The sequence below is a fragment of the Amphiura filiformis genome, chromosome 7 (assembly GCF_039555335.1).
Source record: "Amphiura filiformis chromosome 7, Afil_fr2py, whole genome shotgun sequence".
Taxonomy (NCBI): Eukaryota; Metazoa; Echinodermata; class Ophiuroidea; order Amphilepidida; family Amphiuridae; genus Amphiura; species Amphiura filiformis.
The window spans coordinates 401,436-462,383 of record NC_092634.1 but is presented as its reverse complement, the minus strand read 5'-3'; the positions used below and the strand labels follow the sequence as shown (position 1 = coordinate 462,383).

The 60,948-nt window shown below is 37.0% G+C and overlaps 2 protein-coding genes across 2 annotated transcripts in view; both read right to left on the bottom strand.

Annotated features, from left to right (window-relative positions):
* Window positions 1–12,344: 12,344 nt before the first annotated feature.
* Window positions 12,345–25,850, bottom strand: LOC140156534 (uncharacterized). Its single transcript, XM_072179475.1, has 7 exons — window positions 25,830–25,850; window positions 22,021–22,159; window positions 21,378–21,500; window positions 20,333–20,404; window positions 15,320–15,367; window positions 13,790–13,975; window positions 12,345–12,699 (listed from the first exon to the last, which is right to left on the bottom strand). Exons 1-7 carry the CDS (start codon window positions 25,848–25,850, stop codon window positions 12,596–12,598), a joined length of 693 nt encoding a protein of 230 aa, XP_072035576.1. The 3' UTR covers window positions 12,345–12,595.
* Window positions 25,851–47,516: 21,666 nt separating this feature from the next.
* LOC140156533 (uncharacterized) overlaps window positions 47,517–60,948 on the bottom strand; it is a 22,627-nt gene continuing 9,195 nt past the window's right edge. The window contains exons 10-21 of the mRNA XM_072179474.1: window positions 60,473–60,793; window positions 59,580–59,840; window positions 59,047–59,067; window positions 58,675–58,915; window positions 57,584–57,603; window positions 57,307–57,387; window positions 55,499–55,600; window positions 54,582–54,701; window positions 52,262–52,333; window positions 50,884–50,931; window positions 49,861–50,049; window positions 47,517–48,816 (exon numbers count right to left, since the gene is read on the bottom strand). Coding sequence (XP_072035575.1) covers window positions 48,707–48,816; window positions 49,861–50,049; window positions 50,884–50,931; window positions 52,262–52,333; window positions 54,582–54,701; window positions 55,499–55,600; window positions 57,307–57,387; window positions 57,584–57,603; window positions 58,675–58,915; window positions 59,047–59,067; window positions 59,580–59,840; window positions 60,473–60,793 — 1,586 coding nt within the window. The 3' untranslated portion in view covers window positions 47,517–48,706. The remainder of the gene's footprint in view (window positions 48,817–49,860; window positions 50,050–50,883; window positions 50,932–52,261; window positions 52,334–54,581; window positions 54,702–55,498; window positions 55,601–57,306; window positions 57,388–57,583; window positions 57,604–58,674; window positions 58,916–59,046; window positions 59,068–59,579; window positions 59,841–60,472; window positions 60,794–60,948) is intronic.

The window sequence follows — 60,948 nt, the reverse complement described above, 5'->3', positions numbered from 1 at the left end:
AAGCTGAGAAGTTGGATGATGTCTTCAGCATTCAATTTGGTTCTGTTCTGTTCTGCGGGAAAAGCAGTGGACCAAGACACTTGTGATCAAGCCATCAGACCAGATGGCGAAAGCTAAAGAAGTGAGTTTCTTTTTATTGGATTTGCCTAGCAAAATGTTTAATTATTTAATCTACAATCCTACAAAATGCATCTATTCTTTGTTGCTTGTTTCACCTATTCCATCTGTTTAAATGGCAGTATTGATTACCTACCCCTTGCAAATTAAGAAATATGATTTATGATAAATAGCGTCATCTATAGTTTGCATTTTCTTAATAATGAAGCCAATTCTATATACATCGAACAACCGTGATGAACAGCATCATCTCCCAAAGACCCTCTGAATTCCGGGAGAGAATATCCACCAGAAAACGGTCCAGCGATAGCTGTGGTTGTTTTCTTTCGCTCGCTAGTTATTGCTACAATGAATTCAAAAAATGATTCTATAATTCATACACCTATTCTTTTAATAGAGGAGTTATATTTGGGCAATTTATAGTGCATTCAAAAACTGGGAGGGTTTGTGGCGTAGGTCAAACAATATCTTGAACTCACCGTGTACTTGGAGCTCCACTTCCCTTGAGGCCGGAGGAAATGGGATTTTCCCCATCCCAGGAACTACTATCACTGCACTGCATTGGACATTCTTCATGTGATGTTCACGTTTAGGAACGAGAGCGGCGTATGAATATGAGTCAAACAATCTGGGATCGTCTGGATTTCTACTTAATGCTGATGTATGGTGGGTAAACAAGGTCCATGTTACATTACAACTTGGCAGGGTAGCCGTAACTAAACAAGTTAAAGTGTGACTTATATTTTGCTTGACTTCGACGCTTTCACCTGGAGCATATCCCTCTGGTTTGTTGATGTCATAAAGTTTTAGACGTGCGTTGTTCGGTGGAACTAGAATAGATTACAAAATATTTTAGCTTTGATGATATTGACCACCAGTCATGCTGCTACTATTCTAAAAGCAGGATAGTCCAATTATCATATGTTGTTGTCAATTTGGTTGAATGATCTTGAGCGCCAACGTGTACTTATTGATTTCCATTTAGGTCAGTGCATCAATTCGGGATGGGTGGGGGTGGTCAAAAATTGGTAATGTTCCGGCGTTCTGAAATCCCACTGCCATAGTAGTCTAGCCTTAGAGCATAATTAAATGTGTACCGTTATACCATGGACTTTAGTTTAGAACTAAGCTAAAAATTAAATCAAGGTCATCTTAGGGACCGATCGTTATTTACGGCAGGGGGGGAATGGGTGTTTTGGCAAAAAATATCGACAAAAAATTTCGCGTTCCCCCCTCGCGTCCGCTCAAAATTTTCGCGTTCCCCCTTGTTTTGTTTTCCCAATTTTCTCCATTTAAAATTTAACAATCCCCCCTCCTGGTTCAACTAAAAATTTCAGGTTCCCCCCTCAAGACCACCAAAATATTTCGTGTTCCCCCCCCCCCCCCACAGTGTCTTCTGTCTTCTTGTTGCTTATTTTTGTTATTAAGTTGGTATTATGTGCTGCAACAATAATTGGAGCAATTACAACCTTAACAAACGAGCATTGTCAATATTTGACACCTGTATAAAACCTTGCACCTTATTTTGTTCAATACTCTCAATATTATGGTATCCTCTCATTTTGTTATTCTGTGATACAGGGTGTCCCCGAAAGAACTGTATCGTCGGGAACTGAATATGTTTTGGTATTTCATGGCATATAGCCGATGTGGTTGAGGAATATATCCGCTATCACATACGTTTTGAATTTTGACAATTGACCGCTCCGTTTTTGAAATAAAAGAATTTTACGAAACTACCTCATTTTCAATCCGTTCCATCTATTAATGACAATATATGCCTCTTAGGATTCGCAGTAATTTAGCACCCCGAATACAGATAATCGATTGATATTTGAATCCGTGGAAAGGATTGAAAATGAGGGAGTTTTGTAAAATTCTTATATATCAATTATCAAAATTTAAAAAGTATATGATAGCTGATTTGTTCCTCAACCATGCTTGACGAGCATCATTTTACCAGTGGAGATTTCACTTGTAGAAAATGTGTGATAACAAGAGGGTCACAATAGAGCTGTATGGCGAGTCAAGGGACAGGACATCAGTATCACATACCCACTGCCGCCCGACCACAGTGAGGGGCGGGGTGACGGCTATGAATATTTGCCTTTATACTTTACCAGTTCCGAGAAATTGTGTTCCCGAGTTTTGAATTATGCAAATGAGGTACCTAATTAGCATATTTTGCAACGAACATCCAATGGAATTGTTTTTGTGACGTTTCACCACTACGCTAGTGGTTTCATCAGATTGACAACTCATCACATCTGACTGTTTCTTTTTATGGACAACAGGAAGCACCATAGAGGGCGTGATAATTATGTCAAAGATGTTGTTGAGTGCGTAGGCCCCTTGTACTTAATAAGAGTGTCATGTCCTTTCCTGTGCGGATCCAGATGGCTTCTTTAAGCCACCTAGTATCGGCTTCACGATAACGACTTTAGAGTCCTCCCAGTTGATGGAGGGATTGGTAGAGACCACGTGATCAGTGGTGGCAGATTTGGGAGTGTCTGCATGCATAAATAGTCTGGATTCAAAATTCTCCACCTCTTTCTGGTGTTCTTTTAATCGGATACCAAAGGGACAGCCCATTTCACCAATGCAGGAACTGGGGCATTCGCCGCAAGGGATCTCATAAATGGCTTTCGCTTTTTGTTGAGGGAGAAGTTTATCCTTTGTGTGAACGAGCATACTGCGGATGGTACGGTGTGGCTTCATGTCAGAAGAACACCCGTGTCTTAAACACCGGGAGATTCATTAGGATACACCTCTATCATGTAGGGGACCACAACCATGCCTTTGGATTTCACTGTCATCTTTTCGCTTTGAGGAAAGTTTTGTCTCAGGAGTGGATCTGTCTTGTTTGACTTTCGTGTTTTGCTAGGTTGTCTACTTTTCCTTTGCGTACTATATCCAACACGTCATCTACGTATCTTTTCCAGAAACACGGGCGGTGGGCTACCGGGCCGTGGAAATGGCTTTCTGTTCCAGCCACTCTATGAATATATTACACGTGAGGGGGCTCAACAACATCTTTGGCCAACTCACCACACCCTCTACGGCACATCCTGTTTTCCATCAAATGAAACAGTCAGATATGATGAGTTGCCAGTCTGACGAAACCACTACCGTAGTGGTGAAACGTCACTAAAACATGAGTAAATCACCTTCGTTTTTAGTTGGAATTGTTCATAACGAACGTTAAAATCAACATTCCTAATGAACTTGTTCAACAAATTGGAAGACAGTCAATTGCACGCCACCCCTCCACTATTAGTCACATCACTATAAGCATTACCAGTTCCGTATTAGAAAATAATTCTGTTAGGTTAGTGTGCTTTTGAACTATAGCATGAATAGTGCACATTCTGCTCTGAAAATGCTGTGTAGTAGTTTAAACAGCAGGGATTATGGGCCACTTTAGGCAAGTTAGCCCCTTCATTTTGATGGGTTTTGGCATATAAAATATCAACTTTTGCCTAGAAATAATCATCGGAAACAGAAAAGATATAGTGCATTTGAAAGTGGAAGGTGCATTTGAAAGTGGAAGTGGAAGGTCAACATATTTCTTGTTTCTACTAACTTGGAAATGAGGTAAAGAAAGTTTACCTCGCACACCAAAAATCACTTCCGTTTCCTGGTTACTGCTTCCATCGTCGACGCTACATCTGAGCTTGTTGTCATCATTGTCCAAAGTAGGGTACATAATTGTCACCTATAAATGAGTGCAAAGTGTTTAAAATGTTGTTCCAAGCGGCACTTGACAATATGAGACAATATTTTATCATTCTCGAATTGTTGCCCCTGCAGTAGTGGAAACGAAAGTTTGACATAAGACATTTTTACCCGTAACTCAAGAACATTGGTGATAGATCAAATTAGATTCTTCTGAATTTTTGTTCAATATATTTAAAGGGATATTTCGTTATTCTAGTGTCGTCATTTTAGGACTTTATGGTTCAATAGATATCCACGAAAAAAAGTATATTTCCATATACATAATTGCATATATTACATTGCCACTGCGTTGTAATTTCTATCTGTCGACAAAGCATACAAATTGAACGATGTCTTTTACCGAATGTACATAATCATTATCTAGTCCTTTAGGCTTCTGATGGTACAACAATCTCAACTTGTTTACATTAAGTTTGGGGCGAGCCTGTGGACCGGATTCGACAAACTTTGAAATATGAACCATGTGTAAACGGCCATATTTATTTATTCAAATAATAATTTTCCACAACTTGTTGACATTAATTTTCACTTCATTGTTACCCGTTTTACAATTTTTTTCCCTCGAAATTGACCTAGTGCCTATCCCTTTGGCGCCAGATTTGTATTAAACAACATGGCTGTAGAAAATTGAGCTGACATCCATTCTACGCTTCACATACCTGTCCAAGTGTATTGTTAGCACCAGCATTGAGTTCAGTCTTGGGAAATCCATGATCATGTGCTAAAGGTTTTCCATTGTTCCCAATGAATATCCTCCAACTCATATCATCCAATAGAGTAGTATTTGTAGCTAAACATTGGAAGGTATGGTTAATATGCTGTATGATAGGCGCCTCTTGGCCATCGGCATACTTAGCGTTGAAATCGTCTGAAATGAATACTTCATCGAAGGCTGCTCAATCGGAGAAAACAAAATTTCGTTATGTCTTAAAATTTACTTTGAAACATAGCAAACAACCTGAAAATTAAAACAATATAATAGCAACTTTTATCATTTGATTTTACTTTTCAATATTGCTCAATAAAGTGACGAAAAAATATATTATAACCCTTATTATTATTTCAAGGGCTACCCTGAACCGTCTATGACCATACTTATTTCGGCTACAAATGGACGATTAATTCTGCTCTCCATAATAAATGTAAGTGACTTTGGGGTATACATTGTATATGCATGGTCGACACCTTGGTCGGGGGTGGGGGCGGACATTTTATAAATGAATTTAGAAGAGCAGCACCGACGCCACACGCATGACTTGTATTACATTCCAGATGTTAAATCTACTTCACATGCAAAATTTGGAGAAAAATTAATCTGCCGTTTTTGTTTTAGGCTGTTTTTCTAAAGTGGTCTTTACATATAGCTCTATGGGGAGAGTGCCCGTTGAGGGCATAATAACCTCAATTTTAGTAACAAAAATGCAATTTAAAAAAATGACCGATGATTAGTGCAATCTGCTTGTAGTGTAGGGCAATCTATTCAAAAATTGTATTCATCAATAATATGCTATGGTAGTTAATCCGATTATTACGGCACTTCTACGGCAAATATTGTGGAACACAATAGATAAGTATGCCTCCTATTCACATAATTATATAATACAGATACAAACATCCAAACTCACAGACACATATGCACCCCTACCCACACACATACCCCCACAAATTGCATCCCACCCAGGCCATTTCTCTTGTAGCAATGACAAAAATCGGATGTGGAAACATAATAATAATATTTTATGTATCTCATGATTATTAAAGTTTAACATATCCATGTATCTTACCTGTAACTCCCAATAGCAGGACATGTTTCACAGCAAAACTACAAATCACTAGATACAAATACTTGGATATCATCATTATTTCTTTAACGCGATATTTATATTGTCCTAGATGTCATTAATTGATACTTTCACCATGTTCAACTTGCAGCTTATAAATACTTGGAATGCTTCACAAACTCGCATTAGGTAATGTGATTTAACATGTAAAACTTAACTGAGCCAGTAGAATGAGAACAAACAAGTCGCACCCACACATAATATTTACTTAACTCTATTATCTGAACAGGGCATAAAACAAAGGTGAGATTTCACAATAAACTGATCTATTTCAGGTTTTAGTTTCTAACAGGGGAATATAACATTGATTAAAACAATCTTCTGTGTGTACTTTTCATGTTTGTTATAATGCGGTCGATTATCATTATCCATTCCAATACGCACCCCTGTGTGTGTTTGTCGCCAACCGAGGACATTGTGTTTTGCTATCTAACCGAGGACGTGTGTATCGTGTTTTCATCGCCTAACCGTGGACTAAAATGGCGGATTCTTTAGGTGTATAATACGAAACAGAATTTTATCCATCAACTGCTGACGGTAGTTTTTACACATGTGGTCCTCGGTTTAAGGCCGAGGTCCGCGGTTTTAAGCGTTATAATGCATTTAGCATGCATTTGAGGTCTTTTGCAGCAGTTTGAGACTGCAGACTGTCCTCGGTTAGAAGTAAGTCCGCAGTTTAGGGTGAACAATCTTGTGTGTGTCCTCGGCAAACACGTACACTCGTATACTAGTACAATATGAAGCCTATGTGTATAATCTGTTGTATTGACTAAATAAATATCAATGTGATTTTACATGTAAACTTCCTCATACACCTGTCAAAATCGAAACCTTACGTCAAACTTTGAACGATGCTATCATGATAATGGTACGAAATTGAAACGACATTAAATAGTGGGCCGTATTATCTCAGCAATCTCATTGCGCATTGATTTCTATTTGTCAGTCTCGTCATGCTCATTGCAACCTATATAACCAACTCTCTCTGGCACTACATCCTGACAACATTTCGCCATCCATCCCTTTCTCTTGCAATGTTTGTAGCATATGCCATTCTTCCACCAACATATTGTCAGCCGAGTCCGTCTATGATGTTATTGGACCTCCTCTACAATCAGAATGATCTGATTTTCAATGTTGTCCTCTTTAGCTTTTCTCATTATGTGGTCGAAGTAGTGATCATAATTATAGAGTCCACAACTTATAAGTCCCCCTCTCAATACTTTTTAAAATAAGTCGAAAAATATTATACAAAATGTAAAAACGTAAAAAGATATGCATAGCCTGATTTGTTTCACTTTGTGGACCAATTTATAGCGTGACACATCATTGTGTTCAATCGCAAGTGTAAATTGTATAAGAAAAGAGACTGTTTTAAAATTGCACCTGAGTCCATAGCAGTCAGGTTTTCTATAACCAAGAAAACATATAATTAGACACCAAAATCGGACGTTGTTAACTATGGTCAGAATTCAAAAAGGTCGTTGACCTATGGACATTTTTCGTCATAGCGCCCTCCTGAAAGGTCTGACACATAACAAACTATACATTTTTGGAATCCTCATGACCATATGAGTAATTTGATATTATTACTTGACATAATTGGAGCATTCTGAAAATTTGACCCCCATGTGACCTTGATTGACCTCTCCCCGGAATGCCCGGAAGTTTCAGGAGGTGAGCCCAAGCTAAATTTATTCAGAATAAATCAAAGATCCCAAAATGACTCTCAAACTTTTGTTCTATGATTTGGTCACGGATTCTAAAGGCTGGTCCTGTACTATTATGCAGCTGCCTGTGGGTTCCAGACTGTTAACAGTACGCATCACTAGGCTTTTTAACGCAGCCTCGGTACATCATGGGTTAGTTTTATTGCGGGGTTTTATCTTTGGTTTTGTCAACTTTTGCCAGTTCTACGCCTTATTCTTCACCTTTATGGCTCTAAGATACATTGGTGTTCAGTCCCCACTGTATTGCATAGAAACAATGGCGGTCATTGTTGCCCTGCAGGGACGTAAAGAAAGAGGGCACTACATTAAGAACGGGGGACATTAAGGATACGCTAGGTATTGTTGGTCGAAGCAGCCAAAAACTCAATTTTCATTGTCTAAATCAATATATTATTGAAAAGTAACACTTTGATGTTTTACAAAAGTTCATTCTACAAATCATATACTTTGAAAACTTGCTTGATTTATTGTTGTTAATGTACGTTTTACCAAAGTGTTGTTGTTTCAGCCCTCTTTACATCATCACAGGATCTACAAAAGTAGTTTATCTGTGATATTTGTATTCTTCTACACACTCGCTGTGAAAAGATCAATGCAATTTTTGTCAAAGCTCACTACCATTCGCAAGATGCTGTGAACTACCAAATCGCAACGGTTTAAAATAGTTGCCAACCTTAAAGCTTTATGTTTAGAGTCCCTATAGCATAGTTAGTTGCAAAGTTATTAAACCTGTGTTATGTTGTTCCTTATTTTTGCATAGGCTTATCTCATTTATGGCTGATTTTGATGTAATTAATTGGTCACAAATAAAACGTCAACATTCAAATTTAAAAAATATAATACAACAGGCAAAATTAATTAATGATACATTATGTTTATTAAAAAGCATTTTCATAATACATATACCGGGTAATATAATTATTGATAATAAAGACACAGTGTAAAAACAGGAAAATCCTGCTCTAACTGACCATCAGGGAACCAAATGATGGATCCAAAAGGATACACGTATGTCACACTAACAAAGGATAAAAAGGGTCAAAACAGGAAAAAAAACCACAACATCCATTGGGGTTAAAAACAAAGTTAAGGGTGGTCTTAAGGGATCTAAAATGAGCGTTTATTGCGTTTCGACAGTATTTTTGTGGGACATGAGAGCACCTCAGACCTATCGAATTGCATTCTGAATACGAAGCATGTCTTTCTGATATCAAATAATTTTCATTTTTGAAAATCACAATATAATACAAATTTTATGACAAATTATAAAAATTTGATATTTTTCAAATTTTTGATATATAACAGTCCTCGAAGTAAATTATATAAATCTAATGATATATTCTTAAAGTGTATGTAGCAGGGAGGAAAAGCCGACAGTCAATTGAAAATTTTGACCTTTCATATTGAAGATATGGATTTTTTTCCCAAAAAGACCTAATTTTTTTTGGTGTTTTGGGGAAAAAAATCCATATCTTCAATACGAAAGGTCAAAATTTTCAATTGATCGTCGGCTTTTCATCCCACCTACATACACTTTAAGTATAAATCATCAGATTTATAAAGTTTACTTCAAGTACTGTTAATATCAAAAATATCAATTTTTAATGATTTGCCATAAAATGTGTATTAAATTGCGAATTTCAAAAAATCAAAATTATTTGATATCAGAATGACATTCTTCGTATTCAGAATGCAATTCGATATGTCTGATGTGCTCTAATGTCCCAAAATAAATACTGTCCAAACGTTCATACCCCAGCCCTTAACCCTGGAATTATGGAAACTTTCAGGCTTCATAACTTCTAAATATTATTATTAGTCTAAAGAATATAAAAGTATACATTTTTAGACTGGAAATGACTTGCTGAATTCATCTGTGAGGTCCAATTTGGGCCAAAATGCTCATTTTTGAGATTTTTTCGTGTAACGTAACAAAAAAAATTGTTCGGCCAAAAATTTTTTTATTAATTTTAAAAACTAGATAAAATATCTAGAGACCGTTTTTTCATTTTTTTGACCAACTTTGAGAAATTTGCACCAAAAATGGTCAAAAAATCATTCATAAAAAAGCCTGATTTTCGCCCAAATTTCAAATATTTTTGGTGAAGTTGGTCAAAATTCAAAAAAATGAAAAAACAGTCCCTAGATATTTTTATCTAGTTTTTAAAAATTAATAAAAAAATTTTTTTGGCCGAACAATTTTTTTGTTACGTTGCACGAAAAAATTTGGGCCAAAAAAACCGTTTTTTGTGATTCTCTCCAAAAATGAGCATTTTGGCCCAAATTGGACCTCACAGATGAATTGAGCAAGTCATTTCCATTCCAAAAATGTATACTTTTATATTATACTTTTAGACTAATAATTTAGCAGTTATGAGGCCCGAAAGTTTTCATAATTCCAGGGTTCAGACCAACCTTAAACCCCCAACATTTTGGTTTGTATTTGTATATTTTGTCAATACTTAAATAGCATTATGTTAAAATATTTGCACCCAGCAAACACATAAATGTTCTTAAAATGTATTTTCCAAAACGTTTTAATAACATTTAAATGTCGGGTTATATAAAGGTCATGAAAACGTTTTTAAAACGTTATTGCAAATATTTTGGGCAAACATTTTTCGCAAAACATTTTTTCAACCCCAAAATAACATTCTGTTTAGAATGTATTGTATTAAGTTTTCAAAAATGTTTTTGGAATGTTATTAAAACGTTTGTATACCCTTTATATAACCCGACATTTCTGTAAAACATTTTTTGTTTGCTGAGCAGTAGATTATCAAAAAATGTTTTTCCATGTTATGAAAACGTTTTATACCCTTAATATACCCTTTATATAACCCGACATTTAAACGTTTTCTGACAGCCTTTTATAACCGTTTGCGATGGGACTTTATCACATTTTCGTGCGTTATTCCTGGTAAAGGAATTCTGGGGACAGCTTGGAAAAAAACCTGGGTTACAGTTGTGGGGGAGGGTGTCTTCTATGCGATGAGCAAGCGGTGGTAATACCAGCAAAATTTATTTCTCGACACCCTCCTCCCATGAGAAAATGGTCTATAGCGACGGCCCTGAATTTGCTTAGTGACCAGAGTTGTCGACTGATCTGCCTTATTTTACAGTTTTATCTTTAATCTGCTATAAACCCATTTCTGTTATTCTGAACAGTCGTCATTGACATCAGGTTTTTTTATGACTGACAATAGTAATTGGCACCGATTTTCGCTAATCTTTAGCTGGGAACCAGTGGGGGGGCAGGTTGTTCAGTTCCCCCAAATGGAGTCTGATTTAGGTGTGTAAGGTGCGGTTTTAGCGTTTTCCCCCGAATTTCTCCCGAATGACCAACAAACATGCCCCCTGCCCCCCCAACCCATTTGCGCACGCCCCTGCTGCAAACGGGATTGACCTTCTGATCGCTATCGTTTTTACTAGCATATTAATACATGTATTCAGTATCATTGGAGGTTTTTATTTGCATAAAATTGCGAAAATAAAAACTGGCGAAAATAACCGTTTGCATTAGGTTTCTATTGTATCAATATCAAAACCGTGAAATTTAATTCTCGTGCAATTGACAAAATCTTCAAAATCACGAAAACATCTTCTCGCGAAAATATTGACTTTTACAGTATCTAAATTGTTTTTGGTGTTCTTTGCTCTATGTACAGCTAGCTTTTTAAATTATTTATATAAGCGCTTTATAAATTATTATTAATTATATAGGCTATGCCCTAAACGTGGATCCTGGGCTTCTCTACCGGAAGTCAATTTGTACCAAAATTCCTTCCCACATAAAAAGGAGATGGATTACCTTGTGGGAATGAATTTTGGTATAAACTAACTTCTAGTAGGAAACAGGATCAAGTCCCGGGATCTAGTGTTGCAAGGATCCACATATTAAATTTAAATAAATTAAAGTTTAATTTAAATTTATATTCTCTGAAAATTGGTGTAGTCGTGAAACAGAACACCACATTATAATATGGTAGAGAATTGAATAGTTTTCAAGCTGCGGCCAAAGAAATTGATTCTCGTTTCAAAGCAGGGGATTCTCGTCTCAAAGCAGAGGATTCTCGTTTCAAAGCAGGGAACTTGGAATTATGGGAAGGGTGAGTGGAATTACGTCACGATTTAACAATAGGCGCCATTGGCGGCCATTTTGATTCCTGCATGATATTATTCAGGTGTGGTAGTACTTAGGTACAAAAATACCCCGGGAAAAATACATTAGTTAATATTTTTACAGTTTTACAAGGTAGCAAAATCGATGGAATATGGCGCGATTGTTGAGGTATTTTAATACCAAATGTTTGATAGAATTAGACCGTCTGACCAGCTAGTATTCTTCTCTGCCGTCAGTGTGATCCCACTCACATTGCACTTAGTGAGAGAAAATCAATTGGCGTGCCGCGTAGGTGGATGCGACTAAAGTTACACTCTTAAAAAATATGTGGTCTAATATGCACCGACTAAAATAAATTGACCTCGTTTCATTGCAAACAACCACTTTTGTAGTCAAATATGACCCCGCACGGGGCCAAAAATGGGTCATTTTATGACCCTGCAAGCGACTGTCATCGAATCGACTAAAAAAGGGTTATATATTTTTAAGTGTGTATAGTTGACGAACACAAACGCGTTAATACTATCTATGGTTAATATAAGTCCAGCATTGTTGCAACCAATCGACCCAACATTGCCCTGATGAACTCTCACCCTCCTGCTCAAAGCCGAATTTTTAATCGAGAATAGTTAAACTTGCTTCGAGAAGAAGTGTAGTGCGTATGTGGATAATCCTCGCCATCCTAAAAAAAGATGAGACAAGTTCGAAATGAAACTGAGATGAGACAAGTCGAATCATATACAAAATCCTCTGATTAACAGAGAGCAGATGTTCTTTAGTGCAAAAAATGGCTGACACTCTCGAAGTTTCATTATTTTTTAGGTAAGTGTCAGTGATGGTTCAAATTGATCTTTACATGTTTGAAATCAAGACGGTTGATCGTCCGACCCGCGAAAACCTGCGGTTCTAATTCGCAATTGTTCCTAATTATGCTGATTCTGATCATCATAAGATCACCGTCTTCTTAAACCTGTAGATGGATGTATTGTCTCAGTCCCAATTCCAAGAAAAAAATGGGATGGGATTTTTATTAAGCGTTACCATGGTTACTGATGTTGGTCATGTCTTTTACGTTTCTCCAAAGCCTTTGCTAATTGGGATCTTAGAGATTCTCCACCTGATTGTTGGGACAACTGAGATATTGGTTTTTCTATAAAGAAAGAGAAACAAACATTTAACAAACAAACAATCTTTATAACGACACCAAAACAATATGTTGTGTTGTTAATATGTTATGGCGTTGGTGGATTACGTTGCGTGTTCGGTTATTATAACATTTCCTGAGGAGGACGCCCTCAATGTTTGTTTGTTTTTTTAATTCTAATTTTTACACGATTTTAAGGCCTCGTATCCATAGGCTGTTCCCTTGTGGCGTGTGCCCTTGTTCCGTGTTTACTTTTTCCCATATGACCTGCCACACAGACAACGAACCGTAGCGGCCACTAAGCAAAACAAAGGTTCGTTGTCTGTGTGGCAGGTCACATGGGAAAAAGTAAACACGGAACAAGGGCACACGCCACAAGGGAACAGCCTATGGATACGAGGCCTAATGTACTTTTAAATGAACTAACATGTACTCTGAGATTAGTCGAGCTTGTGTATTGCTGAAAAGTGTTATTGCTCGTGTGAATGATTGGCATATAGGTGGACGTTCATTCTTAATGGTACACGTCTTATTTGTACGTCAAAGCGTGAATCTACGGAATGTTCATAATTACATGAAGTTGATCGACCTTAATAACGGTCGACGCATTGGCGATGTTTAGACGCTGGAATGAAATAGCTATTTTCTTTGTCCGACTGAAAATTCAAACAGGATATATCTGAAAAGTGTACACATCAGGATCACGTTTTTGCAATGAAATGTCGAATTTCAGATATAGAGCTTGGTATCACAGTAAACCTAATAATGTGTAGAGCATTGTTTTATCTGTACATTGTGCGAACCATCGACGTTTTGGCTATTTTGCCGCGAAGGAAAATGGTGCAAATTTAACCCTAAAAATTCACTCAATTTTCATCTCAGAAATAACAGTTCGGGGATCTTTCTTAGACTACTTCATGTAGATACTTGTCGGAAGCAAATGAGCTGAAAACGTGCGAATTTGGCGTATATGTTTAGAAAAAAAGCCACAACAAGCTGGAATAAGCGGTGGACTATTTTAACCGTAACGTGGAGTGATTTGGGGGTGCACCCTCTCAATGAAGGTTTTTTTTTCCTTAATTGATGTTTGTGTTACCTTTAAATTGACGATCCGTGCCAGGTTGTAGCCTTGGAGCTGTCAGTGTCAGAGTAGTACTCAATCTTGACCATGTTGACCGTCCATGCTTGACAGCAACGACAGGTTTGGCCGTAGATGGCTTACCGGCAGTACGTTTGGGCGGAGGCTTCAACGCAATTTTGGAAGGTGTGTTTGGAATAACATCTGGATAAAAGAAAGCAATTACAAACTGTAAGTAGTTGTTACTAGTAGTTGGTTGTTTGGAGAAGGGTACACTCATAGAAATGACTTGTTCGCCTTGTTGGCGCAATTCAAAAGGAGTAAGTTTGGATAACTCAAAAATAGTGTAAAAGTAACTTCAAAAATGCTGAAAAAGCTCAAAAAGTTCCGTCAACTAATCAACTTTGTTGGCATTACTTAAAAAGTTGATGTAAGTCGTTGCGTCAACTTTTTAAGTAATGCCAACTTCTGATAAAATAAACAAAGTTCAAAGAACCAATTAGTTGAGTTATTGTAACTCAACATGTAAGTTGATGTAACTCGTTCATATTAAGTTACTGGTACTTGTTTTGAGTTATTCCAATTTGGTACTTTGTTACTTAATTCACGTAATGGATCATTTTCTGCACAATTAGCAGTATTCAAACATTTATTTTTGTAATCAGTGCAAAATTTTGTATACTATAGCACACCTCTAGAAAATTATGCTAACCTATTTTCATTTGCTGAGTTGTAACAACTCAATAAAGTAAGTGCAAATGAGTGCGACCAACATAATGGTATCGAGTCAGCGTTATTCAAAATTGTACGCGTTGGCATTACTTGGAAAGTTGACGCAACGACTTACATCAACTTACTGAGTAATGCCAACGAACAATTTCTATGAGTGTGGTGGTGCGGTTTGATGATGAAGGTGCATGAAGATGATGACAATGTATGACTCGTCATGTAGTTTTCAATACATTTTCTTGTTGTAACATGTCATACATTGCAAATGTTAACATTCATATCCTAATGAGATGGAAGCACTTTTGTGTACTAATAAACGTAAACATTATGCAAAATGTTGTAGAACATAATAAATCCAGATGAGAAACCATACTATACTTTAATCAGCTCGTAATCGGCGGGCCTCATAACATCGCGGATTAATATCAATATATTTTATTTCGAGAATTGTCTTGTGACATATCTCCAAAAGCATCACAAATCATTTATTTAAGTCCTTTACTTTGTCTACATTCTTAAGGTGGTACTACACCCCTTGATAAATTTGTGAATATTTTTGTATTTTGCTCAAAAAATAATAACACACTGGCAACAAAAGTTATGTATATTATAGGGGCAAGAAATTCAGTTACTACACTGTTCGGTTCAAAATTAAAAGTGAAAACTCATATTTTTATAGAAATGTTACAGTATTGCTTGAAGTCTAAAATGATTACACAAAAAGATCTTTGCAAATTGCACCAATTACCATTATATGGCAATTTGTGAGAAACCGAACAATTGATATTTAAATAAAACATTAATTTTATATCTCTGTACCTGGTGTAGATATCATTGAAGGGGTCGTCTCTCTTCCATCATTCGAGTCTAGAATAATTTAAAATATAAAATCACATTTTATTACTAATATTAATTACTCTGGCTACATGTGCTATAATTTCGTTTCATATACTCGTAATAACGCTCTCAAATCGGTAGATTATGTTTAAAAGCTATATACCGGACCATGACTCTGATACTGAATTAGCAGATCGCTTTGCAACATATTTCACTGGCAATCAATACAGGAAATAAGGGACAATCTCAATTATGCCAACGGTGAAACCTCTGCGACTATGTCGGAACATTTACGATGATCAATGTGGATGATCTTCATGTGATAATTTTCAAAGCACCCAGCCCGACCTGGATTCTCTGCCCTCTCATGGATGGTGAAATCTCTGTTATACACCTTTCACCCATCCAAGGTTGAAATTGTAATAAAATGCTATACATTGGATCATAATATTATGAAGAACTATTGGCCTGTGAGCAACTTACCCTTTTTGTCTAAAGTAATTGCGCGCTAAGCAGCTTACAAACTACATGACCGAGAATTGTCTGCATGAATCGTTTCAGTCTGCTTACAAGCAGCTTAATCTTAATTAAAATCCACAATAACATCTTGTGGGCAATGGAGAGACAAGGAGTCACCATTCGTGTCCTCTTGCCTTAAGTATTCCTGCAGCGCTGGGAAGATATGTTGGATGTGCATGACATCCCCTTGGCCTGGTTAAGTTCATATTTGTCTGGATGAACCCAACGCAGTCTCATTAATGGCATATCCTCTTCTAGCCAACCTTTTAGTATTTTCGGTGTGTCACAGAGCGCATTTCAACTGGCCTTCGGTGATTATACTGGTGTCAACGTTCCCATTCAGAGCAACCCTGTTAGAAATCTCGGGATCATGTTTAATCATCATCATCATCATCATCATCATCATATCATCATCATCAACATCATCATCATCATCATCATCATCATCATCATCATCATCATCGGTCGGGCTGCCTGAGCTGTATTTATGTGATCTCAACTGGGGAAAGAGTAATATAGCCCTGCTGATTAAGTTTGTGATGTACTGATGGTAAGGTACTCTCTGTCTTAATTTGCGTGTTGCGCCATTTCCATTACGCACCTTTTAACATCGCGTTTCTCATTTTTGATTTCCGCACTCGCAGACATTCTCTATTTTCTCACTTTGATAAAGTACTTTTGTACGAAACGTCAGTGTTTAATTTATGTCAATTAAAACATCGTAGAACAACACCAATTTGTTCAATTACTTGTCTTGCCTGCCTCATGTTGCTAGTCATATAGAGCATAGATATTCATTAGCTCACCTGATGGTTTGTGCCCGGGCCATTTCATCTGTCGTTTTTGAACGAGGTGATAGTGGCTGCTGATTGCCCAGCAAACACAAAACATTTTCGTCATCATTAAAGGTTAGAAGAAGTTGCCAGATAACGTTTAAATGTCGGGTTATATAAAGGGTATATAAAGGGTATAAAACGTTTTCATAACCTTCAACAACGTTTTTTGATAACGTACTGCAAATATTCTTACATAATGTTATTCAAGTGTTGACAAAATATTTGGCAAAAAATGTTTGCAAAAATATATTTTACAACAACATTTTAAAAACATTTTAAAAATATGTTTGTAGTGTGTTTTCATAAAAAACGTTTTATAACGTTTTCATGACCTTAATATAACCCGACATTTAATGTTATTAAAACGTTTTTACCAAAACCAAAAATCCAAAAAAACGTTTTGTGTTTGCTGGGTGGTCATCTGGTACATAGTCACATTGGATACTCAATGTAACACAAGCTGTGTCAAAGCTTGATCCTGGGTTGACAATGGACTCCAATGTTGCAAATGTTATCAAGACTGCCAATTGCCATGATCTCATCAACTTTAATAGGGCTCGCAAAATGCTTACGACAGAAGCAGCTAAGTTAAAGACCCATTCAGTGATCCCAGTGCAAGTGTAAAAAAATTAATACTATTTATAAATTGCTTAAAGGATAAGTCATTCAAATTGTCATCTGGTATTTTTGAAATGACCAAATTGGGCAAAAAAACGAAGAAAACAGCAGTACTAACGAAGTATAAATACACGGCTTTCGGCTGAACCACTCGCAGGCTATGTTAGCACATCATGTGGGAGAGCGTGGCGCAATGGTTAGGGTACTTGCCTTTAGTGCATGAGGTCCCGGGTTCGATTCCCGGCGGTGGTGATTTGCTGGGATATTGACTTGGAAAAAAAAAGTCTGAAATTATTTAGCAAAATCTGTAGATTAAATTCAGACTTCCGCTCTCTCCATGGTTCATTTAGAATTGGGTAAATGAATCATGAAAGTACTCCGTCCTTCGGAGGGGACGTTAAGCCGTCGGTCCCGTGTGCAGAGAGGCATACCTGTACATGTATCTCGCAGCCAGTTTCGAAAAGAGTAGGGTGTTAACCCCTGACTGTTCCCAACCCGTCCCGGCGTTCAAATGGACCCCAATGGAAATAAGCTTCAATAGAGGCTTTCTTGGGTTATCCAGGGTTGTCACAACCCGAACAAATCAAATTAAAAAAAAGACAATGACAAAGGTACCAAAATATGAATTTTGATGATTTTTACGATCGTCAGGATGAGCAAATCACTGAATGGGCATTTAACTGTGCACTCCAAAATGTTCAACGCGCGGCACGTCAGCAAGGATCATTGCCAAGTGTAGAAAATTTTGATTCAATCACTCCTGAATTCGTTGCGCTCCTCTGGTTCCCCATACAGCAACGCATCATTTTCAAAGTCCTCCTTTTGGTCTACAAAGCTTGCTACAAACTGTATACATCTCTGATATGCTTCAGCCACAACCGGTTCGCCGACAACTGCGATCATCTACATCATCTACTCAGTTTTATTTTTAACTTAAAGCTCTGAGTTCCGTTCGCGGACAGATCTTTCTCATGCTTTGGACCAAAAGAACAGAACAAACTTCCCATCCATATTAGGAATGCTCAGACTGTTAGCATTTTCAAGAACAGGATAAAATGCCATCTATTCCAACAAGTCTATCAGATTTGATTTCTTGCGTCTGCCTATCATTGACTTTTTGTAGATTGGTGCTATATACATTTTTATTGTTCATTGTTGTTGTTGTAAATCGTATATAGCTGCATCTTCATATTAAGGTGAAGTTGAGGACTTGCTGAGGACTGAATTCTTGCTGCTTCGCGTGCGTTAAGGTGACGCGATCATTTGTTGGTCGAAGCATTGTCTAAATCAATATATTATTAAAAAATAACACTGCAATGTTTTGCAAAGGTTCATGCTACAAATCATATACTTGCTTGATTTATTGTTGTTAATAAGTTATGAACGTTTTACCAAAGTGTTGTTGTTTCAGCCCTCTTTACAACATAAACTCAAGAACCACAGGACCTACAAAAGTATATCTGTGATATTTGAATTCTTCTACACACTCGCTATGAAATGATCAATGCAATTTTTGCCAATGCGCACTACCATTCGCAAGACGCTGTGAACTACCAAATCGCAACAGTGTAAAATAGATGCTAACCTTAAGGGGTTACTACACCCCTGGCCAATTTTGTGCCTATTTGTGCATTTTTCTCAAAAATTATAGCGCATTGGTGACAAGACTTAAGATATGTATATTATCATGATTATAGGGGCAAGGACTACAACTACTGCACTGAAAATTCAGCAACTCAAGGCAAGTAGTTATTGATTTATTGTTCAAATATTGGTATTCCCTCATTTTTGACTGTAACTACACAACTGTTGTCTGTGCTGAACTTGAACTTCCAGTGCAGTAGTTGTAGTCCTTGTCACCAATGCTCTATAATTTTGGAGAAAAATGCAAAAATAGGCACAAAATTGGGCAGGGGTAGTAGTACCCCCTTAAATAAAAAAATGTGTTCAGAGTGTGTGCCAATCAGTCGCTGGTGAAAAGTCCAGCTTTGTATTGTACAAAGCATCCAGCATTTCAGTCGTGACTAGCGATATCGCTAAAAATTGCCTTGAAAACAACGGGTAGCGAATTGATGTTGTGGTGTGCGGGCGTCTATTGATCGATATATTGATTATTGCTTTCTCGATCAAATGATGCTTCGGGGTTTTAAGCAGTATGCAGACCCCGAGTATTAGACGTACAATAGTGTATGTAACATATCTACGTTATTTAATCTATTGCCATTCTATTTCCAGTAATGTTTAAGTTCTAACGAATGTTTGATGACATAAAATTGATAATATGTTATGTATAATATCTATAATTAGAGAGGGCGGCCTATCTGCTGTGTCATAGCATGACATCAGTCAATATGAGACATTAAATATTAAATGCGAGGATCCAGAGGATACATGCCTGAGAAAATATAAAATAATTAAAGAAAATGGAGCTCAGACAAACTGGCACCAACGATTACATGTAATCGTTAGTGCACGCTGGTTCAAATCCGAACGGTTCTGATTTTTTCTCTCCTTTATTATAATGCCAGTTTGTCTGAGCTCCATTTCTTTAATTATGTATAATATCTGGTAGAAATATATTATCGATTTTACGTCATCAAACATTCGTTAGAACTTAAACATTACTGGAAATAGAATGGCAATAGATTAAATGTCGTAGATATGTTACATACAATATTGTACGTCTAATAAAAAGTCTGCATACTGCTTTAGACGCGCCAAACATCATCAAAGTCTTATTACGACTGCTTAAGGTGGTACTACACCCCTTGATAAATTTATTACTATTTTTGCATTTTTCTCAAAAAATAATAATACACTGGTAACAAAAGTTTGTATATTATAGGGGCAAGGAATCCAGCTTTTACATTGTGTTGTTATTTTTTGAGAAAAATGCAAAATTAGTCACAAAATTTATCAGGGGGTGTAGTACCACCTTAATATAATACGGCATTAATAATATTAAAGCAGACAGCGATGTTCAAGGGGAGCGGGAATACATTACATTACATAGGCTACATACATTTTTTTTCAAGATCTGGTGCAACATCGTCATAAATGCGTGGTGTCCTCTTTGGCGGTCGGCTAATAGCTCCTGCAAACAAACAAACCAATCTCACTGTCTAGCAAATGAAAAAATGTTGCAAATGCAGCAAGATGTAATTCCGTTATTCCAGTCCACAATAATAAGATTACATTTTTGTTATTTTAATAATTTTGTTCAAAATAACGCGCTCAAGCCTGCAGATTATGTGTAAATCGTAAATAGCTATATAATTTTCATATTAAGACCCGCGCCCGTTTCAATAACATAACTGATAAAATCTTGTTCGAGGAGTGAAGTCTTGTGTCCGTAGCACATGCAGAGCAGGGAAGGCATACATAATATAGAATTCATACCCTGCAACGTTCCAGGAGCTGGTGAACTTTTCCGCAACTTGTGAATTTTGTTCGGTTTGAACAATTCCAACTGAAAAGTTTATTTACTCACAATTTAAAGACGTTTCACCACTACGCTAGTGGTTTCATCAGACTTTAATTCAACATTCCGAATGAACTTGTTGAAAGGTTTTCCGCAACTTACTTTTATTTATTTATTTATTTATTTATTTATTTATTTATTTATTTATTTATTTATTTATTTATTTATTTATTTATTTATTTATTTATTTATTTATTTATTTATTTACATTTAAAATAGACTTGGTGATTTATTAAAACATTATTTACAATATTGTTTCATGCAAGCCCGCCGAAGCCGATCTACACTCGTCAGAATAACGAGTGTAGATCGGTGTGACGAGTGTAGGTCGGCTTCGGCTGGCTTGCATGAAACAATATTGTAAATAATGCTTTAATAAATCACCAAGTCTATTTTAAATGTATTCCAGCTCCCTTCTTGGTTGAGCACTTTACTGAGGATGGTTTACCTTACTTGGATTTATTTATTTATTTATTTATTTATTTATTTATTTATTTATTTATTTATTTATTTATTTATTGTATTTATTTATTTATTTATTTATTTATTTATTTATTTATTTATTTATTTATTTATTTATTCCTACCTGCTGTTGAGGGTTGCCGATTACCATACACAACAGCATCAACATCAGCATGAACCCTGTCCCTGCTATAATTAGGTAAGGCATAACCTTCCCTACTGAAGTGGATCCGATTGAGAGCAGAAGCTGGTGAAAATAGTTAAGTGAGTTCACTTTAAGGGGGTACTACACCCATGTGGTAAATTTGTGACTATTTTTGCATTTTTCTCAAAAAATAATTACACACTGGTAAAAAAAGTTATGTATATTATTGGGGCAAGGAATCCACTTACTACACTGAAATTTCAGTGACTCAAGACAAGCGGTTCAGTATATATGATAGGAAACGAGGTACATCCTAGTGGTACCTTATTTCTGATCATAAATAACAAACCGCTTGTCTTGGGTCACTGAAATTCCAGTGTAGTAATTGGATTCCTTGCCCTATAATATACATAACTTTTGTTACCACTGTGTTATTAGTTTTGAGAAAAATGCAAAATTAGACACACATTTATCGAGGGGTGTAGTACCCCCTTAAGCACGTTAAACGTGAAGGTGAAATGATGATACATATTTCTGTAAGCAAACAACAATCACTTTATTCAACACAACTGTTGTCAACCACCTTGTTAGTTGCAATTTTGTTTTATGAATTATGTCTTACGGGAAGTTGTATCCTCCATGGGTTCAAGGTATCCAATATCGCTGCCTAGATTTTCGTAAGAGACCACAGAGTCAGTAGCGCTGTTGCGTCTATCATCATGATCATCTGAAATATAACCAACAGAGTTTAAGGGATGAGCCTATAGGAATAACGACCAAACAAAGAAATTCTTGTTTATGCCGTAATATTGTAGTCCCGGGGGAGGCACTCCCTATCTGAAATGGCAGGGATGTGCCTCGGCCATGTTAAAAGTAGGGGGCATTCAGGTAAAATGTACAATTACAAAAATATGGGGTCATTCAGTACACAACCTGAATAAAAATGGGGTCATTCGGTATGAAACTTTGAAAAAAGGATGGTCATTGGGGTAACAAAAAGTAAAATGGGAGTCATTGAGTACAGGATTGCCAAAAGAGTATCATTAAGTACACATAAATAAGTGCCAAACTGCGTAAAAACAACTTGGCCACTTTGGAAATGTGAAAAATCTCATTATTTCTGGAGGAGAACACAAATACCACCTACATTTGGGAATTAAAAGGGGTCATTGGGTATAGCAGGAAACAGAAAAAGGGGGTCATTGAGTACATGAATTTTTTTAAAGGGGGTCATTGGGTAATAGGTAGGACCATAACACAAAAAAGGGGGTCATTGGGGACAAGCCGGTTTAAAAAAGGGGGTCTATCCCGAGGCACATGATGCATATCTGTCATGGAAGTGGCCCCCCCGGGATTGTAGTCTTTCAACCCTTTCACAACTTCAGCTGTGTAACTTACAAAAATTCCCGCTAAAAGTGGTTCTTTTAATTTTAGAAAATACATTAATAATCGCATTGGACTTTTCGTACTGATCGCACTATAAGTGACCACCAGCCTATAATGTTCTAATCACACTATAGACTGGGATTACATGTGACGTCATTGCCAGACAATTGGTCTCTATTGTTCCTTGTCCGGAAATATGCCCACGCAGTCAGGGACCGTGCTTTTAAAACGCCCGCCAGATCACAATAAGGCCATTGAACTGCGTAGTAGCCATACGTACTCACTGAAGTATAACGGTAGCACGTTCCCTTACCGACTCATTATTAATGTGTGGAAAGGGGTCAGGGACGGCATTCTGATCATTCTAATCCTTTCTTTTGAGGTCAATAGATAAAAGTAAGGCCTTGAACACAGGTGTGGAGTTGTAGATAATATTTAATCATCAAAGCTGATGGCATAAGAAATTTCGAGGAGGCAGCGCTTATTATTTCTTGTAAACACAATCTAATTTGGTACTCACTACATGTAGAAGTCCGGGCGGGTCTGCAAATTAGTGCATGAAGCTAGTAAAGATATAGCTTCATGTTCAGTTTAATCAATTAAAATACTATGGCTGGATATCAAAAAAAAATCGCGAGGCATTATTTCTTGTTATGGACGACAAGTATTAATTTTTATATTATTAGGACAAAATCCAGTCCCTTCTCAATTGAATAGGCTCCGAGATTAGACTTTCCTTTCCAAAAATAAATTATATGGCCTAGAGGACATGATATAGGCCTAATCTAAACTCATATTCGGTATCCAGAAACCTTCAGAGTCCGAGCGGCGCTTGTACTCGCATCGCATTAAACTAGACAAAGTTCGCTAAACTGAGGCATGCTTCAATTGCCAACCTTTATCGAGGGGCGAGTTTGAGGTTTCATAGTCATCTATTACCTATACCATTTTTCACCCCGATGTGGCAGTGATGTCAACGCGTTGTGAACAGCTGTTTCGCTCGCGCATCTATGCGGTGTCTTTAAGCGCGTGCGTATGTACACCAGCGCCATCGAACTCCAGCGAGTGATGCTGCGCCTAATAAAATTCGTACTGAGACCCTTTTCCCTCTTTCCCACCATGCACTATTCCAGGGGGGTATGAGTGTCGCAAAATACATCATCTCCCTGCGGGAGTACAGAGTTATGTTCATTGCATTCTGGAAAACGGACATTTCGGCTGGTGCCTTCATCACAAAAAAAGGAACCCCGATCATCACGATAATGGCGCGCGATCACGAACACCCGGCAAGCGGCAGAGCGTTTCAACCAATGACAAGCCTTGATTGTGCCCGTTTGTCTGCAATGCGCGTGCGCACGCCGCTCATTGCAACCGGCAGGGTAGTATGAAACCAGCTTTATACTGACGTGACCCCGGATGTGACGTCACTGTCACATCAGGGTGAAATGGTATTGAACAACGCAAACCAGCCAAATTTGTCATAAGTTTGAATAGCCATTAGAACAACCGTGAATATAGTGTCAGAAAGTCTTACACATCTTAGTATAACCTTGTCGTTAGTGTGATACTGAATGCAGCGCCATATTTGGAATTCGTACACGGTGTGGTTAAATAGTTGGTCAAATGTAGGCTAAGTAGGCCTAAATCATGAAAATCGCTTAATCTGAATAATACCAACCAGTAACGGACACTGAGACAGCACTACGTTTGAAGTTTGAGGTAAGTAAAGCTTTTCCTTGTTATAAAAATCAAGGAAAAGGCAGTCATTTTTATCACAACGCGATATTTAAAAAAAGTACATTTTGAGAGGGCCTACGCTGGTTCTTTTGATTCTAGTGTAAAATCTGTTCATCACATGCAGTCCGATTTGGTATCTATGGTTTCATCGAAGTCTTGAGAACTCTTTTTGATGGTATGTTGGTTAACAAAAACGATACTGTTAAAAATAGCGGTATTTATGCAAGCGACGTATCTATTGTGTAAAATGCATTGAAAATTGTCGGCTAAAGAGGGCATAAATAAATAATCGCGAAGAGTAATAGCAACAATAACTATCTACATTCCAAGCGGAAACGCTTTTCAAAAACATACCACCTTTTTCGGGCAATCGCTGAAACCGAAATATGAAATTCCAGGCCATCTGTAAAAAAGTGCGTGAGCAGAAATGACCATGAACTTGGGTCACCGAAACAAGTGTTTATATTGGTGTCAGGCCTATCATAGTGATATAACAATTAGCCCCCAATAATGGCTTTCATTTGAACCGTTATTTGTTAAACTGCGATTTTTACTTTTTGAGAAATCAATGAATGTATCAAAAAACTTTTCGAAAGTCGATATAAAATGGCCTAATCCGTTAAGTTACAAAAACAGAGAGAGCGACACTGAAATGTGTAGCAAACAAAACGAGCTTTTGAATTATATTGACTGCAATAACATTTTGAGATGAATTCCTGCGGGCTCCTGTTGTATTATGGTACGGTGAGTTCGAAAGATCAAATGAAAATTTTTGCTCGCGTTGCGCGGTCACAGGAGAGGGGGTTGGCTACAGTTATTCTTCTCGCCAAATGAGGCGATGTATACAAATCAGAAATGGCAGGTTGGGTGCATTGATGTATTGGCACCTATCGGTTAAAATTATACCGAGACAATGTGCGCCATTTTCTATAAAAAAAATATTATGTGGGTGAGCGTGGGAGCGTGTTAAACTTTGTCTTCGCTTTGAATCATTGAGGTCCGGGGTACGAACCCCGGCAGCTTAAACGACTTTAAGTGCATTTGGTTTTCAGTACATACTTGCTCTCGCAGTGCAGGTATTCTCCGGTTAGACTATTCCAGTTGAAATCCATACCTCCCCTATAGAAGACATGACCGTAATCTCCAACATTGGGGTGTAGATTTCAAATGGAGTCGCTCATTCAGGTAATCGCATTTGAAATTCACACTCCCTGTGGGGAAGTTTAAGTCCTCCATAGTGGGTGTGTGGCTTTCAACTGAACTGGTATAGCCTAATGTTGTAGAACAAAAATAAAAAAGAGAACATACGTGTTCTTCTTCCGTTGCCATTACTTCTATTTGCATGTCTGGTCTGAATTGGTTTCGGACGTGGTGACGGTGGCGTTGTACCTGCATTACGGGGAATAATAACATATACAGAACCCTATGTTTGTGAAAATTTTGAAAAGTTCCTGGAAGGTAAAATGCTTTCTTTTAAAGCATTTTCTACGTGAATACATCGACAGATGCGTATACGTAAATAACATAACACAGAAAAAAGTCCAAAAGACGTCCTTTTACCGGTCCGCCATCAGCTCAGAAGCCAACAAAGTGCACCGTATTCAAGTCTTCACCAAAAATTAATTATTTATGATGTGTCCTCCCGTCCGGGTTATCGATATTAGCCTTGGATAAACATTTTTAAAATGATTTCGTTTGCCATTATCGACCATTATGTATGGTAAACTGCGCATGTTATGACAACTTGATTGGCATGGTTATGCGCAGAAACAGATTAGCTTTAAACGTGACCATGACATAGCCCGGAGTGACCGCAGGTAATGTCGACCGCGTCATGCTCGCGCATACAGCAGTAAAGCGTTATAACAAATTATTAATGCGTTACAAATTACCAATTGAATCACCCGCGCTTTGTACGGGCTCCTGGGATAGTCGACAAGGGCTCATCAAGGGTAAGCGAGCTTGGCCATGCCATCATGCCGACTGCGTGATCGTTATGAATTCCAAATACTCAATCAATATTTGCCAATTTAGAGCTTTTGGTGGTAAATGCGATTTCAAATTGGAGCTAACAAGATGCTGTACACGTCTATCACAAATTTTCATAACATGAACAGGGTTTAATTTATGACGGGTTACATAAGTGAGGACTTTCTTCTTGTGTTGTGTTGGTTTAAATTTAATAGCACTACGTGCTAAACAAATAGTCGAGTCACCAGGTGGCTTTGCCATGCACCCAGATGCTTTAGTTTTCTATCCTATTTCTTTACCTACGCACCACAACATGTCAAGATCAACGGGTTTCTATGGTCTAGGTATTGAAGCATCCTACATTGCTAAGTAGCAATATTTAAGGGATCTAAAATGAGCGTTTATTGCGTTTCGACAGTATTTTTTGTGGGACATGAGAGCACCTCAGACCTATCGAATTGCATTCTGAATACGAAGCATGTCTTTCTGATATCAAATAATTTTCATTTTTGAAAATCACAATATAATACAAATTTTATGACAAATTATAAAAATTTGATATTTTTCAAATTTTGATATATAACAGTCCTCGAAGTAAATTATATAAATCTAATGACATATTCTGAAAGTGTATGTAGCAGGAGGAAAAGCCGACGGTCAATTGAAAATTTTGACCTTTCATATTGAAGATATGGATTTTTTCCCAAAAAGACCTAATTTTTTTGGTGTTTTGGGGAAAAAATCCATATCTTCAATACGAAAGGTCAAAATTTTCAATTGATCGTCGGCTTTTCATCCCACCTACATACACTTTAAGTATAAATCATCAGATTTATAAAGTTTACTTCAAGTACTGTTAAATATCAAAAATATCAATTTTAATGATTTGCCATAAAATGTGTATTAAATTGCGAATTTCAAAAATCAAAATTATTTGATATCAGAATGACATTCTTCGTATTCAGAATGCAATTCGATATGTCTGATGTGCTCTAATGTCCCACAATAAATACTGTCCAAACGTTCATACCCCAGCCCTTAAGATCATTTAATAAAACGAAGATTTTGACACCATTTTCATCCAATTCGGAGCAAGTTTAAAATTTGACCTTTTAGAGGTCAACGATTGACCTTTGACCTTTGTGGTAATAACTCAAGAACGGTACATCCTAGATAGGTAAAACTATACGTTTTCTGAATCCTTATGACCAGAGGAATACATTAGTAATGTTTTCGACACAATTTGATTAAGCTTGAAATTTGACCCCATGTAAAGTTCAATGACCTTTCCCATCCCCCACCCATGGGACAATATTTTGTTTTGGGAACAACAAAACTTGTGTACTGGGGACTTTAAGGATTACGAAGAAATAGGATAGAAAAATAAAGCATCTGGGTGCATGGCAAAGCCACCAGGTGACTAGAGTAAAAGTGTGCCCTTGCAACTAACCCAAGAACAACAACCTAATAATAACAATGAGGATTATAAAGACAATTATTGTTGTCTGAACGGCAGGAAATATGAAATGCAATGTCATCACTATCATTATTAATAGATTTACCATTTTCCTGCTCAGTGTAATCGAAACTACAAAATTAATATTGCAAACTGCAACGGGCAGTTATTATATTAGGTGTGCCAATGTATTTATACTCAGTTTCGCATGCATTACTTACCGTGGCATCTTATTATTTTCCTGAAATGGACAGATAATAAAACAAAATAAGACAACAAACACAATAAAGTTTTCTTAGCAAACAAAATCCAAGATTGGTTTATAAATTATAGGCATAATAATTATGTGTCAGTTACTGTGACGCTGTAATGATACGTGATGATAAGTAATTATCATTCTATATTCCATAGAAGCATAAAATATTTCAATCTTCGGTATCAAAGAACAAAAGTCAGTGTAACCATCATGATTAAATAACCAAACAATAATATTGTAAACAAGAGCTATACATATTTTGTAATCGTACCGGCTCAAAATTATCACCAGAATAAAGACGACTACCAGTACAACTCCACATACGCTGACGATTATTATTAACGTTATAGGAAACTGTTGGCCTTCATCATGTTCACCAACTGAAAAAAAAGTCAAGACGAATTTACTGATGATGACGACAACGACGACGACGATGACGACGACGATGACGATGATGATGATGATGAATCAGGACTAACTATATAAATGAAAAACTAAGGACAATAAACTCGATTTTGCTTGAATCAGAATTATAAGTTTATGAAAGTAAAGCGTTGAATGGAAGGAATATAACTTGATGTCTTGTATTCTACATGGAGCTTAAAGCCATATTATAACATTTGCTGAGAAGAACGCCCTCAAAAAATTTAATTCAGGTTTTTACACGATTGTAATGTACTTTAGTAAACAAAGATTCTCTGCAAAAATCAAGACTTTAGGTGCTGTAAAATTCCGTGATTTTGAATAAACCGCCGGATCCGTCGTTTTATTATTACGATAGAAATATTAGTCGAACGCGTATGTGTTGTTCATAGGCACACCCCTACGTACACGGCGTGCGGGACACACGCATACGCCAGAGGATCGTACTGTACATGTATTACAACAGCCGGAGTAATATGCATTGGCGCTAGTAGTAATTTCCCATTTTCTTTGCTTTACCTCACTTGTTCGGCTCAAAATTAAAAGGGACATATCTAACAGTAAAAGCTAACATTTTATGGAAAATAAATACTAATCTATTTTTAAAGAAATGTTATAATATGGCTTTAATACATTCATTTCCTTTTCCTTACTCATTTGAAAAAAATTAAAATGATTAATCATTTGTTAATTCTGATAATATTTATATTTTTCAATAAAAAATGTACTTACAGTTAATAGCAGGGGTACACATTTCACTACACGTACGTGATTGACAGATGTGCTCTGTTGTAATATCGGCACAACACTTAAACTGCATCCCTACATCGTTGGCCGTCAACGGACGAGATGTAAAATACAGTTCGGTAGTTTCCCCAGAGTAGGTTGAAGCTATATATTTTGGAGAATGTCCAGATTCTTGTAGGTTATCATTAAAATACCTGTAAATTGAAACAACAACAACAAAAAGAGTAGTACCCAAAATCCCACAAATCAATCTGGAGTTAGACCTATAAGTGATAGAATTATCAAGCTGTGAATGGATGCAAAACCGCAACCTTTAAACATCATTTCAAGAAGTATGCTATTAATTAAGTATAGTTGAGCTTTTTTACATGGTGTACTTGATGAACTTGATATTTAAAATCGTTGGGCTAAATTTAATAAAAATGACGGTCATTTAACAAAAACTCATCAACAATGCGAAAAATCGGGGGATGATGCTGTCGATCGGGTTACGGAACTTTAGTATCGCAGTTCTCTTACCATGTTATGGTACTTCGTGGATTGCTCGTTGAGGATCTGCAAGATAATTTGATTGTCTTCACGCCATCGACTACCACAGACGGTGGACAATCAGAAATGGTTACTTCTGTTGGACAAACTGCAAATGTAGCAACAATTAAATAACGGAAATCTAGTGTTATAAATCAATTTTTGGCGCCATTTTGGAAATGTAACCACCTGTACATAATTATTGCACATCCCCTAACGGGTCACGTAAAACCTTTACAACAACAATCCTGAAACTATTTTTGAATAATTATGATATAACAGAATTATAATAAAAAATGGAAAGCATGGACCCCATGCATGTAACTCCTTTTTTGCAGTAAAATATCTGTAATACAACTGTGTAGTCTTTAACATTTGGCTTGAATGCGTCACAGCGAACGTGTTCGTTAAATGAGTGAAAACTTACATTTGACATTAATGGAGACCTCACTGGATAAGGGAGGAGACGCCAGTGTTTCATGGTGTGCTTCACACCGTATTCGTTGTTGATTGTGTTCTCTCCTCATTTTATAGTTAAGAGTACTCATCATATTGTACCTCATCGCTTTCATCTCATCAGTTCGTTCAGATGACTTCATGATATCATTATTGCTTAGCAACCATCGCAGAGTACCTTAACAAGTTCAGGAAAAGCATTACTTACACGTATTTACGAACTTCCAGAATGAGTAGCGTAAACATGGTAAATATGGAAATGAAGGCCCAATCATCATCAGCCCCCAATGTCCAATATCACTAATAATTGTCATGATTGTATTTTAGAAAAACTTACAATTTGTGATTCCAGAACATTGGTGCGCCCCAATGCTCTAGAAGTAGTGTAATTGTTGAAGATCTATACTTTCTACTGGGTCAGCTGTTACAAAGAATATACATTGTATACTCATTGTTCGTGTTCAATCAAAACATATGACAAATTAGAAAATTCTAAAGATATGTCACGTGAATTTTGGAATTTCCCATTCTGATAGAGAGGAACCTTTTTGCGCTCACTTTTCCCCTCTTGAACGACATTTACAACCATAATTGCAGTTGATTATCATTTGAAAACAATTCTGAAATTAAGAACTCAATGTGTGTTTACACTTGTTTACCGAAATGGTCCCTTCAAAATTAATAGATAAACAACATTGAAATGGATTCTTACTTAGGTCAATTAATAAACCATAAACATGATGAAAACATTGTATGGCTTTGCAAACACACAGGGCCGGATTTACCTTTTTGGAGGCCCTGGGCCAGGCCAAAATTTGGAGGCCCCAAACTCACCGTATGGAAGGCATGTGCACTCAAGTGCAAGTTTTGGTTTACAAATAAAAAGCGATCGACAGTAGCGGCGGAAGCATTACATTAGAAGGATGAGCATAATTTTTTTCCGATTTTAATAGGACATTTGCATGTGAAAAAAAGGCAATTCCAGACCATTTTAGCCCAAAATTAAGGTGCATTTTGCTACATAAAGAGCCAGTGCGCGCGAAGAATTTTGACATTTTATCATATCTTGGTCCAAAATATGGTGTTTTCGGGTTAAAAAGGAACATGCACAAGACAATTTGGGGGCCTCCAAAATTTGGGGCCCATCTGGCCCAATGGTAAATCCGACCCTGCTTAACACATTCACACAATGGAAGACCAAAGTATATTCAAGCAAGGTAGTCTATTTTTCTCAATGACAGAAGTCGAAAAGAATGCAATGACAATATCCTTTTAGTTTTGACAAGAAACTCTGAAATGACATTTCTATGAAATGAAATTCAGACACATAAGAAAACAGTTAGTCTTACCTGTAGGATAAGCGCCATTTGCCTGACATTCTAATTGACTCATTTGATTTTCTATGATGTCTGTTGGTCCAGTTATGACAGGTTTGTCTGGTGGACCTGAGAGTTGAAAGTAACAAACAAAAGCAAATTTTATGTGAAGACAATAAGTGCATACATCTTTTCAATTAGGTTACTTGAGGCGTTGGAAGTGCCCTATTATATGTTTTAAACAGATGAATTAAGTAGAGTAAAGCATACTTGTCAATATGGCTTTTGTTTGAAGCAAATCGGACACACGGTTTTCAAAATACTGGAGTATTTTGTGATATACTAGCATCCTCTTTTTATTATGGGAAAAGTTGCAATTTTATCCCATTTTGGGTGCTAAAGACGAACAGGGACAGGACAACTATTCCTTTAAGGCCAGGGTAGACTAGGTATTGTTGGTCGAAGCAACCATATCAATATAATTGACAAATAACACTTTGATGTTTTGCAAAAGTTCATTCTACAAATCATATACTTTGCAAACTTGCTTGATTTATTGTTGTTAATGAGTTATAATACGTATTACAAAAGTGTTGTAGTTTCAGCCCTCTTTACAACATAACTCAAGAACCATAGGACCTACAAAAGTATATCTGTGATATTTGAATTCTTCTACACGCTCGCTATGAACTGATCAATGCAATTTTTGTCAAAGCTCACTACCATACGCAAGATGCTGTGAACTACCAAATCGTAACAGTTTAAAATAGTTGCTAACCTTAATTTTCTACTTCTAAAGGGATTTTTAGGGGAAACATCCACAATGGACAAACTAGGGGGAACGTGTCCCCGTCCCCTCTCCGCTTCGACCGCATATATTTAATACTTACCATAGACTTCCAGCTCAACTTCTATTGAAGCCGGGGGTGATGGAATGCTCCCTATACCCGGTACATTTATTATTGCACTGCATTCGATCATCTTCCTATGATGTGCACGTGCAGGAACAAAGGTAGATATAGATGTTGTATCAAATAGTCTCGTGTCATCTGAATTTGGAACATAGTTGGTTCGAACATTGTCAGCAACTGTTGCCCATGTAACTTGGCATTCTGGTTTTGTAGCTTGTATTATGCAGTTCAATGAATGTCTTTTACCTTGCACAACTTGGATTATTCCCCTGGGAGCGATATCGTTCAGCATGATACTTGAGCTAGATGGTGGAACTGAAACGGAAATAGTTCTTAACGTCACCATGTTAATAATTCCATCATGTATTGATCTGTGCACCTTTAGTGCTTTAAATTGAGGTATATTTGTCATTATGTTACAGGTCCCTTATGTTTTTTATCAATTCTTTCTCAAAGGTTTAGTTCCCAAAGGAATTATTTGTCATCATACAGCTAAAATAAAGGGTAAAATCTGAGACAGAATTAAAAAGTTTGCGTCTGGCGTTATTGTCAATCAAACTCCACGACCCTTGATTGGTTAGTAGTGCGTAAAGCTGATTCATCATACCCTCATCGGAGAAAAGGAATCGCATAAAATGTCGAAAAATTACTTTTACAAGGAAAAAAGCAACTTTTCTAGACATTTTTGCTAGACACGGTGCCTTCAAGAAAGAATGTTTACACTACCACTGACTACTAAGACCGAAATTTTGAGATGGTTTGGATGTTTGAAAATGTAAAATTAACCATAAGGCGCACTGTTTTACCGCCGCGTCCAGAAACTCCATCATTACGACCACTTGTAATTAATCAAATCGCAATGTGTGACAAGTATGGTAATTACTGCATTATTTATATAGTGTTACTTAATCTTACCTTGGATATTCAGAATTATTTGTCGAACAACTATGTTGTTATCATTATCATATTCAACTCTGCATTGAAGTTTCCTGGTTGTCATATCCAAAGTTGGAAAAATGTTGTCTACGGGTATGGAGAATTTTAAAAATACAAACACAGACAAGCCTCGTAATAATGACCAATATTATTTGCTACAACTGGTTTCAAAGATTTTTAAATGTTACGATTAGATATCATCGTAACTGTGAAGTAACTTGTACACTTCCGTATGTGATCAGTAGGTGGCTAGCCTACGAAAAAGATTCAACGGATACTTGTTTTAATTTTAAAAGCCTTTTAACACGAGGAAACTGCACGAGGATGTACCTATACCCATAGTAAGTGTGTATTTATGATGTGGAAAAATCCTCATTATGTATTCAGTGACACAGCCATCATGGCTGTGATGCTCTAACAGTGTACTTCGGTTATATTTTATAAATGCGCTTTTATAAATACGCACGTGACCACCTCCGCGCTGCCATAACAGCTTATAGACAGTAAGTCTCGAAGTGACCTTCTACATAGCGAGTGGTCTTTCTATACATTTGAATGTAAAGGCGGAACAACATGAGACTGCTGTGCAGCAAAATTGTATATTTTGTTCAACTTTGTGATTATATTGTAAACGTTTCCGTCGTTGAATATTTTTTTCCATCGTCAAGTACTTTTGTTGTTTTTGATAACATATTACAAATTCGGAATTGCAAAATGTGTAATAATTTTGCAATTCAATTAATACTTAAATTTGATTATATTTATAGAGTTCCTACCCCTACTGTGTAGTGGTAAATGCATGAGGATTTGGTATGTCGTACCCATGGGTCACGTGCGTATTTATAAAAGCGCATTTATAAATATAACCGAAGTACACTGTCTAAGAAGGGAACAAAACAAACAAGTAAGCCGTTGTTTGATTACCTGTCCCTTAGTGTCATTCAAATCCGAGTCACGGGGAATTTGAAGAGGATATCCAATATCGTGATCCATACGGATAAATGTGCTCGCATTCTCATTATGTAATTCCCACTTCATAGATACCATATTACCAGTATTTCTTGCCAAACACACAAAAGTATTGCTTTCCGATTGAACAACTGAAACGTCCTGGTTGTTAGAGTATTTTTCATTTGATCGCCACGACCGTTGCCATTTGGTTTTGGATATTTGCACTTTATCAATAGCTATTAATGTAAAACAACCCAAAAACAAACAAACAAAAAACAGTAATTTAGATTCAAGGTTTGATAATGATATCTGCTACCACATGATGCATTATCAAACTCGACATCCATTGTCTTAGCGTTTGGGTGAACCTTTGGGATAGAATTTATTTTAGATAAGAGTTCAGATTAATGAGCATACTATGATAACATGATAACTGGTAAGGTTTAGACAGTGCTAACGGAAGACATTTGGGGAGTGACATTAGACGTAACGCATCGTGTAGATTTTCTTATTTTAAACTTGAAGTCAGATTCTGGATAGTTGCTATAACTAACAAGGAGGGAAGAAAGATTGGTGACAACTAAAATATAACAAAATGAAGCAATATGCGGTGGCCAATTATCGTACAAACATTACAATACATCATACATACTCAATTCATATTCTGATTTCGAAGATACAAAAATATAGTTATAGGTAATTTTCGATGATTCATCTTACCTGATACTTTGTTCATAAGAAAGCTGATGTTGTAAAGAAACATGATACTACAGAATATCTTCGGAATATAATCCCACGCCATTTTTAGTACCGTATGTTTCTGAAACAGGCGTCAGTTTCTATCTATAATTGAACGTCTCTTGTCATTCCCTCGTTTTCTTTCTTTATGTCAAGTTTTTACGTTGTTGGTGATATCTTTCTTTCTTCATAATACAAAGAACAAAACAAAACGATTACAGAGAAAACTCGCATTTCTTTCTTTAAACCTAGCACAATCCGTGCTTGACGTACACGTTTCTATCAATAGAGGACCCAAACGTTTTCCTGTGTGGAATCCTATGCTTGGGCACATTACATGTACCATTATTGTCTCTCATTTCTATGATTACATACCCCGAACATTTCTTCTGTTGAACCCTAATCATGGGGAACATATTAAATGTAATTGTCTCATTTATAACCCCCGGTTATAACCCTGGGGTAAAAAAAATCTTCAATAAGCGGGTTTATGGCTGGAAAGGTCACGGTGAATTTGCCGTGGACGTAATTGCACTATGATATGATTATAGGTTCATTCTGTTGAACCCTAATCAAATGTAATTGTCTCATTTCTATGATTCATTGTTATTACATATCAACTACCCAAGAGGTTGATTATATGTGACGCGTCATGTCAAAAGGAGACACTTTTGGGCAGGATCGTAAATGGAGAAACAGCCAAAAATCTGCCCCGGGGGTGATTTTTTCACAATTTGGGTTTGTTGCGAATTTGTGATGTTATTAATGTTAAAAATATTGTCTGATAGTTTCAGACCGGAATATAACTGGTATATATCTTGTATTTTTTGAGACATTTTTCCAAGGTAATTCCTAACATTGTCAATAATACTTTTAAAGGCCGATATCTCAATTTCCAATTTTATAATACCATGACTTATAAACTCAATATCTTTGCTTAGGAATGCCTGATTTGATTGGGAAAAACGGCGTTGTGGAGCAAAATATCTCTATATTTAAGATATGTAGAAACCTCAAAATTAATAACCTGCCCAAAAGTGTCTCATCGTGACATGACATGTCACGATGAATTTCCTTACTTACGGTATTAAGTAGAGCTTGGTTCCAGTAAGTGAACAAGCGGACAGAAGTAACGTTATGTTGAAACACTGCGTCATGTATTACTCGATTTGTACTTAATCATTTCTACAAATCCTCAAATATTTCAAATCGTTTCTGGATAATGCTTTACGCCCTTCTAAGAGGAAATGATTTCTGCAATTTAATATTACAGTATTGCATAGCTCATAAAATGTTGAGTTTTGACTTCCCTATCATGTGGCTTTATCGTGACCTACATCTCTGTAATGTCTAGTAACAAAAACACCATCAACGTTTTCGTGGTATTAGTAGGTTATTGTTCATGTTTGTGTAACCTAAGGGAAAGGATATTATGTAAACTTGAAACAATGAATTCATTAATATTACAAGTTGGTTTTATCCGTTGACACGTTAATCTTAAGTGATGTGTACTAGTATAAGATTGGAAGAGAAAGTACAATTAAAACAGATGTAGATTTAGTGGTAAAATCTATCAGGTTGGATTTGTCTATCAGATTTTATTTCTCGTGTCTGCCTATCAGCGCCTTTGAACAATTGATTTTTTGTAGATTGGCGCTTATTGTTATTATTGTTGTTGTTGTTCCCAATTGACTTTTTGTAGATTGGCGCTTATTGTTATTGTTGTTGTGTTGTTGTTGTTGTTCCCAATTGACTTTTTGTATATTCGCGCGATGGCGCTTATTGTTATTGTTGGTACGATTTATGCGATTTTATTTCAGCAGCATAACAATTTACAAAGAGAATAGAATAGAATACAGGATATGAGAAAAACAGTATACATGGTTTTATGTACTTGGGGTGTTATTTTCATACATTAGTGGTTGTTGGATGTTGTTGTTGTTGGTACGATTTATGCGATTTTATTATAGCAGCATAACAATTTACAAAGAGAATAAAATACGGGATACGAGAAAAACAGTATACATGGTTTTATGTACTTGGGGTGTTATTTTCATACATTAGTGGAACCAATGTTTATTTTTGTCATCCTGTCGATTACCCTTAATCACGAATATTTATTAATAGAGAGAAATTAAGATTTAATTTAAATCTGGTCAACCAGACATACCTATTTTGACGGACGAACCGACGTTGCGACTGAAACCTTCAGTCTTCAGCTGGGTTGTGATGCAAATGACCTTGAGTACCGGACGCTTCCGGTTTAGATGACAATCGGCTAGGAATATCCTTTATGATTCTGTCCCACGGTTGAGTGTTGGTTGCTCGGCCCTCACCCAGATGGCCTCTTTCACGCCACGCTCAAACCACCGCTGCTCTCGATCTAAAATCCGGACATCCTTGGTGTCAAAATGGTGTCCGCTGGCTTTCAGATGAAGAAAAACTGCGGAGTCGTTTCCACTAGAGCTGTCCCTGCGATGTTGTTGCATGCGATTGTGAAGTGGTTGTGCGGTTTCTCCTATATAAGAGTCCTGACAGTCTTGCTCTCCAGAACAACGTACCCAATAGACCACTCCACTAACCCTTCCCTTGGGTTGTTTGTCCTTGGGATGTACTAAGGACTGGCGGATAGTATTTGTGGGCTTAAAGTGGGTGGTGATCCCGTGGTCACGATAAATTCTTTTGAGTTTTGCAGATAAGTCACCGTGGTATGATAATAGAGAGAACGTTTTCTGTTATCATGTTATGACAATAATGACAATATAATTAGTTCGAATGAAAAGAATATAGTAATACAATCATTGTCAAGTTTCGTTTCCAATTATTGATTGTGTAGTTTTTGTTTTCAACCATGAGGTTTACGCTCCTAAGGGGCTGTGCAATAATTATTATTGCACAGGGGGGGGGTAAAATTTCCGAACGGCCCGCCAAAATCGCTTGCCCCCCCTCGGCCTGCCAAAATCGCTTGCCCCCCCTCGGCCCGCCAAAAATCTTTGCCCCCTTACACATGCCAAATTTTGGGATCCCAATTTTCAAACCTTAAATGGTCTAGATATATGTTGCGAGCGCAGCGAGGAGGAAAATTTGCATATTAAAGCGTTTCCGTACTGTTTTCCTAAGCCTTTTTAGAACGTTTTATTTAAAAGGCGCCCCCTGTAGGCCCGCCAAAAATCGCTTGCCCCCCCTCTCAGTTGGCCAAAAATTGCTTGCCCCCCCTTTCGGCTCGCCAAAAATTTCTTGCCCTCCCCCCAATTTTACCCTCCCCAGGGCTCATAATTATTGCACAGCCCCTAAGTTAATTCAAAGTATACTTTCACAAGTAATCAAAGAAATTAATCAAAAGCATATACATTTTCATTTTAAATGAGCTATTTGAATATTAAGTATAAAATGCGCAAGTACAAATAAGATTTTAATTTGGTAAAGAAAATAATAATAATTATAGAATACTAATACAAAAAGACACTAACTTATTTTGGGCTGCAATTTATTGAATTCTTTATTACCTTCACAAGCTATACTGGATAATATTATGGTACATGAATGAACCTGATTACGTAATAAAATAACGTAATCTGAAGACAGACATATTTTACTTTTTCTGTTGACAGTTCTGACAATACTTTCTATCTGTCCGTTTGTTGAAGTTTTTGAACTGTGCTAATACCGTAAAACCCCGTCTACAAGGATATACCTAAGAAACGCCCTCAATAAAATTGGTTGCTTGTTGTATTTGGAGTTTGAGCAAATATATACTGGCACTGGGTGGCTATGCATTCCATCTAAGTATGTTGTAACACCAATCAATTGTATTGACATAATAACGACTGTTTCGTATATCAGGATCGTATAGCTCAATTGATAGAGCGTCAGACTTTGGAACTGAAGACATGCTGAAGAGAGCATGGTCCGGGCACCGGTGTCGTTTTTTCATTCTCGTTTAATTTTAACTTTTGACATGTTCTTTTATCTTTCTTCAAATCTACCGTTCTACTTTTAATTTTAGGTGCGTTTTTTTTTTTTTTTTTTAATAGTTTTTTAATAGTTTTTTTAGTAATTTTGTGGTTTTATAGAAACTAGTAAAAGCATTTATTCTAAATAATAGCGAAACCCACGGTTAGACAGATGTGTTGTAACTACTTGTCTGTCCTCGTCTTTGCAATAAAAACCTATGTTGCACCTTTGTGCCATCCCAATTCTTGAGGTAGGGTGCGTTTTTGGCTTAAGCACGATTTTGTTTCTACTTGAAATGAAATCAAAATAAATATTGTTCTGTTGCCACAATTGCAGTTTTTTCAATAAAAAAAAATAGATGAGGAATAATAATCTATATAAATAAAAGGAAGTCGCTAAATCTTGTGCGCGAATAGACTCAGAGATGATTTCACTTTCAGCTCTGATTTATTCGTACATTGATCGGGTACATATTGCCATTAAAACCGTCTGAGGTTTATTTTTGCAAAACTATTCAATCACTATGGAAATAACAAAAAAATGGTCGGTTGCTAGGCCGTTGAGGTCAATAACCTTACGGCTCAGGTCATGACCAAACTGCGCGTCAAATGCACGCGCGCGATTAGTGGCGAGTCACGCACCCTGACACGTACTGCGTCTGGGTTTATAGGTCGCGCGCCGCAGAGGGCTGTCTGATGGTCTGAGGAGGGGGGGTGGTGTCCACTCAGAATTGAACACTTGATCAAAATAAAGGCCTAGGCCTAATTGAAGCCATTTCGGGGACCATTTTTGTTTTGTCATTGCTTTAAAGTCCAAATCCAAAACAGAAGCCAAAACGGACACTTCTTTATACGCAGGGGGTATCAAGGGGGGGGTTGAGTATTTGAAAAAAATCAAAATAAAGGCTCAATTGAAGCACCATTTTGTTGTTATCATCGTTTAAAACGTAAGTGTACAGCTGTCCGAACCAGAAGCAAAAACGGACACTTCTTAATACCTAGGGGGGATGTGGCCCCTGAGTAGGCCCGATTTGAAAAAAAATCAAAATAAAGACCGAATTGAAGCTATTTCGCGACCACTTTGACACTATAATAGTTGTTATCGGATGTCCAAAACAAGCTTCTTATCAATACGCGGAGGGAGGGTGTCTGATGAAGGATGCGCCGGTGAGGGGAGGGGCACTCGAATATGAAAGTAACGTACCTGTCCCTACCAGACTATGACACTAGGGGTCTATCGAAGGCGATTATGGTCAAAAAGGGGGTTATTCAGTGGGGGCCTCCAAGAAAATGTGTGAGAACGCTAAAATTCAGTGCCATTAACCGTTAAGGCATTAAATATAACTTTCTGGCCAACGTTTTGTGAAAATTTGCCTTTTTGAAACTGAAATTGCTACAAAAATGTTAAATTTGTTCACAATGCGCGCGAAGCGCCTAAAATATTTGCAGATTTGGTGTAAATTTCTTTTTAAAAAAAAGGGGTCATCGGGTGTAAGCTGGTGAAAAAAGGGGTCATTGGGTGACAGATTTGCAAAATAAATCTGAGGGATTGAATGAGTATAACAACATTATCACAGATCTGGATATTCACTTAAATAAAAGTTTAGCTTCTTACATGACAGGAGCTAACATGATTATCAACATCTGATTATTACTGGATGAATAATCTACACCAAGACAGCATGATTATCATCACCGTTTACTCCTGTTTACTAAACACTCCCGTTTACTAACCGCTCCCGTTTACCCAACTAGCGGGGACCCGCGCGAAGCGCGGGTCTCCCGCTAGTTATTCCATATTTGAATCTATTGTCCCATCAAGAATAGAGTGTCTTCAAAAACTTCAATCAATTCATCTGACAAAGGAAACTATTCTGGTCATTCAATTTTGTTTCGCTTGCACCTGTTATATCACAGGCGTTGGTAGAGAAGGCACACTTCTCTTGTCTTCACCGAAGTAGTGATGTAAACACTAACATGATTAATTACCATAGCTAGCAATGGACATACACTATTTTTGTTCCACTTGAACCCATACTATAGGCTATTCGCTGTCGATGTGACGTAATTAATCGGATTAACTACCATAGCAATTGATGAATACAATTTCGAATATATAGCCCTGCACTTCATCGTTCACGTGGCACCTATGCATTAAACCATAGTTGTCAAAGAAATGCTAATCACTCGCCATGTAAGATTAGTATTTATGAAAAGAGTGGTATTCAATCTATGTTTGGTGACATACGCGGGTGATTAGTGCAATCTGCTTGATGGTAGTTATTGCGATTATTACGTCACTTCGACAGCGAATTGTAGTATAGACGAATCCAACAAGCCAAGTGATGGTCAGAATTTATTCGGCCATTATACGCTGGTGAAGTTGCGTAATTAATCGGATTAATTACCATAGCAATAGGTGAAAACAATTTTGAACATATCGCGCTGCGCTACAAGCAGGTTACACTCATCACCTGTACTGTGTATGTCTGCAATCATAGATTGAATACAATACTGGTCTTTTCAAAGATCTTACAGACCTGTGCAGCATGATATGGTTCAATGAAGAGGTACCGCCTGAACGTATCAGTGTATAACGCGGTATATTCAAAAATTGTTTTCACCTATTGCTATGGTAGTTAATCCGATTATTACGTAACTTCGCCAGCGTATTGGAATAAAACAGGAGGATGTGAGTTCATAAGGGCATGGAGGTAGTAGAGAAGGAGAAAGCTCGCACACATTCTATTGTACAATCATAATTGCCGCCCTTTGAGGTTTCCAGATCAACGTTTTGATTATGTAACACGATTATCACTTATAATCTTTTGTGTTGTATACATGCATGGTCGCACACTTGTGTGCGCTATAAATATGATGAAACAGCATAAGTCATTCTAACTTGATGAAAATGATGCACATTATGCTTTCATCTCTTTTATTGGCTAGTTTAAAAGAGGGCTCAGGACGCGGTTTATTTTGAAACCTCGGGGGAGGAACAATTGTTAAAGTTTTGGGTAAACAAATAAAATCGGACCAACCCGGGCAGTACCGGGCAACACTGAGATACATCTCGTTTGATGGGAGTATAATTCAACTCATCAATGCACAATTTATTTTAATAAGATCTTCGTATTTTTAAAACAGTGGTTAAAACAATTTTACCCGTCCTTAAAATGTGTGTGAACTGCACTATTCCATAATAAACTGTTTAGAAACATTCTGGAACAACATGTTTCAACATATTAATCGTAAAAAATATCATATATTAAATGAAATATGAATATTCAAGTTCAACAGCTAAGTAAATGTATGCGCATCCATAATACATGTTTTGCGCATACGTGATTTACTTGTTACTAAATATGAACCCCCATGAGACGGAGTCATTCCAGAAATTATCGGCGATGATCATTAGATCAAAGGTATATCTGTCTCTATTGTGTATACAATAGGATTCACGTAATGAGCTTAACGCGAGCTCACTCCTTCTCTACTACCTTCATGATAAGGGCAATGTCGGGGATAGGTCACAATCGATGTGGAGAGATGAGAGGTCCGACCAACAGCCATAGCGATTCAACTAATTCCAGCGGACGGTCTGTGGCTAGTAAGGAATCGTCTTTGACCACATGCGCAGATCTGTCTCGTCAGGAAGATATTTAATATCCCGAATTTATAATAGGCCTATGCCTACCAGTTCCATCGTATATATAACCGATCTGCTAGAGAATATTTGTTACCATGTTTAATAAATTCGTATTTATCGTATAATAAAATGTAGCCAAATGTATATTATGTGTCACACGGTTTTCTGCTGAACCACTAACAGGCTATGTTACCACATCTATGACAATGACAAAGGTGAATTTTGATGATTTTTACGATCGTCCGGATGAGCAAATCACTGAATGGGTCTTTAGTTCCTCCTCTCCTTATCCTGCCAATATTATATGAATCAAAGAAAAATAAAGAAAAATAAAATTAAACAAGAAAAAAAGACAAAGAAAAGAAACAATAAAAGAAAAACAATAGAATAAATTAAACTAAATATGAAAAAAAATGATCACGAAAGGAGTCTTTAGAAAATGCAAGAAAATATAAATGAAAAGTTTGAACAATATTTTGTTTATAAAAGTTTGTGTGACCGTGATGAGGCTCGAACTCACCATCTTCCGATCTAAAGAACCAAAGTCTTATGCCTTGCCAAGTGAGCTCTGCTCGTGAGATGCGAAATAAAGATAAAATAATACATTGTATACCTGCTTGTGTCGGTAAATGATTTGCTCAAATTCCATAATGATATAATATTGTGGAGGGCGCTAGCGTGAAATATGCTATCATCACAGTCGCTTCTATTCCTTATAGACGGGTTTCTACGGTAGGTCTGTCACACTACGACGGACTGGATCAACGTACATCACCGAATACAAAAATATTTTATTCGGTGGAAAAATCACCAGTCCGGCAGAAGATTCGGTGGGATTTTGGGTCCGATTCCCGTTCGTCTCTCTATGCGTTGTGGCCGCTAATAATCCTGCAGGCGTCTTATATCTGATCGTTCAACGTCCGACAAATGACCGGATTTGGGGGTCCGATTCCCGTTCGTTTCTCTATGCGTTGTGGCCGCTAATAATCCTGCAGGCGTCTTATATTCGATCGTTCAACGTCCGACAAATGATCGGATTTGGGGGTCAACGTCCGACAAATGACCGGATTTAGGGTCCGATTCCCGTTCGTCTCTCTATGCGTTGTGGCCGCTAATAATCCTGCAGGCGTCTTATATTCAATCGTTCAACGTCCGACTAATGACCGGCGAATCCGTCGCATGCGGCACCAACAGGGACGTCCACCCTATCAGAAAAGTGGGGGTGTTTGAGAGGGTTTTGACCCCTTAGAGGCAGTGACGTAGCAAGCACTTTTTCAGAGGGTGAACAAAGTGGGGAAAGACAACATTTAAGGGGGAAAACTTTGACGAAAATGGTCAAATATTGGCTAATAAGTACAAAAGGGCTACAAATCTTATATATCAGGGCAACCAGCGTCCGGGGGCAATAGATGTGAGAAACCTTTGGACAAGGCCCAATTGAAGCCATTTGTCATTTTTTGGGATCAATTTTAGCACTATTATTGGGTACTATTTTAGTTTGAAACAGCCGCAAATTGGTGAAACGAAAGCCTAATTGAAGCCATTGAAAAGTTTTCACCATTATTGTATAATATAAACAATATTGTTTTAAAAATAACACGTGGATGTCCATAGCAGAAGCAAAAAGGAAGACTTGTCCATTTTTCAATCTGAAGGTCCAATTGAAGCCATTTGCATGGGGACTGTAGGGCCTATTTACATTATTAGGCCTAGGCCTATTGTGTAAAAATTTAGTTTTAAAAATGGAAAATTTGGAAAATTGTTTTTGGTGCATCATTTTTACACTATTATTGCCTTAAACATGTTAAACAAAAAACAAAGAAGGCCCGAACTGAATTTGCAAAATTTAAAATGTTACACTGGTCCACTGACACTTAGATATAAGACTTCAGACTCGTAATTTCTTATTACGTGCAATTTAACTTTTTCTCTTCTCTGTTCAATTTTTCTCACTTTCTATTCTTTTTTTTCTCTCCTTTCCCCCTTTTTTCTACTTGTCAGTCACTACTAAAACTACTGGGGGGATTTGATATTGCGTCCCACACCCTTCAGAAAGAGCCCCCCCCCCCCCCCCCCCCCATGATCGATGCACATGTTCGCCATAGGCCTACATCCGGCACAAAAACCTGCGAAACCTCCCAAACACCTGCGGTATTTAAACGAAAGAATAACGAACAAACCAATCGAATATATACAGCACCATACGAACACACATCGGACAACTTCCGAACATGTGTATCCGTCACACTCCGTTTCAAGTTTTGTGCATGCACAAAACTTGAAACGGAGTGTCGACGACTAAAAAACATCACCTAACACGAAACGCATTTGGCGGATAATAGCAGGACATATGAAGAACATAAAACGAACATTGACGAACGCTAACGGATTTGCTAAAATACCGTCCGTTTCTGGTACGGAAGACCGATCCGGTGTAGTGTGACACTAAGACGGACTGGGTCAACGTACATCACACCGAATATTTGGGGGTGAAGGCCTCACAGGAACGTGTTTGCAACGAACACGGGCCGAGTGCAACGAACAAAGAACGAACATGAACGAAAGGAGAGCGAACAAACTCCGACAATATGCAGCACCATACGAACACACATCGGATAAATACCGAACATGTGTATTCGGTACACTCCGTTTCAAGTTTTGTGCATGCACAAACTTGCCGACGGACTTAACGAACATCACCTAACACGAAACGCATTTGGCGGATGATAGCAGGACATAAAAAGAACATAAAACGATCATTGACGAACAACAACGGATTTACTAAAATACCACCCGTTTCTTGTACGGAAGACTTATTCGGGGTAGTGTGACAGACCTATTAGACAAAAATAATAATAACTAGACTTAGCTGTGGTCTAAGACCACGAACACAGCCGTGTTGTGACCCCTTAATCACCTTTGACCCTAAAATATATGAAAACCCCATAGACATTGGCTAATGTCAATGCACGTGTCCATGTGGCATCACTTTGCTATGCTTTTTGTGGCAGAAGGGGCATTTTGAAGGTATATCGTTTTATACCGGAAGTGACCCCTTACTGACCTTTGACCCCGAATGTGTGTACATCATATAGACACTGTGTTATAACAATGCATGTGTGTAAGTGGCATCACTGTCCTACGTAATTTGTGGGAGAAGATGCATTTTAAAGGTATTTCGTTTTATACCGGAAATGACCCCTTAATGACCTTTGACCCCAAATAAAAAATACCATATATACATTGGGTAAACACAATTCATGTGTGAACATATCATCACTCTCCTATGTTTTTCTTAGTTTATACAATTTTTTGAAGATATTTCGATTTATACCGGAAGTGACCACTTAATGACCTTTGACCCAAAATCTGTGTACACCACATTGACACTGGTTAATAACAATGCATGTGTGCAAGTGGCATCACTGTCCTACGTAATTTGTGGGAGAAGATGCATTTTAAAGGTATTTCGTTTTATACCGGAAATGACCCCTTAATGACCTTTGACCCCAAATAAAAAAATACCATATATACATCGGGTAAACACAATTCATGTGTGAACATATCATCACTCTCCTATGTTTTTCTTAGTTTATACAATTTTTTGAAGATATTTCGATTTATACCGGAAGTGACCACTTAATGACCTTTGACCCAAAATCTGTGTACACCACATTGACACTGGTTAATAACAATGCATGTGTGCAAGTGGTGTCATTGTCCTACGTAATTTGTGGGAGAAGATGCATTTTAAAGGTATTTTGTTTTAAACCGGAAGTGACCCCTTAATGACCTTTTGACCCCAAATAAAAAATACCACATGTACATTGGGTAACTGCAATTCAAATGTGAACATACCGTTACTGTCCTATGTTTTCCTGAGCTGATAAAAAAAATTGAAGGTATTCCGTTTTATGCCGGAAGTGACCCCTTAATGACCTTTGACCCCAAATATGTGTACACCTTATAGACACTGGGTAATTACAATGCATGTGTGCAAGTTGCGTCACTGTCCTACGTAATTTGTAGGAGAAGGTGCATTTTCAGTTGAAATCACGTTTTTGACCCCTGTGACCCCAGCATGACCTTTGACCCCACGAGTTTCACGTGACATGTAGGGGCTAGGTCAATGATCATTGTGACGAAGTTAGGTCAAAATCGATGTAAGCATGTGAGTGCTAGAGCAAATGTAATGGTTGACAGAAGAAAGAAGAAGAAAGAAGAAAGAAAGAAAGAACCTGTAAGAAAAAAGACACAGCCGTGACTAACGTCACGGCACGGCTGTGTAACAAGAAAGTCGATTTTCCATAAACACATCATACGATGTGTTTACCAGTACCATGCAGGCAAAATTGAAGATATACTTGTTATAAGCAACTATTTTGGGCACAACAAGTTTGTATTTTTTCTCAAAGGTTTTTGAGTTTTTTTCAAATACCAATAATGTTTACACGCCTCCACATATTAAGGGTAGGGGGCACATTTTAGTTGATTACCTAAAAATGATGAAAAGGTTAGTTAATACCAGCATTTAGCTTATTAAATTGTAAACAAAATAAGGGCAAAATCATTCTTCTACCATCTTCCAATCAAATTTTATGAATGTCAGAACCTTGAATTTGACCGTAGGTGGCCAATTTTCGGGAATCATTTGTCACGGGGACTCCAAATTTTGGGTAAACATTGCAAAAATACTAACAAGTTATACTTAAAGTGATTGTTTTAATGGAATAACCATACTATTGTCTAATAATTTAAATCATAAAAATAAACAATATTTGAAGAGCTTGGTTCCTAACCATGTTAAGTCCACAAACACATTTTTCTGATTTCCCTGTGCGATATTGCAATGGGTTGTGATGCTATAGGTTTTGTATTTCAGTTAGACGCACTGCACCACATAGCACACAGTGGGTGGATGCGCAGTAACAATACAGAGTGAAGCCCTTGGTTCCCAAATGAGAACAATAGTCTGCATATTGTTAAGCAGCATTGTTGTGGTAAATAATGGCTTGTTGATGGTACAACGCATTGTTGCTAATGTCAAACTGTATCACCCAAGTAAATGAGAAACATGTGGTTGTGGACTTAACTAACAAGCTCTTCATTTAATGGTTTAGTAGTTACAATAGCATACTGTGAAAAAAAATGTCACCAAAATTGCCCATCTTCAGCAAATCTAATGATATGTACCTAAACTTCATCCATCATATAAAAATTTCGTACTGAAGATATACCTAAAATATCTATGAATATTCTCAATCATCCAGGTAGTTGAATAAAGTTAGATTAGGTTATAAATCTTTGCAACTGGACTTACTGTTTTTGTTGACTACAGGTGACGTCACACCTACTACCGTGACGTCACAGGTCAATAGAGCCAATTCACATCACGAGGCCTGATGAAGGGTCAGAGATATGACGTAAAACTGTAGTCAACAAAAACAGTAAGTCCAGTTGCAAAGATTTATAACCTAATCTAACTTTAAAGACCTAAAAGTTATTTGTCTTTTTTAAAATTTGTATAATATCGCGAAAAAAACTGTGCAAAGGTGGGTGACCGAGCCCTTGATGCAATTAACAAGAACACACGATGCTGAATGTTAGAGAATTCCATTGTGTTGGAGCTACCAAAGAAATGATCATCTACGATTCCTGTCGCGTAAACACTCTAGACAAATTTGCTTCGGTAAGACGTGTAATGCGTAGAAGAGTACGCCAAGTTACCGTGTAAAAATCCACGAAAACTAAGATGAGATATGTTGGATTCAATATAAGATACCATGTATACCAATTCCTCTGCTTAGCAGGAAGTACATACATGTAATGTTGTTGGTGCGAAACATGGCTGGCATCTGGAACTATGAAGTTGAAAATATAGTTAAGAACTTTAACTACTCCTGATCAAGTCTATTACGCTTCTCCAACGCTTTGGCTAATTTGGATTGTATTGTTTCTTCACCATGTTCGTGTGATTGTTGCGGCAACTGTGCCATTGGTTTTCCTATAAAGAAAGAGAACAATATCATTAACATTTAATTCCCAATCTTTATGATGACCAATAATAAAATCCACTGTTGTGAATGGCATGGTTAGATACAGAATAAATAAATGTATGGATTCTGCTACATATGGCGGAGGTGGATGGTTGGGCATTTAATTAATGATTGTCGAGCTCGAGCGAGATTATCCGCTATCGGCTCAACGGAACAACCAACAGCCGATGAACTTCAAACTTGGTAGGGAGATAGAATCTGACTTCTGATGCTTTAAATTATAACATAAGTTTATATGCATATTTTTACTGAAATTGCAATAATTTTGTCAACTCCATTGTAGCAACTAAACGCAATGATCGATCGATTTGACATCGGGGAGGTTGATTGACACAGTTGCCAGTGTCACCCTTGCGCATCGCCTAATTATTTATGTTTCTGTGATATTTTGGCTTGTAAATAAATGCCCATAGCAGGTCTTGCTTCATTGAATGAAAACACAGCGAGCAAACAAATGAATATACCAATTGCTACTCAAAACAAAATGTTTCTTCAATCTCTTTGGATTTTTTCTCAAAAATTATATATCGAGAGTCAGATTGGACTACTGCCTTTCAATAAAGTCATCAGGTTTGTAGTTTATCTATAACGTCAATAATTTCAACACATCAAGATCAGCCAAAACTTACATTTCTGTACATTTCATTAATCATCGGTTGGCTTCATCTGCAGTGTTGTTGTTTTGACACAGGGAATGATGCTGCTAATACCCTGAGGCTTGCTGGATCAATATCACATAGCACTTCAAAACAGCAACACTGCTGATGAAGTTAATCGATGGTTGATGAAACGTCCAGAAACGTAAGTTTTGACTGGTCTTGATGTGATAAAATTCTTGATGTTAAGTACGACTTAAAGTATTTTACTGCGAAAGGGGGAAAATAGGAATAGAAACCGTTTTGATCACAGAATTCATTTATTAAAATACAAACGCAATAATAAATCCATCATCAAATCAACTATGTGCTATGTTGTTGTTGTTGATGTTATACCTTTAAATGGAGTACCTTGATTCATACCAGGTGGCAGTGTCGGAGCTGGACGGACGGGTGTCAGAGTGGAACTCAATCTTGACTGTGCAGGCTTGACTGGAACGACAGGTTTGGCCGTCGCTGCCTTACCGGCAGTACGTTTGGGCGGAGGCTTCAACGCAATTTTGGAAGGTGCGTTTGGAATAACATCTGTATAAAAGGAAGCAAATATAACAATAATTGGTAAGAAGCCATTAGTTGTGATGGAGATGGGTTATGTTGTTGTTGGTAGTGGTGGTGGTGATGGTGTGGGATGGGGGTCGAAGTTATGATTCATGGAACGATAGGGTTGGCCTTCGTTGGTAAATGGGTGGTTTAGCAGCAGTATACGCTAAGGTTTCAACGCAGCTTTTGAAGGTATATTTGGGATAACATCTACATAAAAGGAAACAAAACTAACTAACTAAGTAGCTGTTGTGATGGCGATGGATGGATGGTGTGGTTGGTAATCATCTGTACCCGACGAAATGTGCAATGATGTCGCAGCCACATCAGGGTGAAAAATTGTATAGTGGTGGAAATGGGTGATAGTGTGGTTGGTAGTGGTGATGAAGATGATGGGGATGAGAATAAAAAATCTGCTGATCATAACTTGCTCAGTAGTGACAAATAAGAACTTACCTTTTGGAAATTCATCTTGCAAAATATGACAATATTCTGGGTCTTATAATAGGCATAGTTTTATACAAAACGTTGTGGAACACAGATAAGAAGCCATGCGCACACAAAATGCAAGAACCACAGATTGTCACCAAGTTGTAATTTGCATTACGTTACATGCCTCTTAAAGTTTTCATCAATTCTTCCTGATAGCTTTATAGCTCCCAAAGTTATTATTTCTAGGTATCATGCTAGCATATTGTGTTGATAGTATGGTTGCATGGAATTTTGCCACCTTTTTGCCGAAAAGTTCATGGAGCCAGTAACATAATTGTACAAAACCATATTGACTTCAATTCCAATCAAAATATCATATCTGTGTACCTGGAGCGGATGACATAGAAGTGGTCGCCTCTCTTTGATCATGATCATCTAGAATAAAACAAGATGTAAATTAATATTTTTGTTGTTGTTGTTGTTGTTGTTGTTGTTGTTTTTACTACTGTTTTTATTTGGTTTCATTAAAAACAATAAGGTGCTCAAGCGAGCATGAATGATGTCATCGTGGCTGGGCTGTGTTGTTGCTGGAAATAATTCTCATACTATGACGAAATGGATCGTTCCAATTCCATAGCAAAGTACTAAGCCCCCATGGCCCATAAGTGCTTTTTTAAAGAGGCTTCTTTTACCATTCATCTGCAACTTCCCATATTACACAATTGTACCTTTTAAAGCGCATTGCATAACGCGCATTGATTTATAGTGCGCTACGCACAGGCACAACACCTAGACGTTGATCTACTAGCCTCAGTACACTATACTTTTATTTGAATGTTCATTGCTACACTATCATAATGTTTTTGTACACTAATCCCCAAAAGTATCTGGACACCGTGCATTAGAGTTAATAAGAGGTTGTTTTGTATTGTATTGTTTGTGTGGGTTTCATTTTTGATTGGATTTTTTAAAGTGTGTAAAAGAAAAATCTAGCTTTAGTACCTTTTGTTACCTTTTTAGCAACTTTCTATTTTTTCTAAAATATATTATATTGCGCCAATAAAATATCCTTACACTTGGAAAAATAATCATAATTTCAAAATGGAACAATATTGGGGTAAATTTGGTTTTTTTCTCATCCTGCACATTATGACACCACATTGAATCCAATGTGACCTCAAAAAGTAAAGTTACAAGCAATTGAATAGACGAAGGTACAGTTTCAAAAGTGACAAACTGGCCTATACAAGGCGCACTAAGATTCCAACAAGCGAAACAAAGAGACAACACACAGTTTCTTCAATGAAGTGTTATTTAAAGCAGTTTTTATTTCAGTTTTTGCTTCTCTGTACTTTTCATAACTTTCATTTGATTTGTCAGTTCTTTTGTTTCAGTTTTCTTTTGGTCCTTTTGTTCTTAATTAAAGCCAAACGCATAAATTAGCCATTCACCATTCTCAAACCAGATGTCTAGTCTGTGGAGTTTTGAATAGGCCAGTTTGTCACTTTTAAAACTGGACCTTCGTCCAATCAAGTGCTTGTAACTTTGCTTCTTGAAGTCACATTGGATTCAATGTGGTGTCATAATGTGCAAGATTAGATAGGGCGTCTATTAAAAAAACTAATTTACCCCAATATTGTTCAGTTTGGAAATTGTGATTATTTTTCCAAGTGTAAGGATACTTTATTGGCGTAGTATATATATGCAAAGACAAAAACATAGAGTAATCCATTAAACTATCGTTCAAGGGGAATTAAGTACATACTTTGTACTTCAGGATCAGGTGCAACCTCGTCATAAATGCGTGGTGTTGTCTTTGGTGGTCGGCTAACAGCTCCTGCAAAAATGAGGAAACATATCACAGATTTTACGTGTTTTTTCATCTATTCATAAAATCTGTTTAAAAATAAATATTCCATAATTCATCTGAAAATAATGTATATGAATGTAATGTAAACAACAAGTATCAAAGAGAAATAAAACAAAAACTTTTATGTCAGGGTCCATATTACAACGCACTCCCATTCACATGTACAGGGTGTCCCAGAAAAAATTACCGAGTGAATAAAATTGAACGTAAGTCGAGAAATAGACATCGGAATCAAAAAATTTAAAATGTAGCGGATAGCCTATTTTGTTGTACATCACATACGAAAATTTTATTTGATTCGGTTGACTGGTTCCGAAGAAATGAACGATTGCATAAAGCGTGCGTCAATGCAGTTCATTCCAAGTTTGATAAACAGGCGCTATTTTTATACTCGCTCACCACTTCCTAAAGTTTGTGTATCTTATGAAATTTAGTCCACATTATCTATTAAAACCCCTCGGTGTTATGTCATTCACTGAAGATGAATAACAGTTTGTCCGAGAAAACTGTGATTTCTGCAATTGGAAGCTCTCCAACTTTAATTCTGCAGGTTGTGCAAATATACTTTACAAAGAACATTTGAGCCAAAACTGACAATGATCAAGTGCTAACAGCTTTACGTGTGATTTTGATACCACGCAACATTAATGTTAAAGTTTTAAAAGATTTAAACTTTGCATTACAATTCCTTTGAAATATTCCGAAAACATTAATGTGTGTGAGAAATTTTTAAGCCAGCTGGAATTCTTTATGTAGTAATTCTTTAAGCAACATTTTTATCAACATAAACGAAAAAAGATATTTACAAATACTGAGCATCATCTTACATGCAAGCTTTCATTTTCATAACCGTACAGGTTTTCAAATTTGAACAAAACCTAATTAAATGTTTTGCAAGAAACAGGTTGTTTAAAAAGAACGAAAAGGATTTCATAGAACAAAATATGAAGCCCATTGATAGTTTAACCACTAGTGCGCACGCATTGTGTTGAATGATCTTTCTTTCAAACTTGGAATGAAGTGAATTGATACATGCGTTATGTAATCGCTCATTTCTACGCGATCAGTCAACCGATTCCAGTCAAATTGGCGTATAAGATGCAGAATAAGATTGGCTACACGCTGATGTTTAGATTTTTGGATTCTGATGTCTATTTTTCGACTTGCGTTCAAATTCATTTGCCCGGTAATTTTTTCTGGGACACCCTGTATATGCATAGCCGGCTTCTATACAGAATATCAGGGCTGATTGGATACGGTGCTTAAGGTGGTACTACACCCCCTGATACATTTTGTGACTAATTTTGCATACTTCTCAAAATGATAACTACGCACTGGTAACAAAGGTTATGTATATTATAGGGGCAAGGTATCCAATTACATCACTGAAATTTCAGTGATTCAAGACAAGTGAAAGCCTATCCCACAATTAAGACAAGTGGTTCATTATATATGTTAAGAAATGAGGTACATTCTAGCGGTACCTCTTTACTTATCATAAATAACGTACCGCTTGTCTTGAGTCACTGAAATTCCAGTGTAGTAACTGGATTCCTTGGCCTATAACTTTTGTTACCAGTGTTTTATTATTTTTTGAGAAAAATGCAAAAATATCACAAATTTATCAAGGGGTGTAGTACACCTTAAGGTTATTAATTATTTTAAACTGTTGTGATTTGGTAGTTCACAGCATCTTACGAATGGTAGTGAGCTTTGGCAAAAACTGCATTGCTCAATTCATAGCGAGCGTGTGGAAGAATTAAAATATCACAAATATACTTTTATAGGTGCTGTGGTTCTTGAGTTACGTTGTAGAGAGGGCTGAAACAACAACACTTTTGTAAAACGTACATAATTCATTAACAACAATAAATTAAGCAAGTTTGCAAAGTATACGATTTGTAGAAAGAACTTTTGCAAAACATCAAGGTGCTAATTTTCAATAATATATTGATCTAGATAATGAAAATCGATTTTTAGGTTGCTTCGACCAACAATACCTCGTCTACCCTTAACAGTCTTATTTGACACAGATGTAAAAGAGCTACCAATTGTTTTATAAACATGAAAACAGTAACCTACCAGTAAGTTCGTTTGTTCAAATTTCTCTCGTTTTTGTATCTAATTATATATGTCATGATTAAGTGGGTGTGTGTGCTAGTAGCCTAGTATAGGAAGGGGGTGTGTGAGTGGTGTGTGTTCTGCATTAACATACCTGCCGTTACGTTGCGAGTATTATCATACACAACAGCATCAGCAGCAACCCTGTCGGTGTGTGTGTAATTAGGTAATACATATCCGTCTTTTGAGAAGCGGATTAGATTGAGAGCAGAAGCTGGTGAATTATAAAAACGAAAAACAAGTTTCTTTTAAATGTGAATTCCTAAACAACTATAAAAAGCTTGGCAATCTGTTTGGCTCTTGAGCTGTGTTATATTACACAGCTAGTAGGTATAAAATCTTGGCAATCTGATTGACTTGTCGTACTATACTGCGCCAAAGAAGTATCCTTACACTTGGGGAAAAATCCTAATTTTATGATCTTTAAATCTTATCCTGCACATTATGACACCCCATTTATTAAAAGTGACAAACTGGCCTATACGTCTAATCGGCAGCATGTAACGACGATGCACAGCTGTTATGGACAATAACGGTGGCTACACATGATATGATGGATCAAAACAAAAGGAACAAAAGAAAACTGAATCAAAAGAACTGAAAAATAAAATAAAAGTCGTTACAAGTACAGAGAAAACAAAATGAAACAAACACTTTGTTGTCTCTTTGATGTGCTTGTTGGAATCTTTTCGCCTTGTATAGACCAATTTGTCACTTTTGAAACTGGACATTCGTCCAATCAAATGCTTGTAACTTTACTTCTTGAGGTCACATTGGATTCAATAAGGTGTCATAATGTGCATAATTAGGTTAAAATTAGTTTTAAAATTAGAATTTTTTCCAAGTGTAAGGATACTTTTTGGCGCATTATATTAAAGAGATTTATTAATCTGGGCAAAATTATTGGCTTATCCTCGAGTCTGATCTGTATTTTATCAGACAATAAGAAGGACTGTTGAATGAATTTATGACTGTATTTTAGTTCCAATTTACATGACCTATACAACTTACATGAGTTTGTAACTTCCATAGGTTCAATATAACTCTCTTCATCATCAATGGCAGGATTAACGTAAGAGACCACTGGCGAAGTCGTGTTGCTTCGTCTATCACCTGGAATACCGTAAAAACTCGATAGTTAGCATATGTGCTTACTATCGATCGGTTTTGAAAACATGAAATTGTACCAAAGTCCGGCGCTTTACCAACTGAGCTAATGGGATTAAGACGCAGATTTTTCAGGATTACTTGTTCGTATACAACTATGTGTATCGATGATTTGCTCAAAACCCTTTACACTTTTGTGGATGGGGCTCTTCATGTTTTAAAACCGCTCGATAGTAAGTACATATTCCGCTAACTATCGATTTTTTACGGTACAGCAGAAATAAATTCAAATGTATCACGGAACAGAATCCGGCAAATAAAAACTTGTACGTAGTAGCTACCGAAATATTTACTGATCAACTTCATATCTTTGTTTCAATCTATTTACCATGTATACGATTTTTATCATGACACGGTGGTTTGATAGCGTTTAAAACTACGTCATTTTAAAGAGAAGGCGAACACTGATGGCGCTATTTATCTTAAATCATGTTTTCATCTTTACAGGGGCTATACACTGGTATGATCGCATTAAAACATCAGAAAAGGAGTAACAAATAGCAACGAAACAATGAAATGTTAGGAATAACTTTAATTTCGCTAAATTCAATTTCAAATATATGTAAATAGCACCCTCAACCTGTACATATATTTCCAACTCTTTTAACATAGATTTTCGTTTCTTTTCCAACTTATTCATCTTTTTCTTCATATTTCTGGTATTTATTAATCCAAAATCTGTATATTAGTGTAATATCTTGATTTAGATAGTGAAAATTTGTTTGCTGCTTCGACCTACAATACCTCGTCTACCCTTAAGCATTATAACAAGTTTGTGATTAAGGCTAGAGCTTTTAATTCCGCGGTCTAGGTTAAGGTTAGGTTAAGGGTTAGGATTAGGATTCGTGGTAAGATTTATATACTAGTTGGTGAGGCGAGGCGAGGCGTGGTGACCACTATTCAAAATTGCTCCGTAGCATCTGCATGAGTGCCCGGGTGGGGAAGGGAGCAATCGAATGTGGGAGTGACGTACCTGTGCCTACCGGAGTACGACACTGGGGTATATCGTTGCAGGATTTTTTTTCGAGAAAAAGGGGTCATTCAGGGTGGGCTCCAAGAAAATGGGGGTCCTTCAGTGTGGGACTGCTAAAAATTGGATAACATTGCCAGTGAAAAATAAGTAAAGTAGGTAATAGCCGGTTACGCATCATGCACAAGAACATATAAACACAATGTGGAACGATTGCTCGCTACAAGAGGAAACTGGATATAATGAAGGAAAGAAGAGTTTACCAACCCAAAGTATTACAATTAAACAAGACAACAAATAAACCCAAATGCCGACCGGCACACATCCCAACTTGAAAAAAGCAATTGAATGTGCTGGCATGGAATTCGAATCCACGACTTTCCGATCTCCAGACGCGCTATCCATTAGGCTACCAACTCATCCTGATAAACGGTGGTTAAAACTGGGTCTAATGTGAGCAGTCGAGGTACAAAAAAATACACACAAACAAATATTACGCAAGTAGGTAATGGGACTTCCTGCACAAGAACATATAACCACAATGGGGAAACGATTGCTCACTACAAGAGGAAATTTAATATGATTAATAACAAAAAAGACCAGATTACCAACCCAAAGTGCAAATAAACACAAAACCCAGTAAATTGGGTATTTGGTGGTATTTGATCTGAAAGAGAACTACCTATGATTCTTCCGGTATCATTGTCGTCATTAGTGTTTGATTGTCTGATCCGTTTCGGTGGTGGTGTAGGCGGAGTTGTGCCTGTATAATGGCGAATGAGAATATAAATATAGAACGTTATGTTTGTGAAATCTCAATAATAAGAACTGGAACATTGTAGCGCATGCAAAAGTATAGTAAAATACTTTAAATTCTAAAATCACGTACATAACATTAAGAAAAAGGCAATAGTGTCTGTTAATTTGTAAATGTTTAGTTTCTCACATACGTTACTTACCGTGGCATATTATATGTTTCCTGAAAAGAACAGATAATGATAAAAATATAAGACAATAAGAATATCCACAATTTCTTTATAAATTATAGATATAATATGCGTTAGCTGCAGTTACCATGATTATATGTGATGCGATCAAGCAAAATCAGTCGGAACTCGGAGATATTATTTTTTTAGTTTCTTATAGGAGAGTAAAAGGCATTTACAATGCTGCATTTTGCAGAAAGTCCTATTGAAATTGAACAACCAGTTCCAAAGATATTAGCAATTAAAGAGTTTCCAAAACAACAGGAAACAAAAGTAAATATTTCCTTTGTTCGGCTATATCTCAGAATCAATATTTTTGAGTTCCGACTGATTTAGCTTCATCGCATCACATATTTGGGTGATTCTTTCATACATGCTATTTTTCACATGCCCAATAGACACAGAGAATGAATTTGAGTTGTTCTTTCATGCATATGACAGGCCTATGTATAGCAACAATTTCCCATGCTTAACTCAATTTGGCCAAAGTATGGACATAGGTGGCTTTTGTATTCATATATTCAATTTGTTTACTGTTTTTACTGTTTTATCATGGTGCAGGAATTATGAATTTCTTTTTCCACTTAAAACAGATTAAAAGATAAAAAAATAATTTCACATTCTGCTGTTTAATTAAATACATGTGCATGTCAATGATTTTATCATGGTTAGTCACTTAAGCCATGTTAAAAGACAAACAAATATTGCACACTTATAGGTTAATGAACGCGTATTACTTGTTGGGAGAGAAATTAGACAAAATAATACAATGATGTTGATGCGTCCAATACACGAGTCCCGAAGGGGGAGTGCATTAGAGTGCATTAGAGACCACAGTCCCGGTAACCAAATATAATTTCGTAGTTAACATTTGAATAGGGATCCCGTTTCAGCAACTGTATACGTAGTGTCCCGCACAACCCCCTTATTATTGGTTAGGGCTAGGTAAGTGTTATGGTTAGGGCTTAAGAAACTTGTTATATATCATTAAGTTTCTCCTATTCAAATGTTAACTGCGGAAAATATATTGCGTCCAGGCAAGCATAATACATAACGAACCTTGCACTGCAGCATATGGTATGCTACATTTTCTTGGAGGCATTGTCGAACATACTCTGGCCCTCACATTGCTGTCCGTATCTATACTTTGGACTGTGTCATTTACATGACAAGGACCGGTCTTATTCCAATCTTGTTCATCAATGTCAACGGTAATCTCGAGTTGTACGCATAAGTTGGATCCAGCGTTCGGTACTCCCAATATGGAAACTTCATTTGTCATTAGATCATGTTTTACCTCAATTCCTGTTGACAGAAAGGGTTTTATACCATCACATTAACAGGCATTCCGTAATGGCAATAGAATAAACAACTTATGGACCAATAATAAATGTAAAATGTTGTGATTCTCATTTGTCTTAATGTCAAATACTTACCGAGTGCATCCGGAGGTGACGCTGAAACAAACAAAACAAATACATCGTTTAAAAAATCAGACATTTATAGTATGATCTGCATTGGTATAAACCTACCAGCCACTTAACAGCAATTCGGTGACCCCTGTGGCCCAATTCCGGGATGCAGCTCAATTCAGGCGCAGAACTCTAATCAGCCTATATTACAACCATCGCAGCCATGATTATATATTATAACACTGCTCGAACTCACACTGTCACACACCAGATTCTAACGCCATATACTGATTGAACTAACTTGAATGCTAAATTAACCGTCCGATTGAATTTACATGCCAGAAGTTTGGTGACTGTTTAAAACTGACGAATTATAAAAATAAAGCCAATACCGATTATACAAAGTATGGCATTCGAAAACCGATAATTATTCTCATTTAGTTTGGGCGATATAATTGTGAATTTCATTTCTCTAATTATTTGTTCAGACAGATATTTTGCTTTCTAAACAATAAAAAATAATAACAATACCGTGATAGTAAACATTGTGAACTCACGATTTGTTATGCCCTTAACAGTTCCACTAGGTCCCACACCAGCGTCATTCTGCCCATAAACTTCACATGAATACGGCGTGTTAGATTCCAGCCCAGTGGCGGTATATGCCATATTTTGTCCAGTATGTTTCTTTGCATCTATATCTCCACAAGTTACCCAAAACCATTGGTCATCATCCTGGTCATCGGACATCCATTCTAACGTCAGGGAGTCACTGGTTGAGGAGACGAGCTTCAGAGAACTTGGAGCAGATGGTATTGCTGAAGAAATAGATTACAACAGGGATGTGCAACAAACTCAGATTCATTCATAATGTATAGCCTATATACGTTTGTATCACATTGTTTTACTATTTATGATAAACTACATTTAAATGGATTTTTGAATGGTCTTTTCTCTTTTTAAACTGATTTCCCCGTCCAATCAAGTGCTACTCCAAATGTACTGCCAAATGACATGTATACGTTGTATATATATGGTTGTAATGAGATTTTTTTTATGTGAATGTTTTCAATCTTTTTTCGATTGAAAAGAATGTATCCCTAACTGTATTCGGCAATAGATTGAAAAACAATGAAAATCAATCTTTATGACTGAATATTCAATCGGAAATGGGGTGTCTTTAACTTCAGTTGATAAATGATTGTGAAACACTCCTTTTGATTGATTAAAGCTAAATTGATAAAAATTGAAACAAACATTGCGCTACCTCATTGGCTAGAAACCAATCGCTCGTCGCTCAGCGATGGAGTATAAATTGACCTTCAAGATTAAAAGGAATGCGCCCAACAAGCCTCATGGAAGAACAGAACAGAGGATACCTTAAAACATCCCTGATTGAGTAACACAGGCAAAAGAAGAAATAAAGTAAAACAAAACGCGTAACACAAACCTGCTACATCAATATCAAAAGATATATCTAAAGTCCCTTTGCTGTTCGTAGCTGTGCAAACAAACTTCCCAACATCAGTTGTGGATGATGAAGTCTTGATAACTAAGCTACTATCAACCACTGCTCCTCTAATGTCATCTTGTTTGGCAGTACTGTCCAATTCGTATGCATCATTACCATGGGCAGGAACCGATCCTGATGGGGATGACCAAGTTATTACTGCCTGGGGATTGGACTGAATGGTGACATTCAGCGAAACACGACTACCCCTTTTCAAGACGACCATGCCCATTAGATTCCGTTGAATCAATACCGGCTTATCTGTCAAAAATAAGTTATGGTATATTGAGGCAATCCTGTGTGTAATTTTAGTTTCTTTTTTGGCTTAGTGTATATTAATTATTGAAAATAACAATGAGATACAAGGAAAATATCAATTCATATTATAATATGAAAACCATCCGTCCAATTTGCTT

What these genes read in the sequence shown, in the direction of transcription:
- LOC140156534 (XM_072179475.1), bottom strand. Translation starts at nt 25,850, where the DNA reads ATGGCAACGGAAGAAGAACAC. An exon ending in CATGGAGGATACAACTTCCC is followed by an intron (nt 21,501 to 22,020) that starts GTAAGACATAAT and finishes TATTTTCACCAG; the next exon opens with CTTCTGCTCTCAATCGGATC. An exon ending in CACGGATCGTCAATTTAAAG is followed by an intron (nt 12,700 to 13,789) that starts GTAACACAAACA and finishes CTTTCTTTATAG; the next exon opens with AAAAACCAATATCTCAGTTG.